General features: G+C 40.7%; 1 protein-coding gene across 1 annotated transcript; it reads left to right on the top strand.

The window, feature by feature from the left end:
* The first annotated feature begins 29,478 nt into the window (after positions 1 to 29,478).
* Positions 29,479 to 61,342, top strand: SDHAF3 (succinate dehydrogenase complex assembly factor 3). Its single transcript, XM_060782214.2, has 3 exons — positions 29,479 to 29,558; positions 31,968 to 32,221; positions 61,027 to 61,342. The coding sequence occupies exons 2-3, from the start codon at positions 32,039 to 32,041 to the stop codon at positions 61,228 to 61,230; spliced, it is 387 nt and encodes a 128-aa protein (XP_060638197.2). The 5' UTR covers positions 29,479 to 29,558; positions 31,968 to 32,038; the 3' UTR covers positions 61,231 to 61,342.
* The last annotated feature ends 10,747 nt before the right edge of the window (positions 61,343 to 72,089 follow it).

Raw genomic sequence — 72,089 nt, 5'->3', positions numbered from 1 at the left:
AATTATAGATATACGAGAGATAGAAATATGAGAGATAGATATATGATAGATAGATAGATAGATAGATAGATAGATAGATAGATATCCCACTCCTGTATAGTACTGTTAAAGCAGTGGTTCCCAACCTTTTTTTGACCAGGGACCACTCTTGAACATTAGTACCAAAAGGGATACAAATCAGTGTTTGATCAACTTTAGATCCAGTTTGGTTATTTTGGGTGCCAATTCAGAAAATTGCATTGGATAGACCATATCAGTTCTAGTTTCTGATACAGAACATATGCCACCCAGGAGTTTCCACCTGCTCACCCACAGAAAACCATATTTAATAATCTAGAGCTGATGTGGTAGTAATAATACTTCATGAGTAGTCAGCTGTGGACCATATGTTCTTATGGACCACTGGTTGGGAACCACTGCATTAGAGAGTCCCTTAATAGTTTTAGCAAAGTAGGCAAATTAACTCTTGTTAGCAAGAAAGGCTGTGTGATTCTTCTCCGTGGCTGGAACTTCTTTCCAAATGTTGAAGATGCTGGAAATGTGACATGCCTTCCTTGCTGTAGGAAGATGTCATGTAAGTCTCTTTGTGAAAAGAAACAATAAGCTGCCATTCTTGAGCAATGTAGCAGAAGATGAAACAAGTAGTGCATATGTACTGTGGAATTAATACTGTTTGACACCACTTGAACTGCCATGACTCAATGCTATGGGATCCTGGGATTTGTAGTTTGGTGAGGCACTCTATGACTGAGAAGACTAAAGACCTTGTAAAACTAGTTCTCATGATTCTGTGGTATTGCGCCATGGCAGTTCACTCCAAGTGATGTTAAACTGCATCAATTCTACAGTATAGATACACCCAAGAAGACATTTGTTTTAGGAGTAACAAGTCTGTAAACTAACTACATTTTGCTTCTTTCTGATGTGGGACAATAGATGTGGTGGTCTGAGTCTCATTAGTTGTCCCAGCTAGAGGAGATCCATGAAATCAGTCACTAAATGGCCAATAAACATTTTTTGTAAATTCATTGATTTTAGTTGGAACTGCTGCCAATTGAATGGAGCCCAGAAAGTTTAAGCAATGCCTCCATCTTTGCTCAATCTTTATATTTTTCTCAAAATATTACAAATGCCATAAATCACTCAATAAGGAAATCCAAGCCAAATTCAGGTAAATGCAACATCTATGCAATTTCCTATCCCTTGGGGAAGGAGACATTCACATATGTGGTGGTGTGTATAAAATAAATACATTCTAAATTTACATTTCCAGAACTGTTTTCAGGCCTTCAGAGGGAAAGATGATATGGTTGATTTATGAACAGGAAAAGACACCCCTGAGACAGATTTCTTAAACTTAAGGCAAACAAGGATTTTGTATGAACAGAAATATCCCCTGTTTCTGGGATAAGGCAGGCAGGACCTCCTGCAAACAATCCGGATGGGCATTACAATCAGGACTGGGTCAAAATGGTTTGCTATCAGAGCCAAAGGATAACATGGCTTTTTCTGAGCTCCGCTGCACCACATGTATACAGTTAACTGGACTGGCAAATAAATCCTACTTCAATACTGACAAGAGTATCTTCCACAGTCTTACATTTTTATCTATGAATTTTAACTGTGTTGTACCATTCCTTGACCCTTGAAGAGAGACAGGAAATCATCATCATCTTCCTCTTCCTCTTCCTCTTCTTCTTCTTCTTCTTCTTCTTCTTCTTCTTCTTCTTCTTCTTCTTCTTCTTCTCCCCTTTCCCCTTTCTCTTCCTCTTCCCTCTCCCCTCCCCCTCCTTCTTTTTCCTCCTCCTCCACCATTTCTTCTCCTTCTATCCTTCCTCTTCCTCTTCATTCAAAGGAAGACGATGTGGCCCTAGTATGTGGTTTTCTTGGTAGGATTTGTCCTGAGGAGGTTTATATATACCTTCCTCTGAGGCTGAGGGAGTCTTAGGCCCCTTCCACATGGTTGCATAAAATCCACATTGAATTGGATTATATGGCAGTGTGGACTAAGATAATCAGTTCAAAGCAGATATTGTGGATTATCTGCCTTGATATTCTGGGTTATATGGCTGTGTGGAGGGACCCTGACTTGCAGAAGGTCACCCTGTGGGTTTCCAGGGGAATTACAATCCTAGTTTAATGTTGACCAAAAACCTTGTAACCTTTTTTGTACTAATGTTGGAAAGTGGTCCCTGGTCAAAAAAAGGTTGGTAACCACTGTTCTAGGTTATATGGCTGTGTGGAAGGGCCCTGACTTGCAGAAGGTCATCTAGTGGGTTTCCATGATTGAATGGGAAGTTCAGTCCTAGTTTTCCTGTGTTCAAGTCCAATACTCAAAATACATCCTATATCACAGGAGTGGGCAACTATCTAGTGTCAGAGGGCCACATTAGCCCTCTGGAGCCTTTTGGTGGCTCACTTCCTTCCACTACTCCTACCTCCCTGATTTTTTTCTAACTATCCAACAGTTGGTGGGCTAAAAGGTATCAGCTAACTGCCTAAGGGTCCTTTCACACAGCCATATAACCCAGAATATCAAGACAGAAAAGCCCACAATATCTGATTTGAACTGGGATGTCTGTGTTCACACTGCCATATATTCCAGTTTAAAGCAGATAGTGTGGGATTTTATTCAGTTGTGTGGAAGGGGCTTTAAGGAAAACTCGGTAATAAGCCTGTGTAGAGAATCCTGGTGATATTGATATAAACCACTTAGGTATCCTAATATTGTTTATATCTGGGAATTTTCAGTTCAAGTTACATTTTTTTTGACGTATAGGTCCCAGAATCCCTTAACCAGCAGGGACAATGGTCATGCTGACTGGGGGATTCTGAGACCTGTAGTCCAACAACATCTGGAAACACAAACATCACACACCACTACTTTAAAAGAATGTATTTTGGTTCTATTTTTCAGTATCCCCTCCCTTAGTTGTACAATTTTGGTATATTAATACAGAACCAAAATATGGGGGTGGGGGACCCTTATTTTACAGCTGTGCTTAAATTGTGCCCCCCTTCCCATCAGGATAATCATCCTGAGATATGAGTTTCCCCTAAGACAGACTCACTTGCACATGAAGAACATCACACCTTGTAGTCTAAGAACACCAAACTGTAGAAGCAGTTAAAAATGTCATTCTTTTCTTCAACAAGGGACAATTGATAGGCCAACAGATCCACTTGTTATTTTAATAATACAACTGCGGGGTAGACCTTGAAGTGACAGTTTTCACTGGATGCTGTGACTGTGCAGGAAAAATAAAGAAGTGGGTGATCAGTCTTTTCAAAGGAATCACATCTGCTTCTTACTACGTCTCTGACCTGAATAACAATCTAAGCCTTTGTTGTGAACTTTGTAGTTTGAATTTGGCATTTCCAACATTGATGATTAAAGGCATCATACAATTCAGCTAGGAAAATACTTTGTTATAACACTGACATTTTGAATATCTTGTGTGTTGGGTACCATTTTTTGAGCCTAGGCTATTTTTTGATGGAGAAAGAGCAGTTGTATTTTAAAATGAGTTTCCGTAACAGGAACCAGATTTGAAAGATTTTACCAGTTTGGATCTTTCTGATGTTTAGATCTTGAGATGGATACATGTATGCTTAATAATCTCCTCTCTGAAAATAGAAATTTATTTCACATCTCCTTCTAACTATATAAGGAACTATATATCAGCTCTTAGAGCTGGGGGATAGTAGACTTGGGATAGATAAAAAGGGGTACTTCTACTCAAAAAGCATAGCTAAACTGTGGAGTTTGCTACCTAAAATGTAGTGGTGGCTGCTCACTTGGATGCCTTTCAATGGGGAGGAAAACCCACAGAGAATAGGACTTTCAATGGTTATTGGCCCCAATGGCCATACTGCATCAAACTAGAGTTAAATGTCCAAGATTGTACAAATGTACCTGATTTAATGTCTTGTGTGGAACAAAATTCAATAGCATAGCATGTGGTGTAATGTAAAATAAACCACATGTAGTTCACATTTGATCAGCCCACACACTGCTTTGCCAGAGAAATAAAATATGCCACACAGATTAATAATACTCTTCGTAGTTCAGAACAACATATGTACTATCATGTGATCAATCGCATCAACTCATATAAGGTACTTTTAATGAGAGATTTAAAATGGTCATTCTTTGTCCGTGTGGATAAACTCTTTCAGGAGCTCATGAAGCAAGAGCACATTGCAAACTCTGTTTCTCTCTGCTTTTCTCCAAGTATCTGCATAGCTCAAGCTTGAAAAATGTAACAGTATCCAAAAGGTTCAGCTTCCCAGGCATAGCCTAACCAATCAGCTTCATGCATCTTATTTTACAGTTGACACACACACGCTAACTGATTTCTCACAACTCCAACATAGAGCAGATTTATTTATTTATTTATTTATTTGCTTACAGTACTTATATTCCACATTTTTTACCCCGAAGGGGACTCAGGGCGGATCACAGAACACATATACAGCAAACATTCAATGCTGAGTATACAATGACAAAACAGACAGCAGATAGAGGTATATATAGACTTTTTCTCATCATTCGGCATCTTTGGAGGCTGTGCTCGGTTCTGGGCACAGGGGGGTGCTGTTGCTCCATCTTCTTGCTGAAGAGCTTTCTTTGTTTGTAATCTTTCCTATGAAATGCTGTGCCTAAAATACCTTCCCACTTAATGCAGTTCCTATTCATCTACTCACATGGCTGTTTTCGATCTGCTAGGTGGGCGGGGAGCTGGGCTGACGGTCAGGAGCTTACCCTGGCCTGGCTTTGAACTGTCAAGCATTTGGTTGGCAAGATTTACTTCAGCTGCAGCTGATGATTAACCTGCTGTGCTAAAGCAGAGAAGGCTCTCTCATATATTTTCACCAAATGGGTCTTTGTCAATGGTAGGGTCGTAACAAAACTTGCATCCAAGGATCTTGATACTCATATAGCAAGCTCATATAGGGAGTTGATTAGTAGGTGAATAGTAACTAGCACTGAGGGGTTTGGGGACTAACAATAGTATTTAGGCCTAGATGAAATGGTGACACTTATGGAACTCTGCTTAAGCAGCCATGGACTGAATATATCCACCGCACAATATCCTAAAAAGTAAAACCAATAAGATTCTAGCCTCTGATCATAAATATTACACATTTGAACATTGACTCTTAAATGCAATTGTTTCCCCACCAATTTCTTAAAGAATAACTAAAATGATAATGACTAGACAACCTTATGTTTTTGCTGGCCCAATGGTCAAAATAATAAAAATAATCTTCCTTATCTGTGCTCGATTATAATAAAACATGACTTATCCCAGAGGGAAAAATCAACGATGGAATTGAACCAAACTTGGAACACACCTACACCCAGAGAGCACTGTGGACTCAAACAATGATGGATCTGAACCAAACTTGGCATGCATACTCCATATGTCAAAATGTGAACACTGGTGGAGTTTGGGGAAAACAGACCTTGACATTTGAGAGTTGTAGTTGCTGGGATTTATGGTTCACCTACAATGAAAGAGCATTCTGAACCTCACCAGTGATAGAATTGGGCCAAACTTCCCACACAAAACCCCAGTGACCAACAGAAAATACTGTTAATTTTTATGGTCTTTGGTGACCCCTCTGACACCCCCTCATGATCCCCAGGGGTCCCAATCCCCAGGTTGAGAAACACTGTCCTAGAACAAGAAATATACACAACACGAGAGAGGCTTAAACAACAGCTTGTGAGTGTTAAACAGTACATGATAAGGAGAGTTGGAAAAATTGCTTAAGTGGAGAAAATGAAGTTGAACAATCCGATTGAATCCAATCTATTCCAGAAGTTTGCGGTAACTTCACGAAAGCAAATTGTTCTTAAAGACTGAAAGCTACATCCCTCCTCCTCCCCAAGCCCTTGTAAAGATTTTGCCAGAGACAAATAATTTTATTCATTTTTTAAAAGCATGTTTCCAAGGAGTTGGGCCATTTAAATATGCTTGGAAGGGTGCGGGCCTCTGTATTTATACATCATCCTGTCAGAATCCTTTTCTGTTGCCGAACAATACTGATCATCTATGATGCACAGTATTGTGCTGAAATCTATAATTGGGTGATTGAAACACTAAGGCTCCCCCCCAACCCCACAAAGAGTGTCAGCTTTTCTAAGTATCTGTGAACATTAGTAAGAAGAATACTAGACGGATGACAGGCAGAGATTGATCATACCAACAATGCCAATATAGTCTTTCGCACGGGATACAGTGTCATTTTATCTCTCTGAAAAGGAACTTCTATGCCTTTCATACAGAAACTGAATGTGGCAAGCTTTGCTTTATACACAGCTTTTCGTATCTCTAAAGGAGAGGTGACCATTATTAGTATTTTTTTAAAAAAGGGAATTGCGGGCCTTAAAAGGGCATCTTGAGGAAGAAACAAAAAGACACTAGGTTGAAAATAGAAGAGACCTTTCTTTTAGAAAAAAACAAACCCACACATTACTGTCCTGTGCAAAACGATACCCATTTCCCCGTGTAGGATATGAACAAATATCTTAATAGATCTATTGGATAAAGAGAGCTATTTGGTTGCTGAAAAATGCCAGCCTCTCTCTCTCTCTCTGTCTCTTTAAAAGGAGCATTTCTGTCACAACACAACAGGGTCCTAAATTGTGAAGCCTTTTCTATTTTTACAATTTGTTGAGTGGCTGCAGAAACACACACTGATATAATTTCCTTTCATTTCTGTCACCCTGATGTCATCTTTATAGCCTCGCACTGACAGGATTTCATCTTGACATCATTATATTACCTCCAAATTGTTTTGCATCGAGAATCCTGGGAGTGTGTTGTGATGATAATACAGAAAACACCAGTTGATCAAGTAGGTGATTGTGATTGCAGAAGAAAATTTCCTGGAAATTAATGGTTACCATACGCTCAGTTTTCTTGGGCCTACCAGGCATTTTGAATTTTCTCCCCTCTCATCTTGTTAGAAATGTTGAAACAATATTATTGACCACTGGCACCTAATACAGTATATGTGGCACTAAAGGTCTTGCTAGAAATATACAGTGGAGCATGAAATGGACTGATAACCTACATATTGGGCTGGCCCATATTTATGTTGTTATTTACACCAGTTTACAATAACAGAGGATTTAAACATGCTCCCCGCAGCAGTCTTCCAGGCTACTTTGCACATCCCCAGTCCTCCCAAATTTTGAATCCCCCAAATGGTTGGTTGCTTTCATTGCCTTAAAAAATGGACCCCCAGATGAGAAAATGTATCTGAAAGTCCCGGGATTTCATGCACAAACTGATTTTTAAAGATCCACAAGATATTTTCCTCATCCTAAAGTATTTCCTGAAAATTCCTGATACTTCTTTTGCCCTAAAATAAGTCATAGCCATAAAATAAGCCATAGCAGGATTTTTAAGCATTGGCGCAATATAAGCCATACCCCGATAATAAGACATAGTGATAGGCGAGGCTATGCAGCGTACAAGGTTGGCTCCCCCGTCAGGTCTGGATTGCTCTGTTTGTGCTGCAAGCTGAGGCATAGAGGGGGACATAGTAAGTGAAAGTAAAAGTCTCCTCAGTGAAGTGCGGAGCAGGACACTCTGCTTTAGGTATTGTGTGTCCTCAGGGGGAAGAAGTAAAGCGGTGGCTTCCATTTTATTCAGCACTGTGGGTCTCCCTCCCTCAGCACCAACCAGCAACAGTCTACAGGTCTCTCTCACCCTCCCCGCCCCCAAACACCAGTAAAGTTGCTGCTCCACAGCACTGACCACCAACTCTCTGTGGGTCTCTCTCATCCCATACAAACACCAGTAAAGCTGCTGCTCCCCAGCACTGACCAGCAGCTCTCTGTGAGTCTCACCCACCCTCCACAAACACCAGTATACTTAGTAAAACTTGAGCAGGAACCCCAAAAACAGAGACATAGAAACTTCCAGAATGCTTGAATCCAAAAACAAGGCTTGACTTGCAACAAGAATCAGAGAACTCAGGCCTAGCTTCTCACTTACCTGAACTAACCCTTAAGTAAACAACTTGCTCTTCAATAGATACCATAAAAGCATTCCGTTTCCCATGATTTTTTCCACAACTTTCCTATGTAATCGCTCTGACCTATGATGCCTATTTTCTGCTCTGCTCTGTAAATGAAGACCTTTGTTGACCTCTGTAGGTCCAGATGTTTCTTCTTGGGAACCTTCCGTATCATTTAGCTCTTAACTCAAGTCCTTATCTAATGTTGCAGTTTCTGGCTCCTCTCACTGTACTTTCAGAGTCAGATTTCTCACAGAGAGAAGCATCATTCCCCTGACTTGAGCCCCAGGAAATTCCACAGGCAATTCTACAATCCTCCCTAAATCATCAGTGAACTCAGAAACTGAATTCAACAGAGTGATTCGACATTGTATTATCCTGGAATTAGCAATGGCAGCTACTGCCAGTAAACACCTATTGTTTCAAAGGCACATATTCAGCATAGCTCAATGGAGGAAAAGAAAACTGTTAGTTCAGTGGGCCCTTGAGAATCCAAAAATCCCATGACATACAATGATGTAATAAACTGGCATCCGTTGTAATATAAAATGGTAAAATCAAGGTTTGCTCTTGGGAATTTGTTCAAGCCATAGATGGTTGAATCTGTGTACATGGAGGCTGAATGTTCTAAAACAAAAATAATCTTAACATTTATTAATATAATATCATTAAAGCACTTTGAGCACTTTGACTATAACTACTGAATAATAGTAAAGATGGTTCAATGGAAATTGGTGCAACCCAGTCTCTGAAAAGAGGTAAAATGTGATCAGTAGGAGATGGAGAAGAAAGAAGGGGAGGAGGGAGGGAAACCTAGATATTCCAAGAAAGAGTTTGCATGGAGATCTGGGAATATGCAGGCGAGATCAAAACAAAGGTAGCATACCTCTGAGGATGCTTGCCATAGATGCAGGTGGAACGTCAGGAGAGAATGCTTCTAGACCATGGCCATATAGTCCGAAAAAACCTACAACAACCCAGTGATTCCGGCCATGAAAGCCTTCGACAAAACAACGATAACTGGAAACCCTCAACATTTCCAGAGACATTTCTCTTTTTTGGTGGGCAGAAAAAACGTCTCTGGGGGATATATTTGGACAGCAAATTGTGTCTGGCAGAGGCTTCTAGATGTGTGGTTTGCCTTTTCAAGGTGTTATTTTATTTTCTGGGGAAAGGGGTTTATAGATGCCTTATGTAGCTGTTCTCAAGATATAAAGCTAATTGACCTAGGAATAATAAAACAGTAATCCGCAATCACAATGTTGAAAATGCTGCAAGGGAATTCTTGGCACCCTGGCACAAGATGTGAGGCTCTGTTCTCGTGGCACATGCCTCAGGCTTGGAATATGACTTGAGATCGTGTTTGTAGCTGTACCAGCGCATGCATTTGGGAAAATGTGAACCAAAGAGTTTCTTCAAAGCTGGTCACCCTTCTCTGATTCTTTTCCTAGCAGCATTCCAAAAGTTGAAGGACAAAGCGGGAATGTGTGTGCATGTATGCATTGAGCCGGTCAACATGCCCCCTTGATATTTTAGTGTTGAATGGCTGTATTGTATCTTGCAGGAATGAAGAGAAAAAATGCCTCTATGGCCTGGGAAATGGTTGTCATATTTAAGGATCTGTGCAAATTGTATTCAAAATGAAAATGTTAGTTGGTATGAATGTTAATGCGAAAATCAGGGGCATGTTAGACTTGAAAAGGTACTGAAAAATATGAGTACAGAAAAATAATTTCTGATACTTAATTAGTTGGGCTATAATTTCTAGAGTCACTCCTCTAGTATGTTTTTTGAGTAGGATGGATGGGGGATTCTGGAAAATGAAATCCAAAAAATTAACATTTTCAAGTGTAGAAAGATACATAGGGCACTCTTTGTGGTGTGTTGCAGTAGAGCAGTGTTGTATGGCCTGTGGTTGTGTCTGATGTTCCTGTTGATATTCATGATGGAAATGATGTTTATGTTGATGTGCATAATGGGAATGGTGTTCCCGATGATGGGCTTGGGGTTGAGTTAAGTTCAGAAGAGACGCCTGAGCTGTTTCAGGAAGATTCCCAAGGCTTCAGTCCTGGGAGTGACCTTTCATTGCTTTTCTCAGAGCAACTGTCTGAAAATGATGCTGAGATTGTTTTGCCAGGTGTAGAGGCTAATGAGGGTGAAGACAGTAAAACCTTGGTCAGAAAGCGTTTTTTAAATAAACAGAGACAGAACTTTCAGAAACTGAGGCAATCCCTTCATCCACAGCAGAAAAAAGATAACAAACTGTTATCTAGTGGGAAGTCAAGAAGAATGTATTGTCGAAGGCTTTCATGGCTGGAATTACTGAGTTGTTGTAGGTTTTTCGGGCTGCATGGCCATGTTCTAGAAGCATTCTCTCCTGACGTTTCGCCTGCATATGTGGCAGGCATCCTCAGAGGTTGTGACCTCACAACCTCTGAGGATGCCTGCCACAGATGCAGGTGAAACGTCAGGGGAGAATGCTTCTAGAACATGGCCATACAGCCTGAAAAACCTACAACAACTCAAGAAGAATGCTTTCTTGTCAGTTCTGGGTTCTGAAAAAGGCATCTAATGATTCATGAGAGTGAATTACCTCAGTTGAGGCAACGTCGCTATTTATCACGGTCTTGGTTTCAAGTCCTCTAAGTTTCATACACCAGGTTTTTTGCCAAGTGTAAGTTTTGCCTATGGGATTTTCCTGCTGCTTTGTTTCATGGTTTCATGTGCCCTGATCATGGATTTCTATAGACTCCTTTGAAGCTCATGAACTATTTTGTATTTTGATTGTTTTGCTACTTGTATTGCTTTGCTTACATATATTCTGCAATAAATTGCTAGCTGATTTTTGCCAAGTTGCTGTAGTGTTTAAGGTCAGAAGTGTTCCTGCTCTGGTGAACGACAAGCACTACTATAATACTTCTTAACTTATCTTGAAATATCTCAGTAGCATTCTTTATTCCTCTGCATTCAGAAGACATGTGAAAACCACATTTAAATGTGCTTTTGGCTTGGTTAAGTATGGTATTGACATTTGGAGTTTCATTGTTTGGTATTTGGGGGATGTATTGGACCCTCTTACACTTTCAATGATGATGTGGTATATGATCTTTACTGATTTTAACACAGAATAAATTTAAGGTTTTTTTTTTTTAGTTTGGGGAGAATAGTTTGATTTTTCAAATCCAGTTCAAAATCTAAATTAGGAGAGTTTTTCTCATTGTTAATCACTTTACACTCATTTAGTGTGGTCTCATGCTATGCAGGAATAAACAAGAAAAGCATTCCCAGTGATGACAATCAAATTTCTATTTAGAGACCTCCAAAGAAGAAGAGTTAATCACCTTCCAAGACAGTCTATTCCACTGTCAGCAGTTTTTTTTACTCAAGAATTCATTCCTGAAGTTAAGGTAGAATCTCCTTTTTTTGTAATTGGAATCCATTGGATTTGTGTTCTTGTCTGCAGAGTAGCTGGAGACAAGTGCACTCCCTCTGCTACAAGAGATTCCTTCTTATATATATCAGATAGCTGTCACTCTTCAGGTGAGTTTACACTGGATGCTGAATCCAGAGCATAAATGTTTGGTACTGGTCTGGAGGCAGGCAGATGCACCTGGCTGAATTCACTGTGGTGATTTATATGTGTCCACACATTAGACCATATTGTCTTTGTTGAATTATCACTTCACCCTCCATGTTACTGCCACTCCTAGCTGCCATCTGTTGTATGTCAGCCTGTTCAGCTGATTGTATCTAATGCTCATGATGATGTTCATATTGGGAATTATGTTCATATTGATGTGCATATTGGCAATGGGAATGATGTTCCTGATGCTGGGCTTGAGGATGTGGGTTTGCCCAGGCCAGAATTAAGTTCAGAATAGAGGACTGAGCAAGGTCACATTTCTGGGAAAGACCTTTCACTGCTTTTCTCAGAGCAGCAGCCTGAAAATAATGATGAGATTGCTTTGCTAGGTGCAAAAGGAGATGATAGTGAAACATTGGGCAGCAAACAAAGTTTTAGTAAACAAAGGCAGAACTTTCAGAATCTCAGGAATTCTGCTCGCTCACAACAAAAGAAAGATAACACAATATCTAGTGGGAAAGTGTTGCACTCCAGGCCAGGAATCCCTATGACTTCAAACACCATACAGTTGAATAAAATAGAAAACAGTTTATTGAAGATAATTAAAAGCAGTAGCAGTAAAAAAAATAATCCACAGTAAAAGGTAAATCCAAATAGGCAGAAAAGATAGATAGGAACAGAAAATCCAGTAAACTAGTCCAAAAGAGTTAAATGAAAACAAATACTGGAACTTCCAAGGCAAAAATCCCAAAGTACTTAAACACGAATCAAAGCACTTCAACATGAATAACAAGGCATTTAATACAGGAATCAATGCAAAGCAAGGCATCCAGGAACCTGAGACGAGATCTTGACCTAATTCCAACATTGCTTCTTCTGGCTACAGATTCTGTACTTGAGAGTTTTATCCCTGCTATCTCTACAACTGAGTTTCCCAAGTGACCAAGAAGGGATTCTTTCTCAGCCTTGGGTTGCCTACCAGCCTCTGTTGTAATCTGGCTGAGTGCCTAAGAGCCTGGTTTGTTTGTCTTTGCTGACTGGAAGTATTTCTTCTGTTCAGGGGCTCATCAACTTCTGCACCTGGACCAGGCTCAAGGTCTTGAGAATCCTCTTGTAATAATTCAGTCCCAGGAAAACAGACCATCATCCCCAATCCCTTCAGGAACATTACTATCAGAAGAGTCATTTTGAACATGAACCACATTGCCATTCCCTGCATTCACAGCAGCCTGTTAATCAGACATATGAACCACATTGTCACTCCCATGATCCAAAGTACCCTGATAATTAGACACAATCACAGGCTGAACTCCAACAGAAAGTGAGAAAGAATGCTTTCCTGTCTTTGGAATGGGTTTATAATGATTCATGGGAGACCAATGTCTCAGACGAGGCATCATCTTTAATTCATGCCTGTTTCATTTTCCATTGTGCTATGTTTCATGTATGTAGTTGTTTCCAAGCCTAAGTTTTTGCCTAAGAGTTCCTGCTGTTTTGTTCTGTTTTCAAGTGCCTTGCTTCATGGATTCCTATGTACTAATGGACCTGGTTTCCTGTTAAAGTTTATGGAATATCTTGGATTTTGGATTTTTACTGTTTTAGTATTTTTTTACTGCTTTGGCTACATATAAACTGATACAAATAAGTTGTGATGATACAAACAAATTGTGATGATCTGTTTTGAACTGGATTATCTGAGTCCACACTGCCATATATTCCAGTTCAAAGCAAATAATGTGGGGTTTTCTGTCTTGATATTCTGGGATATAGGGCTGTATGGAAGGGCCCTCAGTGACCTTCTGCAAGTCAGGGCCCTTCCACACAGCCATATAACCCAGAATATCAAGGCAGATAAGCCACAATATCTGCTTTGAACTGGATTATTTGAGTCCACATTGACACATAATCCAGTTCAATGTGGATTTTATACAGCTGTGTGGAAGGGGCCCAGGACAGCAATTTGGAAGTTTTGGGTTCAAAATGGCATAAAAGTGTGAGGATAAATGAGAAGTGGGGTGAGAGGAGTACATATGCAGCCTTGAATTCAGTGGGGAATGCACATTTATTGGATGAGAAATGTGACTGGTACAGCTCTCCCTCATTATAGATGGATTTAACTATCCATGGCTTGAAAATATAAAAAAATTACAAAAGGACATGATTTTACTACCCCATTTTATATTATGAGACTTGAGCATCAATGGAGGTTAATATCCAGAGGCCTGGAACCACACTCCAGCAAACAGCAAGGGCCCACTGTAGTGCTAAACAAATATACAAATATGAAATATCTCAACTTCGTATATATATATTCTCTGTCTGAATAGATCACCTTTTTTTTGTTCATCGCGATCCCTTCCGATACTTTGATTTATTGACAGATGGGTTAGCCAGAACTTGATTTTCTGAGATAAACTTCATAAACATTACTCTCTTGTTCCCAAGGACCTTCCATTGAGAGCTACAGAAAGAAAGAGAAACTTTGGCTTCTAGGCAGTTACGTTTCCAACAGTCTGCAGTCAGAAAGCTGGTGAACATCCTCTTATTCAATGGTGGTGTTTAAGCTATTTTTGAACGTTTCAACATGGGTTTGCTTTGATTCTCCTGAGGTTATATGCGCGGTTACAATGCTGGCAGCGTTACACAAATACCGTGTTCACAGCTCAGCAATCTTTGGATCCACATTTGGAGTTCAAGGTGGGTGGCATGTCAGTAAATGCCAATAAAGTGGCTACAGCAAGGTTGTTGCAGAGACTTGGTGACTCAGTACAGACCTTGTGCAAACTTTGAATTAAAGGGCCAGAAAGCTTTTTTCCTTTGATTACAAAAAAGTGAGGAGCAAAACTCAAGTCAAAAGTGGATTCCTTTTAATGGGTTTCTTCCCCTTGTCTTTATCAAAAACAAAATACAGTTGACCCCCCACCTTTATGGGTTCAACTTTGCAGATCTGATTAAAATATTCTCTGTGGGAATACCTAGGTCTTCTAGTGAGATTCTATTATTTCAACTGAAAGTTGGCCTAGAGATTCTTGGGCCCTTTCTACACTGCCATATAATCCAGGTTATCAAGGCAGATAGTACACATTATGCTTTGAAATGGATTATATGAGTCTACATTGCCATATAATCCGGTTCAGAGCAGATAATCTAGATTTTATATGGCAGTGTAGAAGGAGCCTTAACTAGCTTTTGTTTGGAGCTGTGGTGCTTGCTCAGAATGTGGAAACACCTTTCTTTCTTGTTTCTATCTACATATCTTATGTTCAACACGTTTTGTTTTGTAGTTGACTGGTAGAAGGAACACATCGGCTTAATTTGCAAATCTGATTACCTAGGTATGTATTGTGGCGGAATGAAAATCATGCGTAGTTCACGTCTTTACCAATCCACACACTGTCTTGCTAGGGAAAAGATATGCCACACAGGTAATCAGTAAAGAATAAAGTGTTTGCTCTTTATTATGCAGAGCAACATACAGTCATGTGAACAGTTGTGAACAGTTGTATTGATTCATACAATGTCCTTTGAGAGAGATTCAAATGGTCCTTGGGTGTCCATGTGAGAGATCTTCTTCCAGCAACCAAGAAGAAAAAATACTAATAGTCTTAGGCAAGCTCCTGCACAGAAAACTAAAACATGTAACTGTTGCCAAAACTCCCAGGCTCAACTAGCTTCTGGGTGTGGCCCAATCAAGTTACTCATAAAATACTATAAGCTACAAAGTGATGGGAGGTGACATGTACCCTTTTCAAATAAGCAAAAAGGCTGGTGATGTTGGATCATGTGGACAGATTCATAGAACCATAGAGTTGGAAGAGATCACAAGGGCAATCCAGTCCAATCTCCTGCCATAAGGAAAACACAATCAAGGCACCCCCTAATACATGGCCAACCAGCCTCTGCTTAAAAACCTCCACAAAAAGAGACTCTTCCATACTCTATTAACATATTCCACTATTAAGCAACTCTTACAATCAGGAAGAGCTGCTTCCTAATGTTTAGGTGAAATCTCTTTCCTGCAATTTGAATCTATTGCTCCATATCATAGTCTCCAGAGCAACAGAAAACAGGCTTGCCCCTTCCGCAATGCGACATCCGTTCAAATATTTAAACATGGCTGTCATGTCCCCTCTCAATCTTATTTTCTCCAAACTAAGCATATCCAGCTCCCTCAGCCAAATAATTATCCGCTGGACCTGGTCTGCATGGGACCTAGACGACTTAAATGGTCAGGGCCCATGAGCGATAAGTTGACAGACCTTCTTAATGGACCGACTCTCGAAACTTGCAGAGACAAGATACTCAAAAGCACTATCGACCCAATAGAAGGTTATCAGCAAATTATTACCTCCCTCAAACCTCATCTGATTCACTCAGAGCCAGCTAAAGGCATCAAGCATGGTAAAGGAAGTTGGTTTGATGCAGAATGCAGGAGCCAAAAAAAGACCCTTGCCCTGGCCATCAGAGTAGCCAACAAAACTGGGACCGAACAATCCTATAAAAGTCTGAGTGAAATCCGTTCACAGTATAAATCCCTACTAAAAAGGAAGAAAATTGAATTCAACAGGCAAAACTGGATGAAACTGGATCTGGCAGTTAGACAAAAGGATGAGGGCAAATTCTGGAACATGGTGCATTCCGGGCTAAGGTCCATGCAACCTCATTTAGATCCCCAAATTTCAGCTCCTACTTGGGAAGCCTATTTTGGAGAGGTTTTTGGCGACCCGGAGGCTGTGGGGGAGGTGTTCGAACATGTTGATGCTCCTGTTTGGCCTCCAGTTTCATTAGAGGAAATGGAAGGCCTACTTCAAAAATTAAAAACTGGAAAAGCCCCAGGAGAGGATATGCTTCCCCCAGAATTGTTCAAATGCAACATCACCTGGTGGGCCCCCATCCTGGCCAAACTGTTTACATATATCAACCAGACAGGAATCATTCCAAATGGGTGGAAAACTAGTATAATTGTTCCCCTATATAAAAAAGGCAATAGGACGGATCCACACAATTATAGACCAATTAGCCTGATGGATGTAGTATCAAAAATCTATGGTAGGTTTCTGTTAAACAAATTACATAGTTGGGCGGAGGAAAATAATATTATTGCGGAAGAACAGGCGGGATTTCGACATGGCAGAAGCACAATAGATCAATGCTTTGTACTGTCACACTTAATCCAAAATAGTCTGAGGAAACCAAAGGGTTGCCTATACGCAGCATTTGTAGATTTTACCTCAGCTTTTGATTTAATCGACAGACAGCGTTTGTGGGCAAAGTTGGCAAAGTCGAATGTGGACAGACGACTGCTGTTATTACTGCACCAGCTATACTCGGGAACGGATCTAAGAGTGAGGTTAGGGCTATCAGGCAAGCTATCGAACAATATTGAAACTAAAAGAGGAGTTAGGCAAGGTTGCTTACTAGCTCCTTTTTTGTTCAACTTCTACGTGAACAACCTAGTGGCCGAGTTGAGTTCCCCTGATCACTTTCCGCCATTAGTAGGTAATAGGAGAATCCAGATCCTATTATATGCGGATGACATGGTGCTCCTGTCATCTACGCAAATAGGTCTCAGGAGACTTTTGAGGTCATTAAGTAGAATTTGTAGACAAGAGAAGCTGTCGATCAATCACTCAAAAACCAAGGTGATGGTATTTTCCAAAAGGAAGCAAAGACACACTTGGAAATTGGATGGTCACTCAATAGAGCAGTGTGATAGCTTTAAATACTTGGGCTTACACTTCTCACATAATGGAAACTGGAAGAACCACATAGAGGCAGCCAAATTATCTGCCTGGAGGGCAGCGAAGTCAATCTTAGCCTTTGGAAAAACAAAGGGAGGTTCCCTGGTATGTCCCACAGTAAAGATTTTTGCCGCTAAAATTTTACCCCAAATCTTATACGGAGCGGAAATTTGGGGGCAAGGTAATACAGAACAGGTTGAACGTATTCAGAACAAGTTCGCAAGAGCTCTTCTAGCCCTTCCCCCTGGGACCCCAGCTGCCCTGTTAAGATTGGAATTAGATCTTCCCTCACTTAAGGCCAGAATGCATAAACTCATCATCTCGTATGGGAAGAGATTGCTAGGAATGGAGGAGGTGAGCATAGCAAAGCAATGCTTGAGGGAGCAGTATAAACGGGGAGGATGGGTGCAATCCTGGCTAGCCTTGCTTCATCAGTATTTTGACGGGACAATAACAACTCTAATGCAGCTGGACAAGAAGGAGATTAGTGATAAAATCTTTGAGATGGATGCAGCTGGCAATTTGGAGATTAGTAAAAAGCAAGGTTTTTCTACATGGTATCCCAGACTAAAGAGTGACCAATACTGCCAACAATATCTTCAAGATCTAACGTCACCAGTGTTGAGGAAAGCCTTTACAGCTCTGCGCTTCCAAACAATGCCCTCAAACTGGCTAGAAGGGAGATACAAAGGGATCCCCCATGCCCAAAGGCTTTGCATTTGTGGCTCTGGGGATAAAGAAGATCTAACACACTATCTATTACACTGCCCTCTATATAATGATCCCAGAAAGAATCTCCTGGGAACACTCCTTGAAGAAAGGGCAGCATGGCAAGAATCGGCCGTGATCGGTGACTTGTTAGCAGATTATGACAAAAATATAACACTAAAAGTAGCCACATTTGCAAGTGCAGCCCAAAAGATCAGAGACAGAGTAGCAAAATCCTCGTTGGAGTCCAGATAGGGAAAGGGAGAAGGTTAAGGATGACACATACTACTGTTAGGTTTCTGCCAGTAAAATTTTAAAGATCTAGTTTTTAAATTTTGAAGGGTTTTGATTTGTATTGGAATGTGTTTATAAAGGTTGTATGTTGTTGATGTCATGGCCTATGGCTAGTGCAATAAAAAAAAAAAAAAAAGCTCCCTCAGCCGCTCCTCATAGGGCTTGGCGTTCACACCTTTGACCATTTGGGTTGCCCTTCTCTGGATGTATTCCAGCTTTGCAATATCCCTCTTGAATTGTGGGGCCCAAAACTGGACACAAGCTTATTCCAGAGAAGGTCTGACCAAAGCAGAATGGAGTGGGACTATGACTTCTCTTGATCCAGGCACATTGCTCCTATTGATGCAGCATAGAATTGCATTGGCCTTTTTTGCTGCCTTATCACATTCATATTCAACATGTGGTCTAAGACTTTTGGAAAAAAATGCATTCATGACTTTTTTGAAAAGGAAAAATAATGTCATATCTTTTTGACAAATGCGAATCTCCATGAACATCTGGAGACCATCTTTTGAAAACCACTAGTCGAGGAAAGGCATGAGCTTGTTAGAAGTCAACCCTTTGAAAAAGTGATATTCACAAGCATTCATGTAATAGCACACAGGTAATTCAGCTGTTAACTTGATAAACCATGTCTTTGAACTGCCAGGGACAAAGACACGCCACTGTACGAAAAACATATTATTGGATAGAAGAGTTTTTATAATGCTTCTTTGAAGCTGAAGTTGAAATTGGAATTTCAAAATATATACTCTCCCTTGAAATTTCTTAGTTTAAAATATGCACTCAAAGACAAAAAAACAAAACAAGTAACATATCTTGTTTACTCACAACATCTTGCATTAATTCAGCATACAGGTACATGATTTATTAAAGTTCAGTTATAGACAGGATGTAGTTTCTCTGTGTTGAGAACACAGGACAACATTCTTAATAGTCCATTGTCCAAAGTCTTTAAGGATGCATCTTATGAAAGTCCAAACTTTATAATTGTACTCACTGCTTCTTAAAGCAAACATATAGTAAACTGTTCTTGCATAAGTCCAAAATGCAAACCGTTTCCATTGAAGTCCAAAATCAAACTGCATACACCGCCATTGAGGTCTACAGCAAACTGCTAACATTGAAGTCTAAAAGCATAGGTAAAGGTAGTCCCCTGACATTAAGTCCAGTCATGTCTGACTCTGGGGTGTGGTGCTCATCTCCATTTCTAAGCCGAAGAGCCAGCGTTGTCCATAGACACCTCCAAGGTCATGTGGCCAGCATGACTGCATGGAGCGCCGTTACCTTCCCGCCGGAGCGGTACCTATTGATCTACTCACATTTGCATGTTTTCGAACTGCTAGGTTGGCAGAAGCTAGGGCTGACAGCGGAAGCTCACGCCGCTCCCCGGAATCGAACCTACGACCTTTTGATCAACAAGCTCAGCAGCTCAGTGCTTTAACCCACTGCGCCACCGGGGGCTCCTTCTAAAAGCATACAGATAACAAAATGGAGTCTTGAGTCTGAACATTCTCAGTACAATTACATTTCCGTAGTCCCTTCCACACCAAAGAGGTTGATCAAACTGGCAAATCAATATATACATGCAATAAAGTTAGCAAATATATTTTATTTTATTTATTTATTTCCTATATTTATATCCCGCCCTTCTCTCCCCCCCCCCCCGAAGGGGGACTCAGGGCGGCCATAAATATATATTAACAAACAAATAGTGAAGGATTGGAAGGTTGCTATTTCCAATTCCAACAAAGACGCTTCAATTCCTTTTGTACTATTTTCAAGCCAGGTGTACCCATCATATATATGTGCATTTCATTTTAATTGTCTGAGTGTAACTGGTATGGATTAGAGACCATTGAGCTGCCCATACTCATCCCGAAATGCAGGCTGCTCCAGGGTTTCAGCAAAACTCTGGGGCACCCCCAACTTTGTGTAATCCAGGGTACATTTGGGGTAATTCCCCCTTGGTACACTTGAGCCCTGCGTACGGGCAGGGGCGGCTCAACCCATTACGCAAAGTAAGCATTTGTTTGCCCAGGAGCGCTCTTGAGGCGCTCTTGTGGGAAAATAGACCTTGACATATGCGAGTTGTAGTTACTGGGATGTATAGTTTACCTACAATCAAAGAGCATTCCGAACTCCACCAATGATGGAACTGAACCAAATATGGCACACAGAACTCCCACGACAAACAGAAAATATATATCAGTGATTGGTTGGGGAAGGGGGGGGGGCAAAATACTGTTTGCTTACCGTTGAAAATTACCTAGGGCCGCCTCTGCGTACAGGCCTCCTTGCCATGTGGATACCGGGCCTCCGCACAAGGTCGGGTCCTCCCAGTATCCGCATATTAAGCATTGGAAGTCCGTGAATTCTAGTCCCATGAAGGGTATACGGTAGACAAGTGTAGACAAGTCCCAAGTTCTCTTGGTTGTTCTGTTGCAAACTCAATAGCCCTAAGAAGGAGCAAGGGACTACCTATTGCTGGCACATGTCAGAAATAGTGACAATAAGGCTCCTTGTAGCATCTGTGCTGGCATGAGGGTGTACCAGAGGTGTGAGGCATCTTTTCTTTCTTGTTATTTTTCTTTTTATTGTCCAGACACATGCCAATGCTCTTTTTATTATTATTGTTATTACTTTGTTATATCCCTTTTATTTTTTTTAAACTTTTTCTGCAAGAAGACAGTGCTGCTTTTAAGTAAATACGTTTTCTATCAGGGCAGCAGGTGCAGGGGCTTTCGGGTGAGGCTTTTATCATGCTAGCAGTTAGAAGGCACTTTGCAGCCGTTTTCTCTTTTTGCCTTAATGGATTTTCTGAGGTAAGAGGTGGAGGAAAGGGTTGAAAGACAAGGGAAGGTTAGAAGTAGAGAATGACAGAAAGTACCCATAAAAGTTCGACAGTGAAACAGGATAATATCCTGATTCTGCCCATAGAGTCAGTTTTATATCTGTATACATTATACCGTTAGATTTGAAACAATGAACAAGAGTGGTAACTACAGTTTCGCTTGGATGGCCTCTTTGATGACAATCCTTATATTATCCTAAAGGCTCCAGATCATGTCTCATCTTGAAATTTAAGCAGGCTCAACACTGGTTAATATTTGGATGGGATACCACAGCTGTTTTGGACCTCCTCTAGATTATCAAAGCAGATAATACACATTATCTACTTTGAACTGGATTATGAGCCTACACTGCCATATAAGCTTACCTGTCTGAACATATCTCCCTTTGTGATCTGGTGTGACTGTTAAGATCTTCTGGGGAGACCCTGCTCTCGGTCCCGCCCTCATTGCAGGTATGGTTAGCGGGGATAAAAGACAGGGCCTTCTTGGTGGTGGCCCCGCAGCTGTGGAACTCCCTGCCCAGCGACATCATAACAGCCTTCTAGCTCTTAAGATTCAGGAAGAATCTTAAGACCTGGTTATTTTAGCAAACCTTTGGGGATTAATATGACCCATAAGTATGATGGAAGAACGGCAAAGCAATTGGTTCAATGTTTACAATGCTCAGTTTGTGCTAGACTTTTGATATGTTTTGTTTGAAAGGCTATGTTAATTGTGATATATATATATATATATATATATATATGGTTTTTACATTTTTATAATATTGTGTTTTACTGATATTGTTACTGCCATAGTTTGTAAACCGCCCTGAGTCCCCCTTTTGGGGTGAGAAGGGCAGGGTATAAGTACAGTAAACAAATAATATAACATAATATAATCCAGTTCAAGACAGATAATCTGTATTTTATATGGCAATATAGAAGGAGCTTCAGAGGGTCTGGACCTCAGTCAGTTTGGAAGCTGCCTCGTTTGCGAATCTTTCCTGGTCGTTGAAGTTAAAAAGCCTTAAAACCTATCTCTTATTGACTTTTTTTCCCAAATAAAAGGGCTTGAACTTTTTCAACCCCCTTTTGCATAAGTCTCGTTGCCAAAACTGAAGCAGCCACACAGAGTGGTAAGGAAAATATAAAAATCTAGAAAGGGGATAAAAGTAAACAAAATAATATTATGGTGTATTTACTCAGAGCAGCAACCCTGCCAAGGAAACCACATAGCTTGCAGTAATACGTCTCACAAAACACACGTTTAATTAAAACAAGAGACCAGGCAGTGGGCTCTCTTTTAATTTTGCTTAAATGCATGTTACTGTTTTTGTTTAATATCCTTTTGGGTTAATATGAAGTCGATCTTAAAGCTTGCAAACAATAAATACACAAGACTGCGAGCATAATAGCTCATAGCTGCAATACAATAAATCCTTACCTGGTAGTAAGTCTTATAAGAGAAAGTGAGCTTTACTTTTCTGATGATGATGATGATGATGATGATGATGATGATGATGATGATGATGATAGCAGCAGCATGGGTAAGCCTGTTCCCAATCTGATTCTTTCCAGAGGTAATGTATTACAACTCCCATCAATAGACATGTAGAAATTTTTTTAGCCAATGAAAAACTTTAGTTAGAACTAGCTAAAGGAAGACACAATCAAAGCCTTCCCAACAGATGTCCTCCTCTGCAGTCTTTTCTCATAAGAGGTGGAGAGGCTGTTTGATTTATTATTATTATTATTATTATTATTATTATTATTATTATTATTAAGCAGAGGCACCTACTATAACATCCTCTGCCTGAAGGAAGGTGGCCTCCTCAGTGCTCTTTGCCTCCTTCATCTCCTCTCTGGATCCTGTGTTGCTCACTGTGTCACTTATGTGTGTGTGTGTGTGTGTGTGGCCATGCACACGTGCTTGGCTCCTGAAACAGGTACGGCCAGCACCTCCACTATGGATGCTTGGATTTTTCCCTCGTGCAGGAGGGGGCGGGGCTAGGTGAGTCATTTTCACGCATGCATTGTATCATCTTATAGATTTGGGGTTTTTCATAGAATCATAGAATCATAGAATCAAAGAGTTGGAAGAGACCTCATGGGCCATCCAGTCCAACCCCCTGCCAAGAAGCAGGAATATTGCATTCAAATCACCCCTGACAAATGGCCATCCAGCCTCTGTTTAAAAGCTTCCAAAGAAGGAGCCTCCACCACACTCCGGGGCAGAGAGTTCCACTGCTGAACGGCTCTCACAGTCAGGAAGTTCTTCCTAATGTTCAGATGGAATCTCCTCTCTTGTAGTTTGAAGCCATTGTTCCGCGTCCTAGTCTCCAAGGAAGCAGAAAACAAGCTTGCTCCCTCCTCCCTGTGGCTTCCTCTCACATATTTATACATGGCTATCATATCTCCTCTCAGCCTTCTCTTCTTCAGGCTAAACATGCCCAGTTCCCTAAGCCGCTCCTCATAGGGCTTGTTCTCCAGACCCTTGATCATTTTAGTCGCCCTTCTCTGGACACATTCCAGCTTGTCAATATCTCTCTTGAATTGTGGCGCCCAGAATTGGACACAATATTCCAGGTGTGGTCTAACCAAAGCAGAATAGAGGGGTAGCATTACTTCCTTAGATCTAGACACTATGCTCCTATTGATGCAGGCCAAAATCCCATTGGCTTTTTTTGCCGCCACGTCACATTGTTGGCTCATGTTTAACTTGTTGTCCACGAGGACTCCAAGATCTTTTTCACACGTACTGCTCTCGAGCCAGGCGTCACCCATTCTGTATCTTTGCATTTCGTTTTTTCTGCCAAAGTGGAGTATCTTGCATTTGTCGCTGTTGAACTTCATTTTGTTAGTTTTGGCCCATCTCTCTAATCTGTCAAGATCGTTTTGAATTCTGCTCCTGTCCTCTGGACTATTGGCTATCCCTCCCAATTTGGTGTCGTCTGCAAACTTGATGATCATGCCTTCTAGCCCTTCATCTATCATTTTAAAGTTCTTGTCGCTGTGTTTTTTTTGTGGTGTTTTTGTGAGTGATTGTCACTTGTTGGCTTGGTAGTTGTATTGTGCCCACATTTCGTGTCAATTTGTACAGTGGTTTTGGAGTTATGAGATCACCACAAACAAACATTACATCAATATATTCTGTTTTTAAGTTCTGAGCAAGGTCTTTAGGCAGTAGTGTCAAGCACTACTGGGACCACTTTTACTGGCTTGTGCCAGAGTCTTTGCAGTTCAATCTTTAAATCCTCATATCTTGTAAGCTTTTCCAGTTGCTTCTCATCAATTCTGCTGTCACCTGGGATTGCAACATCAACTATCCATTTTTTTTTGTTTCTATAATTGTGATGATGATGATTAACTTGAGGACTGCCTATATGAGAGAGAATGCCCAGCCATGAAACCCATTGGGGAAGTCACATACTCTCAGCTACAGAGAATCCTGTGATAGTGTCACTCTAGCAGTGGTTCTCAACCTGGTGTTTTGGCCTACAACTCCCAGAAATCCCAGCCAGATTATCAGATGTTAGGATTTCTGGGAATTGAAGGCCAAACAGCTGGGGACCCACAGGTTGAGAACCACTGCTCTAGGGTTACCATAAGTCAGAAATGACTTAAAGGCACATAACCACCAGCAGCAGCATAAATTCTCTGAAATGTTTCCTCTTGGCATGTTTTTGGCCACAAAGAGGAGCCTACAAATCTCAATCAAATTTACATTTTTAAAAGGCCTTAACCCCCCCCCCCCAACCAATCTCCCAGCAAACATGGCTAGACTTGTAGTTACAAAACTTTTCAAGCTTTTGGTCTCAGGTTGGTATCCTATTGTGTCTCTACACTAGTCATTGCACAAGTGTTTACACATTCCAAAAGGTTGTGTAAATGCAGCCTGTTACTTACAAGCAAATATCCAGCTCCCTCACTAATTTTTGATGTGACAAATTGTTTTTGATTCAACAGCATTATACGTCTACTCTGAAAGTCCAGCATTATTTATTACTCTCATCACAAATGGTACAATATGAATTTCAGTTCCATATCTTCGGCTGTTGACTTTTGAAACACTGCCACATGCCATAACTGACATAATATATTTAGAGCAACAGGGTTCATATCAGGGATATACATATGGGAGGTCAGCTATGTGCCAGAATACTGATGGTTGCATCAATAAGGCACTCAAAAATAGCTCAGATATAGTTTTCCGCCCACCCTTAAAGTCAATAAATCTAAAAGATAAACATAGAAGTGTCAGCCACTTGGAGAAGGATTTCCATATTCTTTCCTTGTCTCACAGTACAAACAGTGTTTTTAAAATATTAAAATGCCGGTACTAAAATAGTTATAATCCAGTCCTGGTATTTGCAATATAGCAGTTTTTCCCATCAAATGTGAAGGCTATAACTTTATTGCCTATGGCTGATGGAAGGATGTAAACATGAGAGTGGCTCCTGCATGTTGTAAACTCCGGCCTCATTTGCACTGCCTTGAAATGCAGTTTGAAACTGCAAGTCAGTATAGACTCATAGAAGGCAGCAGATTACAGAAGCTGTCTTCATAGACGTGTCATCAGCTTAAGACACTGTAAACCATCACCTTCTCCTGAGAAAAACTTATAATATCACAAAGGACTACCATCTCACCTGCTTCATAGGAAATCTGCTACATAACAGGAGCTTTTTTGTTGAATTCCAGGGCCAGAGAAGCAGATGGCGAAAACAGAAGAACGGCCTGCCTCAAGAGTGTGTGTTTGCTCCATCAAATGTTTCACAATAAAATTAGGAAAACCAGCAGATTCCTAATTCATCTAAAACACAAACATGTGTTTTTCATCTTAAGAACAGAAAAGCATCTTGAGCTCTGAAGATTACCTGGGAAGGAATCCCACCTGAGCATTGCAGCACACCCAAATACCTGGCAGTTACCCTGAACCGTTCTCTGACCTACAAGAAGCACTGCCTGAATATCAAGCAAAAAGTGGGCGCTAGAAACAATATCATAGGCAGTGGCATCTCCGGCCCATCCCCTATTCAGATATCAGCCAGCACGTCAATGACTTAAATCAAGAAATAGTTTGCTAAGATCTACAGAGACACTCGCTGGAACACCTCAGCAAGCGAGAGTCCAAAAATAGCAGGGTAAAACCCGGAACCTCAATCTATGGCTGATACCAAATGAGAGACACCCCACAGGGCACAAGGAAGGCACTGAACAGACTGCACTCTGGCACCACGAGATGCAGAGCCAACCTTAAGAACTGAGGCCACAAAGTGGAGTCATTACATGCGAGTGTAGAGAAGAGCAAGCCACAGGCCACCTATTACAATGCAGTCTGAGCCCTGCCACATGCACAATGGAGGACCTTCTTATAGCAACATCAGAGGCACTCCAAGTGGCCAACTGCTGGTCAAAGGATATTTAATATAATGCCAAGTTTGTAAACTTTGTGTTCTTTTAAATACATTACAAATGCATCCTTGGTTCACTCTTGATACGATAAATAAAGAAATAGACTCATATAATGCAGTTAAACTAAATTATATGAAACTGCATTATACGGCAGTGTAAATGAGGTCTCTGTATTGTAGTTGGTCATATAAATCTTAGAAGGATCGTTGTATAGTATCAACAGATCTATAGTATCAACAAGTCTGTTTTGAAAAGATATGTTCTCTATTAAGGTTAAAAGAGGCTAGGTCAAAGCTCTCTGCTGCCCCCAACAGGCTATATGGGATATTGCAGGTTACCAAAAGGAATGGGCTAGTTTGGGACCACTACATTTAGCAGAGGCATCTAGTCCCATTGAAATTGCACATTCCAATGTTTGACCCATTGCATGTCATATAAAACACTGCAATTGCACTAAACACACAATGCCTGCATGTTTGTGACAAGTATAACTTCAATAGCTAATCTGTAATTAGAGTTTTGACAGAAAAGAAAGAAAACACAAAATGGATGGTGCAGCAAAAATATGTTTCCATAGCAGTTAAGACTGGAATCATTGTGCTATAGTTATGTAGTGAGGAAGAGCCCTGAGGATGGATCCACACTGCCACATGAAATCCAGATTATCTGCTTTGAACTGGATTATATAGCAGCGTGAACTAATATAATCCAGTTCAGAGCAGGAAATCTGGATTACCTGTTTTGATAATCTGGATTATATGGCAGTGCAAACCCAGCCTGCATCTACACTGTAGAATTAAGGGCCAGGTTAGTAGCCAGAAGCATTAAATCACTACTGATCGAGAGGTCATGAGTTTGAAGCCAGCCCAGTTGGAGTGAGCTCCCGACCATTCATAGTCTAGCTTGCTGTTGACCTATATAGCCCGAAAGACGGTTGCATCTGTCAAGTAGAAAATTTAGATACTTCTTTATAACTCGGCAGCTCCCCCTGTGGCCGGAATCAAGCATACTCTCATGAAGCCGGAAAGTTAAATTGCCTCTGTGTCTGTCTATATATGTTGTATGTCCAAATGGCATTGAATGTTTGCCATGTTTATGTGCATTGTAATCTGCCCTGTGTCCCCTACGGGGTGAGAAGGGCAGAATAGAAATAAATACTGAAAATAAATCTTCTATACACATAATAAAAGTGAAAAATGTGTATGTGGCAGAAGTGTCCATTTACACAGTCAGCCTCTGCCCCACACAAACAGGCTATAGTTCCAAGTACTGAGAAACCTTCAAAGGCACTTCCTCAACTGACATTGCAGTTTATAGCGTGTGCCATGAACATGTAGCCCAAACCCTGGCAATGTCCTCCCCAAACACTACAGCCCATCACCCAAGGAATGCTTTCATTCGAGGAGAATTTCATCCTAGATTTGACGTGTTTCCTCCACCACAGGCAGTCATCCCAGGGTTCCTTGTGTGGAATTTGCATGACCCCGCCCAATGCCTCTCCCTTAACTCTTTCCTACCCCTTCCTAAACACAGAGGAATTGATCAGCAACTGAACAGACTGGAGGAGTTTTTGGGGACTGAGGCCAACTGTAAATACTGTCAGGATTTGGGTGGTGACTGCCCCTTGGCATATGAGAGTTGTAGTTCACCCTTATCCAGAGAGCACTGGACTTAACCAATGATAGCTCTGCACCAAACTTGGCACACACACCCAACATGGCCAACTGTGCGTGCAGGCCTGGTTTGGGAAGGACTGACCCATGATTCTGGGAATTATAGTTCACCCACATCATTATGTATTTACTAATGGGAGCATTCATTAAAAACGGAATCAATGACTGGCTTTTTCCTAATAAACAGAGTTACTAATTAATTAATTGATATTACCTAACACCTCAAAAGAAACAATGCCTTTCTCAAATAACCCAGGCACCGCCAGGTACAGCTAGTCTATATAAATAAAAATGTAATGTTAGTTTGTGGGATTAACATAACTCAAAAACCACTGGACGAATTGACACCAAATATGGACACAAGACACCTATCAGGCCAACGAGTGACCATCACTCATAAAAACACTGAAAAACACAGCAGAAGAGACGTAAAAAGACAAAAAACAAAAATTACATTACAACGCATGCGCAAAAACAACCCCCCCCTGGCAAACAAAACATACAATAGCATAGCCACACTCTCTTTCGGACGACAGCTCCCAGCATCCCCTAGACCAGGCCTTTTAGGAGAGGCAGATGATCCAAATGCACTGCTTCGAAGCTGCAATCTTTCTTCTCCTTGGATTTCTTTGAGAGCAGCATCCCAATCCCTGCATACTTCCAATTTCCTATTCCTAGACTCCACCTCCCAGCAATCCTCCAAATGGAGATAGATAGGTAGGTAGGTAGACATATCAGGAGGACTGCTGGGAGCTGCAGTCCAAGAATAGGTAGAGGTGGAAGAAAGGGGAGAAAGGGGAAGGGAAAGAAAAGGGGGGAAGGAAGGGAAAAGGAAGAGAGGGAAGGAGAGAAGGAAATTTAAAAAGGAAAGGAAGGAAGGAAAGAGGGAGAGAAGGAAAGAAGGAGAGAAAGAAGAAGGTTGGCTACAGCAGCTAGTAAATAAATAAAATGCAGTTTGGCACAAGTTGAACCGCCATAGCTCAAGGCCATGGAATCCAGGGAGTTGTAGTTTTGCAAGGTCTTGATTCGCTCTCTCTACAGAAGAGAGCTTGTGTCCTACCAAACTGCAACTTTCAGAGTGCTATAGCAGCTCAAAGTGGTGCCAAACTGCACTAATCCCACAGTGTGGGTGCACCCTAACTCTGTAATGCCCACAGAAGAGGTGCTGCTCTTTCTCAGTCCCTCCCAGGGAGGAGCCAGGCGCAAGACCGCCTTCTGGTGCCTTGGCTTCAATGCTCCGGGTCTCCTTTCCTGCTGCTTCTATCCAGCAGGTAAAAGAGCTCATTCCTCCCCGGGACCCTTTGCTTTTCTCCCCGGACTTCTTTCTTCCCAGCTCCAAACAGATCTCTCTGCAAGCGCCTCCTTTACCAGCGGCCCTGACGCAAAGGCTCCCCCCAGAATGGTTGCTGATTGCTCTAGCCTTGCAGGGGTTGATCCCAAAGAAGGGCCTTGAACCCTTGGGTCGTTGCTCAAGCTTTCCCTCCAATATGCTTCCGGTTTATTTGGGAGGAGGCTGATTAACGTGCTGGGGAGGGGGAGATCTACACTGGAGCTTTACTGCAGTTTAACACCACTTGAACTAGTGCTATGGCTCAGTGCTATGGAATTATAGGATTTGTAGTTTGGTGAGGCACCAGAACACTCTGGCAGAAGTGTTTTGCCCAGTAACTCCCAAAAATCTCAACCAGTTTATCAGCTGTTTCTGAAGATCAAAACATCTGGGGACCCACAGGTTGAGAACCACTGGTCTAAGACCTTGCAAAACTACAAGTTTCATGATTCCATAGCATTGAGCCATGGCAGTTCATGGGGTGTCAAGCTGCATGAATTTGCCAATGTTAAGACGGAGCTTTCCAAATGTTTCATGTCGGTCGACATACTTTTGAGATGTGCATCACTTTGCGACACAGTAATTCAGGTTTACTAGCAAACGGGATTAAACCAACCCCTTTAAAAGAAATATCAATTGTGATAATGAAATGTATGGAGACACAACCTAGTACGTGAATGTAATGATAATAACATACGTTTCCAATATGTTTGTCATTTCTCGTTATATTTACGCAACACACTTACTTACTTAGGCGATCCCTCGTTGCCCGAGGATGATGGCCCTCCAAGTGTAGTCCTCCGTTCCAAGTCGCATGTGGGCTGAGAGGAGAGGTATATAAATGTAGTAAATAAATAAATAGTGTCTTGGCGGTGGGTCTGTAGGTGGCTGTGGAGCCCTATTCTTGATCCAGATGTTCTCCTACAGTGAGAACATCGGTTTCCAGATGGAAGATGGTTCTGGTCAGGGTTGACTTGAAACACCTTCCTCTTGACACATTTCTCCCTTTTGTCCTCCATTCGTGCCTCTTTGAATTCTGCAGCACTGCTAGTTACAGCTGACCTCCAGTTAGAGCGTTCAAGGGCCAGGGCTTCCCAGTTCTCAGTGTCTATGCCACAGTTCTTAAGGTTGGCTTTAAGCCCATCTTTAAATCTCTTTTCCTGACCACCAATATTACATTTCCTGTTCTTGAGTTGGGAGATGGTGATCCGACGTTTGGACAACATGACCAGTCCAGCGGAGTTGATGGCGTAGGAGTATCACTTCAATGCTGGTGGTCTTTGAGCGCTCATGGCTAGTGTTACATCTTATACACAGTTTTAAAATTGCTTTGTTCTCTGTGTCCTGTACTGAGATTGTTTGATGAAGGATGAGAGGTGGATGTTATAACAACTAGAACTTAATAAATATATGCTCAAAGTGGCATTCAACAAATCAAGGAATTGTTTCACAGACAGGATTACTATCTCCTATTTAAAAAATGCGCAGTTTATACAAAAACTTCAAAAGGCAATGGAGGAAATAAAGGTTTACATGGGTTGTAACCTTTTATACTGCAGGTATTCCACACAACAACAACAACAACAACAAAACTTTATTCATATACCGCTCTATCTCCCCAGGGGGACTCAGGGCGGTTTCCAAGCAACAACATCAAAACATACAGTCACAAATTGAACAAAAAAATAACAGTAACAGCAACATAAGCATGGAATTGGTAATAAGCAATATGGTGGGATTTGACATAGTTACTCCCAGCTGTGCTGGATGGGATTATATTATCTCTGAAATCTCTTTTGTTTTAAACTTGGATGCTTAGATTTTCATTTGTAATCAGGAAAACATATTATTGGAATCTGTGGTTGTATTTTTTTTAACTTTTGTATATATTTTAAATGATTTTATACTGTTTAATATGGGAATTTTAAGATATATAAACCCATTTTCCTAGTTCCAACAGACCTCACTACCTCTGAGGATGCTTGCCATAGATGCAGGCGAAACGTCAGGAGAGAATGCCTCTAGAACATAGCCATCTAGCCCGAAAAAACCTACAACAACCCAGTGATTCCAGCAATGAAAGCCTTCGACAATACATGGAATTTTAATTGTTTTTTTTTTAATTTTCCTTATGTTCAGTTGACTTTCTTTGGGAGGCGTGTTTAGTTCAACTCTGGGGAAGAGGTGGCATACAAAGGAAATAAATAAGTAAATATAGTCACCCCTTCATGTCCATGGTTCTACATCCAAAGAGATTCAAACACACATGGCTTGAACACACACACACACACACATCTCCCTTATTACTGTTATCATCCAACTAATTATGCTTTTCAAATTATTTTCGCAGAGCCAACTTGGTCTGAAACACCTCTTACAATTCTCAACATCAGATGAGCCCAGTGCCATTTGTTGTGGGTTATGCCAGGAAGTGTCAGCCATCATGTCTCCCGGGTAAGGACTCTGTACAAGAAGATCCTGCAGCTGCACAGGGCTTTGCCACTGGAGCTGAAGGCTCTGGGAGATCAGTATGTGAAAGACGAATTCCGGAGACACAAATCAGTCAGACCCGAAGAGGCCCAGAAGTTTCTGCAGGAGTGGGAGGCAAGTGTCTTCTAGCATCACTTTACTTTTTGTTTCTTTTACAATTATGCTTTGATGTTAGGTCATTTGAGGCCATTGTGGCTCATTATCTATATTCTGTTGTCTGCTGTTCTTTTGAGAGTTCCAGTTTTAAAAATGTGTTATGGGTGTGTTGACATTATTCGTTATATGGAAAACACAAGAATGGCCATCAGACTGGAAAAAATCAATTTATATCTCCATACCAAAAAAGGGAAATGCGAAAGACTGCTCCAACTTCCGTACAGTGACCCTTATTTCTCATGCCAGTAAGGTAATGCTCAAGATCCTGCAAGGAAGACTCCAGCAATACATGGAGCGAGAGTTGCCAGATGTTCAAGCTGGGTTTAGAAAAGGCAGAGGGACGAGAGACCAATATCCGCTGGATAATGGAGAAAGGCAGGGAGTTTCAGAAAAACATCTATTTTTGCTTCATTGATTATTCTAAAGCCTTTGACTGTGTGGATCATAATAAACTGTGGCAAGTTCTTGGTGGGATGGGCATACCAAACCACCTTGTCTCTCTCCTGAGGAATCTGTACAAGGACCAAGTAGCAACAGTAAGAACTGACCACAGAACAACAGACTGGTTCAAGATTGGGAAAGGCGTACGGCAAGGCTGCATCCTCTCACCCAACCTTTTTAACTTGTATGCAGAACACATCATGCAATGTGCGGGGCTGGATGAATGCAAAGCTGGGGTGAAAATTGCTGGAAGAAACATTAACAACCTCAGATATGCAGATGACACCACTCTGATGGCCGAAAGCGAGGAGGAGCTGAGGAGCCTTCTAATCAAGGCGAAAGAAGAAAGCGCAAAAGCTGGGTTGCAGCTAAACATCAAAAAAACCAATATTATGGCAACAAGAATGATTGACAACTGGGAAATAGAGGGAGAAAATGTGGAGGCCGTGACAGACTTTGTATTTCTAGGTGCAAAGATTACTGCAGATGCAGACTGTGGCCAGGAAATCAGAAGACGCTTACTTCTTGGGAGGAGAGCTATGTCCAGTCTCGATAAAATAATAAAGAGTAGAGACATCACACTGGCAACAAAGATCCGCCTAGTCAAAGCCATGGTATTCCCTGTAGTAACCTACGGATGTGAGAGCTGGACCTTAGGGAAGGCTGAGCGAAGGAAGATCGATGCTTTTGAGCTGTGGTGTTGGAGGAAAGTGCTGAGAGTGCCTTGGACTGCGAGAAGATCCAACCAGTCCATCCTCCAGGAAATAAAGCCCGACTGCTCACTGCAGGGAAGGGTACTAGAGACAAAGTTGAAGTACTTTGGCCACATCATGAGAAGACAGCAAAGCCTAGAGAAGACAATTATGCTGGGGAAAGTGGAAGGCAAAAGGAAGAGGGGCCGACCAAGGACAAGATGGATGGATGGCATCCTTGAAGTGACTGGACTGACCTTGAAGGAGCTGGGGGTGGTGACGGCCGACAGGGAGCTCTGGCGTGGGCTGGTCCATGAGGTCACGAAGAGTCGGAGACGACTGAACGAATGAACAAAACAAATGGCTGGACCATGATTATTTGAAGGTCTGTAGGCACTGCACCCAGTGCCTAAAGACCTTCACCTTGACTGGCTTGTGCCAGAGTCTTTGCAGTTCTATCTTTAAATCCTCACATCGTGGAAGCTTTCTAGTTGCTTCTCATCAATTCTGCTGTCACCTGGGATTGCAACATCGATGACCCATATTTCGTTTTTATATATACGTATGCACCAGGCAAAAGGGGAGAGAGAAGAATAAACTCTGCAGAAACTCAACAACTTGTGGTTCACGCCATGAAATACTCTATCTCTGTCTCTGTGTCGCCTTTCTTATATTTGTTTGTTATAGGATTCAATTTTAAATGTCTGTATATGTCTCTTTGATGTGTAACCCCGTACTGTAGGCAGTATGTAGCTTCCAACTTCTCTTCACAGGTTACATCAGTATAATCTCCAGCCGACTTTCAAAAATGTAACTTCAGTCCTGTAACTGGACACGAGACTCTAATACAGTGGTTCTCAACCTTCCTAATGCTGTGACCCCTTAATGCAATTCCTCATGGTGTGGTGACCCCCAACCACAACATTATTTTTGTTGCAACTTCATAACTGTAATTTTGCTAATGTTATGAATCATAATGTAAATATCTGATATGTAGGATGCATTTTCATTCCCTGGACCAAATTTGGCACAAATACCCCATACGCCCAAATCTGAATACTGGTGGTGGGGGGGTGTGTGTGTGTGATTTTGTCATTTGGGAGTTGTAGTTGCTGGGATTTATGGTTCATTCAAATTAAAAGAGCATTCTGGAGTCCACCAACGATGGAATTGAACCAGATTTGGTACACATAACTCTCATGACCAACAAAAAATACTGGAAGGGTTTGGTGGACCTTGAGTTTGGGAGCTGTAGTTCACCTACATCCAGAGAGCACTGTGAATTCAAACAGTGATGTATCTGGACCAAACTTGGCACGAATTCTCAATATGCCCAAATGTGAACACTGGTGGAGTTTAGGGAAAATAGACCTTGACATTTGGGAGTTGTAGTTGCTGGGATGTATAGTTCACCTACAATTAAAATGCCTTCTGAACCCCACCAATGATAGAATTGGGCCAAACTTCCCACAAAGAACCCCCATAACCAACAGAAAATGCTGGGTTTTCTGATGGTCTTTTGCGACCCCTCTGACACCCCTTTGCGACCCCTCCAGGGGTCCCAACCCCCAGGTTGAGAAACACTGCTCTAATATATTAGTTGAAACAAAGAAATGTGTATTTATAAATTCTTGTGTAAATAAAGCGTATTTGTTACACAGTACTTTACTTCAGTTCCACCTAGATATTGTTACATCTGTCTTTTACTCTTGAGAATACATAAAACTGATATTATATAATTTTCAGAACAGTTTCACTTATGTCAACTTGGTTAGGTAACTTCCTTCTCTTTCAAATGTAATACTTGCTCAGCCCTCCGTCTGGATAACTTATATCTTATAGTCACTTTCTTCCATCAACAGTCTGACTGTAAACATAGTCTCAAAGGACTCTCTGTCTCTCAGTTACACCTGTCTGAGGACTTAGACTCAATTTAGTCTCTTACTACTTCAGTACCACAACTGGAGGCACAATCTTATACAAGGGTCTTCTTCCCTCTAGCTCCCAGACTAGAGACTGACTCTATTACTTCAGCATCACATCTGAAGACTCAAACTTAAACTAGGAATCTCTTCACTTTAGCTCTCCTAGCTAGAAATTGACTCATTTTTAGAATGTTCCCTCATGGAAGCTTTTCCAGTTGCTTCTCGTCAATTCTGCTGTCACCTGGGATTGCAACTCAGCAAGCTCTGCCTCTTTTTCTCGCTAGCCACTCTAAAATGGATACATTTCTACTGCAGAAGCTACTCAATCATGATGACACATCAACTAATCATATGTAGCCAATGCCTGCCCTTGCCATAATATCAACATAAACATAGACAAAACCTCCATTATAATTAGTTTTTCTGTTACATGTGGCTTCTCACCCTTCCACAGTTGCTGACTCCTAGTTTAGAACATTTTTCCCAATCTGTTCCATTTCTAGATCACCCAGACTATGGCTTCATCACATCAAAGTGGTCATTTTGGCTGTGATTGATGGGAGTTGCAGTCTGGCACAACTGGAAGTTCTCCTCTGGGTCCATGTGGCCTATATATGTGTGCAGATACTGGATATTTCAGTAGAGAACTTTAATTTTGACTTCATTCCTTTTTCCCCCCTCTTCCTTCTTTTGCTTTGAAATACGCATTCATGAATAAGATGAATAGAAGCACTTTTTGCATGAATGCCAGATCCTAGAAGTAATAAATAGCTGAGTGTCTTGCTTTGCATGCTTGCTTATTTTTATATATTGCTCTCAGATTAATGGTTCTTATCTTGAAAACCACAGGGAAGTATTCATGCCGAAGGAAGGTGTATAAACAAAGCGTGCTTTGTTTACGAGGAAGTACTTGCTCTTCAGGTAGATTCAATCAGCTATATCAATTATTAACACATGCTTCTTTCCAATATAATAAATGTTTACTTTTTTAATTAAAATAATTGCTACTCCACGAAGAGGCAGTTGGTATGAATGGCTTGATCACAGTTATTAGCGCAGAGCATTACTAAATTAATGTAGCTGAGTAATTTAATCCAACCTGTAAAAAAACATTGCTTAGTAATAACTTTGCATTGTTTAGAAGCAAATAATAATGTTTGAACATATTACTTGATTCTCTTGCATTTGTTGAATGATTCGCACACTCTTCTAGTAAGAGCACAAAAGAAATTAGAGTTTTACATCCATCGAAATATTTATGTTTACTTTGAAGTAAATCCAGTTATATTCAATGGGACTTAATCTTAGGTAAGTAGGCATGGATTATAGTATTAGCAACTGATCTGTTTAGCAACCCTTTTATCTTTTTTGATTCTTCATGCTGTAACATTTCTCTGGATAGGTATTCTTGTGCTCTTCTGACGACATTTTCATATTTCATAATTATGATAGTTTAATGTTAAACCGCTGAGCTGCTGAATTTGCTGGCTGAAAGGTCGGCGGTTTGAATCCGGGGAGTGGGGTGAGCTTGCGCTGTTAGCCCCAGCTTCTGCCAACCTAGCAGTTCGAAAACATGCAAAAGTGAGTAGATCAATAGGTACCACTCTGGCGGGCAGGTAACGGTGCACCATGTAGTCATACAGCCACATGACCTTAGAGGTGTCTATGGACAATGCTGGCTCTTCATCTTATAAATGGAGATGAGCACCACCATCCAGACTTAATGTCAATGGTAAACCCATACCTTTACCTTTTAATGCCATTTTGACTGCCATTGCTATATTTTGTGGAATCCCTTGATTTGTCACAGAAAATTCTAATATACATGTGCTAAGATTATATGATGTGAAGGGCATTTTTCAAATGGCTTTCAAGATTAGTCAGTAAGCCTGACCTGGAAGCGTTTGCAGGCTCGGGGAGCGCTACCACGTTCATACATAATACACTGAGGTGTGGTCATCTTGATTGTGATTTATTAAACACTCATTCAGACCATATCTCAATTTAATGTGCTATGTATGGTATAATGGTTTGAGCATTGAGCTCTGACTCTGTGTTGATTCTTGTGTTGATTCTTGCGTAGTTTCCTCAGTAGCTGCTCTGTGTCATTCATCACAAACATAATTGTCAGTAGATTTTATTTTCATTGGTTCCCAGGTTCAAGATTTTTTTGCAGGTGCTTTATATAGCACCAAATTAAAATCTATTTTATGTGGTCTACCAGATACTGGACTGCAATTCCGGTATTCTTGATCATTAGATATCATGGCTAAAGCTGATGGGAGTTCTGATACTGTAACACCTGGAAGACTGTGGTTTGTTCTGCTTAGTCAGCATAGTGTGAATTTAGATACAAGGCTTGTGGATATGTTCAAGGTAAAGATTTTCCCTTGACATTAAGTCTAGTAGAGTCCAACTCTGGGGGTTGGTGCTCATCTCCATTTCTAAGCCAAAGAGCTCCTTATGTCTGTAGATACCTCCAAGGTCATGTGGCCGGCATGACTGTATGGAGCGCCGTTACCTTCCCACTGAAGCAGTACCTATTGATCTACTCACATTTGCATGTTTTTGAACTGCTAGGTTGGCAGAAGCTGGGGCTAACAATTGGAACTCACCCCATCCATGGTTTCGAACCACCAACCTTTCAATTAGCTAGTTCTGCTGCTTAGCGGTTTAAACCTGCTGTACCACCACAGCCTTTGTGGATATGATATCTGACTTTAAATTGTCCTTTAACTTTTCCCCAACCTCAGAGGCACAAATGCTGTTGTCTTGCAGTTCCCATGATCCCCAGTCCTCATGACAGATAATCAAAAAGGATGAGAGTCTTGCAGTTCCCATGATCCCCAGTCCTCATGACAGATAATCAAAAAGGATGAGAGTTGCCATTTAATAATATCTGGGGAACCAAACTGGATAAAAACTAAAGGGCACCAACCACTATGTAAAATATATATATAGTTAGTCCTTTGTATCCACAGATTCTTTGTCTGTGCTCTTTGAAAACAACCATAAGACTGGTGTGGCCTTCAATGAAAATGTGTTTAACACCCTTTCTCTATACCATTCTGTTTAACTCAGTTCTCAAATGAGATATTTGGACAAATATTTACATTGGGATTCTAATTTGGAAATCATTTGTAGGTTGCTTGGAAGAGTTGAAAACCAATCATTGTAGGGAAGAATTACCCCTCTTTTCTGAACTTGGAAGTAGTTGGGTGCTAATGAAAATGACTGTAGAGTGTGGTGTCTGTCTATGGGCCCTTCCACATAGTCATATAACCCAGAGTATCAATGCAGAAAATACCACAATATCTGCTTTGAGCTGGGTTATCTGAGTCCATGCTGCCATATATTTCAGCTCAAAGCAGAAAATGTGGGATTTTATTCAGCTGTGTGGAAGAGGCCCAATATTTCAAATTATTTATTCATTTATTGTGGTGGCTTTTGCTTTCATTTTTTGACCCATCCTCTACAGAAGCTATTGCACAAATCCCTGAATAAATTGTACCTTAATTGACTGTGGGTGGAATCATAAAATCATGGAAAGGTCCACTGGGGGGGCAATGTAATCCAACTTTCTGCCATGTAGGAATGTACAACCTGAAGCACTTCAGAGGATGACCATTCAGAGTCCACCACCCAGGGAGGCAGTCCATTTCACTGACAAATGGCTCCCACCTTCAAGAAGTTCTTCCTGCTATTTAAGTAGAATCTCATTTTCTGTAATTTGAATTGCTTGGTTCATGTCCTTCTTTTTGAAGCAGCACAAAATCAGCCTTCACCATCTTCCACATGACATCCCTTCAACTGTTTAAATTAGCTGTTGTTATCACTTCTCCATCTTCTCTTTTTCAAGCTAAACATATTTATATTCTAGAATATAGTTCTTCAGTGTCTTGGGAAGAGGTCATCTTTCCTGGGACTTTCTGCTGAGGGGTTGCAAAGTGTGGTCTTCCAGATATTATTGTCCACCCACAACTTCATCGGTCCTTGATAGCATATGCAATAATGAGGGAATGAGAGATCTGGAATTATGCTTCAATTAATTGGGTCAATATTACCGCTCTTAATGAGATGTCTGCAAATTTGATGGCATGCCCTCTAGTCCATCATTCAAGTCATGGACAGCCCTATCCTTAGTCAAGGTTTCTTAAACTTTTTCCACCCATGACCCCCTTCCACCTGAGAAATTTTTACATAACTCGGGTTATATAAAATATGTATAAAAATCAAGCATTTATTGATATTAAACCAGCCTTTTCAAGGCTTGCTTAACAGGCTGATTTTCCTTTTTATAGAGGACAGGGTTCCGTCCTGGGCCCGGTCCTGCTCAACATCTCTATTAATGACTTAGATGAAGGGTTAGAAGGCATGATCATCAAGTTTGCAGACTACACCAACTTGGGAGGGATAGCCAATACTCCAGAGGACAGGAGCAGAATTCAAAATGATCTTAACAGATTAGAGAGATGGGCCAAAACTAACAAAATGAAGTTCAACAGGGACAAATATAAGATTTTGGAGTCCTTGTGGACAACAAGTTAAACATGAGCCAACAATGTAATGTGGTGGCTTAAAAAGCCAATGGGGTTTTGGCCTGTATAAATAGAAATGTAGTATCTAGATCCAGGGAAGTCATGCTACCCCTCTATTCTGCCTTGGTCAGACCACATCTGGAATACTGTGTCCAGTTCTGGGCACTGCAATTGAAGGGAGATGTTGACAAGCTGAAATCTGTCCAGAGAAGGGTGACTAAAATGATCAAGGATCTGGAGAACAAGCCCTATGAGGAGTGGCTTAAAGAGCTGGACATGTTTAGCCTGAAAAAGAGAAGGCTGAGAGGAGACATGATAGCCATGTTTAAATATGTAAGGGGAAGTCATAGGGAGGAAGGAGCAAGCTTGTTTTCTGCTGCCCTGGAAACTAGGACGCAGAACAATGGCTTCAAACTACAGGAAAGGAGATTCCACCTGAATATTAGGAAGAACTTCCTAACTGTAAGAGATGTTCAGCAGTGGAACTCTCTGTCCCGGAGTGTGGTGGATGCTCCTTCTTTGGAGGCTTTTAAACAGAGGCTGGATGGCCATTTGCTGGGGGTGCTTTGAATGTGATTTTCTTGCTTCTTGGCTGGGGATTAGACTGGATGGCCCACAAGGTCTCTTCCAACTCTATGATTCTATGGTTCTTTGATTCTATGACATTTTCTGCAGAGTGCACTGTAAACACTGCAGGGAGTTGCTTATAGATTTGTGTAAATGGGTGGCATTGAGAAACCTTTTACTATTGCTATTTTTGTGACCCCAACATTGAGCTAAAGGGATCCCAATTGGGGTTGGGACCCATAGTTTAAGAAGCAGTGGAAAGTAATCTATAAAAGCATCCTCAGCCCTGTTGCTCTGTGTCTTTGTTCCCAGAACTTGGAATAGACCCTGGCAACAGGTAAGTAAGCTCACTATAACATTGTAGACAAACTACTAGCTGATTTAGCTGTTTGGATAACCACACGTTGACTGAGTTCATTGGAGAAATGAAACAATGGGGATTTTATGGACATATTACAGTTCTGTAGCTTTGTTTAGATTGAGTTGTAGTTTCTGAGGCTTCCCACGTGGTGGCACCAAATATCCACACCAGATTTTGTAACACGTGAATGGGTTTTTGTACACAAATGGTCAAAAGAGGTCATAGCAAGCAATGCTGGCTTATCAGGACTCTGTGCCACAGTGGACTTCATTAGTGATGCCCAGAAAGGAAAGCCAAGTGCTTTATGGTGCCATTTTGATCAGGCTTTCAGAGATGCATGGATGAAGGAAGCGCAGGGAGGATTCACCTAGGCAGGTGCTTTTCAGGCTATTTGATATGGTGACTAGCAATTATACATTTCACAGTGCACCAAGGATTCAGCAAAGATTATTCTTGAGATTTACGGCAGAGAACAGTGTATTTAACAGAAGAGTAAACACTATATGAAAACATCAATGACAGCATGCATTAAAAAGTTATTTTTTGTTTTATTTTCAAAATTATTGTGAATTGTGCTACACAAAATTATACAAACATTCATTCATTCAAAACATTTTCCATTGGTAACATATGTTTGCATGATTTCCCCTCTTTTAACAAGTTATTTGAAAGTTATTTGAAAGCAATTAAAGGGTTCATAAAATTAAAAACATTATATACACACACACACCATACAAATTGGACCATAGAGCATTAAAAGCCTATCCTAATATCCCAATCATTTTCTAAAAGCCTGATGGAATAAAATAATTTAACTTGATGGCAGAAGGAGGAGAGCAAAGATGGAGCCATGCTGGCCTCTCTAGAGAAGGACATCCAAAGTCTGGAAGCAATCACTCAGAAAATCTCCTCCCTTATTCCCACCAAACCAGAGATGATAGTAGAATGTGTCTCTAGGCAATCTTAAAGCTCTAATGAGTTCATATATGGCCCTTCAAATAATCTGGACCCAACGTAGCAATTAATAGGCTTTTTTGTTTACAGCAGCCAAATTTATACTAGTTGCACATTGGAGGTGCTACTTATTAAGGGATGTTTGAGGGGGGGGGGGAGGTGGAGAATTGCTTATCTATACAAATCAGAGGCACTTTGCACCTCATTCCAAGATTAATTCCTTGGGGAAAATAACTAGAAAGGGACACTAAAAAGAAAATGTGTAAAAAGGTTTGCTAAACTCTAGCTATTTATGGGTTTATGGTTTGTAATATATTATGTGTTGTCATTTTAATAAATGCGACTCGGAAAATATGAAATACCGTACAACCTCTGTATCCACAGTGAATACCTTTCCAGATTTTGCATAGATACACGAAACATACTAGTAGACATACAGATATAACAAATGCTATTTGATATAAAGGCTTTGTGACCCCAAAATACCATATAGACCAAGATCTATTGGAAATTCCCAGTGTCAAGACCTTGTGTCTAACAGCAACCAGACACAGAGCCTTCACAGCAGTGGCACCATCACTCTGGAATACTCTGCTACCTGAAGTCCGTGCCTTGCGGGATTTATCAGCTTTCCGCAGGGCATGTAAGACATATCTATTTCAACGGGCCTTTGATCTCTGATTGTTTTTAAATTGTTTACATTGTTTTTAAATTGTGTTCGATTTTAGCCTATTCTTGTAAGCCGCTCCGAGCCCCAGGGGAGTGGCGGCATATAAGTTAAAATAATAAATAAATAAATAAATAAATAAATAAATATTGTCAAGCTGGAGGACCTAGAAAATGCCTAGAGATGAGATACTTTGTTGGAGGTGGGTCTTCAAAAAAGTAATAATTTAAACAAAACTGCAATGAAGTTATTTTCAAATAATGATGGAAAAGATCTGTATAAATGAATATGTATTTAATCAGATGCCTAATATGAAAAATTATAACTATAGCTATGTTGGGTCCAGATTATTTGAAGGGCCATATATGAAAAATTATAACTAATGGAGTATGTGCAGTTTTTGAATCCCTGTTTTTTTCTTTGTTTTTCATGAAAGAAAAATCCTGTCCATTTGACTAAGGGGACTTCCAAGAAGTGGGCTTTCCCAGGGGTTGTCCACATGCCAGTGAGGTGGAGTTTTTCTTCATTTTTAAGGCTTTTAGGGGGAGGGTTGGGGAGGGCATGAGTGACCTCCTCAATTCTCCGGGTTTTTGGAAGTTCAAAGAACGGAGATGGGCTGTGCGGACTGACCCCAGGACTACGGAACCAGCCCCATGGGTCAGTCCCCACTAGCTCTATACTCCATTAGACCCAGGCCTTTCAGGAAGACCCAGGTCTAATGGAGTATCAAAATAATTTGGAACAAAGCAGGGTTTACCTGCTTTGTTTCGAATTACTTTGTTTTTACCTGAAGCAGTGTTTGGGCACCTGAGGTAAAAATCGACAGGGCTCGCATTTTGGGCTCTGTCTGGAAGGGCCCTAAGAAGACAGGACACTTTATTTTAGACTAGGCATCATGCAGCATTACAGATAGCCTTTGTACAGATGTTTTTTGTATAATGTCAAAAATGAAAAATTAAATAAAAGAATAAAACCTTCTCTTGCTTGAATGAAAGGAATAAGATGAAACAAATGCAAAAACTATACAGACTCTAACCTCAAAACAACACCCCTGACTCTCTGTGAATGATGGGATTTGTAATCCAATACATCTGGAGGTTGTCAGGTTGATAAGAGCTGCTTTAGAAGAGAAGACATTGCCTAGCCAATATATGTTATTTCACAATATTGAAAGTTTAGAACTAGAGATGGGGATAATATTAAAATACTGGTGAAGTCTGCTAACATCTACAAACTTATTTGTTTGAGCATTAAAATAAGAATATTTTTGAAATATTTCACTTCTGACATGTTTATGAGAACATTTTTGCTGGCAGACTTGCTGATTTAGTATGCCATTTAGCCACATGCTCCCATCTATTCTCTATCTGCTCCATGCTATCAAGTTCTCAAGAGCTGTCACTTTTATGTAGCCATTTTCGGATCAGGAAGTGTTCTCTGTGGAATCTGAGCACAGGTCTAAAAGCTTTAAAAAGTGCCTTCTGTAAACTGACTTCTCTGGTGTCAGGCAGTTTCCTGCCTATTACAATAATAGAGCTAAGAGCCATTACCTTGGCAAAAGGAGATCTTTGAATTAGGCAGACTAGCTATTAATGGAGATAAATAATTTTTGGCTATTGCTTGGAGTCAAAATTGGAGTGGGGGGAATTGGGAACAGTGAATTAGTTTCAGTTTTCAACAAAATCCAGATAGTCTGCAGATTTTTTTCTCAGTCTTTATCAATGGCAACTACACACAATAGCAGTGTAGCCTGTGTCTGAACTATAGAAAGTTACATATATTCCAGTCCACCATCACTCAGATCCACAGTATGATACTCCAAATGGTAGCTAGCTCTATGGAAGGAAAGCTAATATAGAATAGAATAACTTTATTGTCATTGTGCATTTTACAACAAAATTAAATGCTTTCCCCAGGACACACCACAAAAACAACACACCCATCACTCCTTGCTCCAACTACCACCACAAAGCCCTAATGCCACATCAGTGCAAAACTATGGATTTTAGTATAGTTACATCTCTAAGATAAAAGCTATCTCTCAGTCTGCTTGCCCTCGTCAAGTGACAAAATAGGTTGTTGTGACAAGATGTTATGAAAGGAAGATGCACAAATGTGGAATCCATCTAAAAGACCAGTTAAAATGCATGTCTCGTATAAAAATAAGATCTCATTGAGAGTAGAATTTGTACCTAGGTAAATAGGGAACATTTTGAGACTTATTCAGATTATGACTCCATTTAGCCCAATGTTTTGTACCACAATTGGGGAACAACATGTGGTCCTCCAGATAGAGTTAAACTGCAGGTCCTCCCAGGTGGACATTAGTGAGAAATGATGGATGCGAAAGGATTGTGCCCAATCTTGAAGTGTGAGAAAAAACAAGTATTAAATACTTATTATTATTATTATTATTATTATTATTATTATTATTATGCTCCCGTGAATTCCCAACTGTATTGTGTGTCACGTTGACAGGGCTCTGCCTTATTTAGGTAGAGATGAAGCAAACTCCCAGTTTTATCAAACTGTTTAATTAAAACAGCACTTACTTGCTGGCTGTTTTAATAGACCAAAATATAAAACATAAAGATAGCACTCAGCCACAGAATAAACAAAAACCGATAGCAAAAGCTACACTGTAGTCAAAGGGTCCAGTCCAGTGGTCAAATGCAGAGAGTTCAATAAACAAAGTCCAGGGATCAAGAGTTTATACCGTAGTCAAAATCCAGTCCAAAGGTTCAAGATTCCAGGGTTTCAAGATTACAGGAGACAGGTCAGGATACCGAAAATCCATGAGACCTGGGAAAAAAACGGCAGCATCCACTACCAAAATATGACAATACTTTTCTCTCAAAGATCACTGCCAAGGCTCACTCCTTATATCCACAAATAGCCAGCTGCAACCTATCTCTTGCATACCTCCACCCTTAATTGCTTTCACCCATGAACTCTTACTTACAGATTACTAAACCCTTTAGAACTAATACTTACATTAACCCTTCCATCACCAAGCACCATCAACTGCAGAACATATGACATTGTGATTTCTGACTCGTAGTTGTTCTCCATGATCTCAGCCAACAAGGTCTTTCCATCATCTGCTCCTTGAGATCATTTTAACAGGATACATTGAATGGGGGAAATTTTTGAGACTATAGTTCACCTATCCTGACAGCTGTCTCAGTGGTGACCAGCCTAAAACACAACCGAAATGGCTCACAACAGAAATCAGGATGTGATTTTACATTGTTTTCTCCTGGCATCTAATAATGCTGCCCCTACATATGTGTGGAGTGCATTCTGTACTCTTTACTTTTGCGTGAAGGGCTTCTGAACAGATCAGCTGTGTGCACTCATTCTTTTTTAGGATTAGTCATAGGGTTAGATTATGATTAGAATTAGGATCAGGCTCCATTATCGGGATCTAAACCATTCCTTGTTGCTTTCCCCTGGTACCTTGTATGTTGCTTCCACATACGTGTAGAGTGCATTATATACTCTCTTTATTGTTGCATGAATGGTTTGCCAATGGATCATTTAGATCTGTGGTTGTCAATCTGTGGGTCTCCAGATGTTTTGGCTTTCAACTTCCAGAAATCCTAACAGCTGGTAAACTGGCTGGGATTTCTGAGAGTTGTAGGCCAAAACACCTGGGGACCCACAGGTTGAGAACCACTGCTCTAGAGCCACTCATGCTCTTCTAACCAACTTGTGGTGCGCTTGAAGTTATTGAACCTAGAATATAAGAATGACTACAAATGGTTTACATTTCCAAAAAAGGAGTGTGGAATGTATTCTTAATTCTGCACTGAAGAAAATTTAAAAAACTGCAATCTTGAACTTATGTAAGAGTAGGTTTCTCTGATTGTCTATTACTTCTCCTCATCTCAACCATTCACTTAGTCAACTGAGCCAATCCTGTGTCTGTACACCTTTTAAAACCCCATGTGATTTGTATTTACATATATAATGCTTCAGATTGGATACACCATTGTCAAAGGAAGATTGTAGATATTAATTGCATGAATATATTACCTCAATTAAGAACGAAACAGAACCAAAAATGAGCTCAATCAGGAGGTCAGAGGAAGGCGTATCATGGTATTTAATAGGGTTAATTACAGTGTGAATAGGCACTCAGAATTTGATTTAGTTTTCCCTTCCTTGATTCTGTTATGATATCAGATAAGTTCAGTGTCTGCTATATTGCTGTAGTGCTCATGGCCTTGCCCAAATTAGTGTACAGTGGGTTCTCACTATCAGCTAGGGTATAATTCCAAAATTCTCACCATAGATACCACAAACAACAACCAATAACAAATTCAGTTTATCATCATCATTGGACGGACCGGTGCAATAATAATTTAAGGGATTGGCTAGTAACTAAAGCACATATGTCCTATGGCAGCAATAAGGATATGAACAATGGTAAGGTGCAAGGTCATGCTTTTGGGTCTTAGCTGGGGCCAGCTATCTATGGAATTGTCTACTCAAAAGCACAGAGGAACATCCACATCTTTAATGCTTGTGGAAAGTGGGTAGGGAGGGTGCTAGCCTGATCTCCCTGGGGAGAGAATTCCAAGAAGACCCTCTCCCTTCTCCTCACCAATCATGCATGAGACGGGCGTAGAATCGAGAGAAGAGCCTCCCCAGAGGATCTTAGAAATTGCACAGATTCGTAGAGGAAGATGCGGTCACAAAGATAAGCAGGTCTTGAACTGTTTAGAGCTTTATAGGTAATGACCTGCACCTTGAATTGGGACCGGAAACTTATTGGCAGCCAGTGGAGCTGTTTAAACGGGGGGTGGGGGGTGGGGTGTGTTTTACCGCTCCCTGTAGTTTGCTCCAGTTATTAACCTGGCCGCCAACCTTTGCACCAGCTGCAGTTTTTGGGCCGTCTTCAAGGGCAGTCATAGCTTTGGTTCAAAAATTAATGGGATTTGAATTCGACTATAAAAAATTTCAGGCAGGAGGAAGAAGAAGACAGCTGAAAAGTAAAATACAACTAACTGTCGATTTAACAACTAGCAGGAGACGCTAGCTATAGGTGATGAGCAAAATGTTCACAATTTTGTGTTAATCAAAATGCATTAGCACTTCTTGCCATATTTAACATTCTTTAATTCAAGGCCACAAAGGGTAAAGAACACATAATTTTATGAAGCAAAAATGTTGCTATGGCAGCAGAAACAGGAAAGAAAGAAGTTGAGATTTCGGCTTTATTTCTAAGAAGTTGTATTCATTTTTAAAAATCTGCTTTATTCGAGGCTACGTGTATTTTAGGGAAGCAGGGATAGTTCATTGTTTGATTTCTATGAAGAGTTTAAAGAAGATTTCAAAAGCTTTTCTTCCCATGCATGTGAGCTGGGATGCAGTCGCCTTTGGAATGCAAAGATGACAAATGGCATCCTGTATATACACAAACTCATAGTTGAATGATGTTTTATTTCAACATTTATCCGTTTCTTGAAAGTTAACTTTATTTACATGTAGTTTAAAAAAAGGTGTGGGCAAAGGGGGTGTTGAATGGGGAGAGGGGAGAGGAAGTCTGAAAAGTATATCTCTGTGGATCTACATTTCATGTAGGCGGAGCTTCGGGGAGTGTAAAAAAAGAAGGGTAAAAGAGTAGTAATAGAAAGGGGAAGGGGGGGGGGGTTGGACATCTTCCAATCTTCTTCTTCATGGTTAATTTATAGTCATAAAACCTTTTTCTTTAAGTAAAATGTTTCTCCTTTTCCTTTCTCCCATTTTATTGGGACAGTTTTCTTCTATATGGATGGAATTATAATATCACAATCCTTTTCTCTGAATTCATATATTCTTTGACTGGTTGCCAATCCATTATTTTCGTAGGTTTTCCTAAGTTCTTTGTCAAAAGAGTTAATTTATCCATGTCCATGATTTCCATAATTTTGATTAGCCAGTGTTCTTTTGTAGGTATTTCTTTAACTTCCAGCTTCTTGCATATACAATTCTTGCCTCTGTTGTTATATAGTTGAAAAGAATGTCCATTATTCCTAATAAAAATATTCTGGTTTCATTTGTATTTTAATCTTAAGTATCTTCTGCGTTGTTTCCTGAATCTCTTTCCAATATATCTTTGCTTTTTCACATGTCCACCACATGTGATAGAATGTACCTTTTTGAATTCCACATTTCCAACATTTGTTCTGCATAATTTTGTAAATTTATTTCCTAATTCCTCCATCTCTTGATTGGAACCATTATATGGGGGCTAATTCCCCCCATGTCTGAAATTTAGAAATACTCAGAATTCAAAAGACAAAGTGCAATGCCTTTGGAGTTACACCTTAACTGTGTGCGGGGGGACATTTTGGTAGATCAATACATATAGGGTTATAGTATTTATCGAAGGGAAGCAGATGATTGGCATTCTATTTACTGATGCTAATTTCTAAATTTCAAACACACAGGAGAAACATGTGACTTGCATGACATTTTTGTACAGCAACACCTATAACCCATTATTATTACCTATGCTGGCTAAAACAAATAGGGTATGTAGTCCCAAAATTATAATTGGGAGGCCTGCAGTTGTCCACTGATGGCATAGAGAGATAGTGCTTAGAGTCATTACTTAGTAGTTTATAGATTAGTAAATACTGTACAGGTGAGCATGTTACTTTTTCAGATCACTAGGTATCATTTAGATAAGCCCAGAAGCGGAAGAAAATATTTCAGGTCGATTTTCTGGTTGTACCTGTTGTGTCAGGATACATTGTCTTTCTTTATTTTTTTTTCCCATGAAAAATAAGATGTCAGTGTTTACAATTTGATTAGATACCCTATGCTGTGATTGTGTCTCATCTATTTGGTCTCTCACTGCAATGAATCTTTATGACAATAAATGTGCATCCGAACGGAATCCTTGTGGAAATAATAGTTTGTTTCCTGAAGAAAACACACTGTATATAACATCAAATAAATGTAAGGAATATATGTCTCGAAAGGGTTGTCAGGGATGTAGATCTCACAGGTGGGAAGCCAGCAATGTTGACTTGGAAACAGTATTTTCTTTATACATTTGAAACATTTTGGAGTTGATATAGTTTTGATTCCTGTGGTAGGTTGTTTTCCTCCTAGGTTCATTCTCCTGATACCTCCTTTTCTTGAGAGTGAGTGGCCATGGTGACTGGTGAATTCTGGAAGTTGTCATTCAAAAAAGTAACCTTTCCAAGTTCTGTGTTCTCTGCATCCATCTCACAAGCAATGCTGTGGAGCAGTGGCATCAATAGAGGGGTGGAATACTCAATTTCCATAGACTAGTGACTGGACCTTTCTTTGACAGCATCTGTATTGGCTCCTTAAACTGAGAAGTGCATTGTGTTCCAGACTGCCCCTAGATCTGTACTCACATAAACCAGGTCATAACTTCTGTGATGGGCCGTTGCTATCAAAATGGTCCAGTTGGATTGAGACTACATTGCTAGGCCATCGTCTTGTCCACATCACCACCTATTTTCCTCACTGGTCATGGAACTACCTGTAATTACCTGGCCATCGCCTATTGTGTCTCATAAGGTCATAATGGGGCACCCATGAAATCAACAAGATGGAGACAAAGTGCCTCTTCTTTCTTGATGATTGTGTCCTACCCCTTTCTGACCTCAGCAGATGTGACCACAATAAACAGATGCTCACTTGGAGCTCCATGGCCACTGAGGGGAGGCTCGTGACATGCAGACAAAGAGAGCACCCAGTAAGGTTGATATGATCTTAGCCTAACTGGACTATTTGGATAGCAACATCCCACCCAGAGGGTTCAGTCCAGTTCATATGACCACCATCATGGTCAACAAAGAGATTACCCATCCCCTTCTGTGTGTTGATCATTGGTTATTGCAGAGCAAAAATGGGTTAAGGGCTCATAACTCCAAGAACTTACTGGAAATCCCTGTGCATTGTGTTAACACCAGATATCATAGTGATTATGGTTTTCCTCCTTATAGATGGACCCTGCGTTGTCGTTGCTTGTATATGTTTCTCAGAAACAACCATATAAGGCCAACTTTATTGCATTTTAAAGCACTGTTATGACATTTGTATAGAAACTTAAGATTCAGTTGTTCAATATTGATATAAAATAGCATTAATTCAACAGTCCAACTCTAGTTTGGGCTACCAGTAGAATGTACGTCTTAGATCAATATTTGTCCTATATTTAGAACAAACGTCTAAATGGGACAAACTAATTTCATGTCAGTTGGTCAAGGATTTCCCAGGAATATTTCCTTTCTTTATTTTAATTCCTATTATAATTTATACATTTTCTTATTGAGTTAAGAAACCACTGAAATATGGGCCAGTTTCTCTGGTTTTTCTACCCAATCTGTTTAGGACCTTAAAAAATAAACTCTGGTACAGTGGGCTGTCTTGTCTACCATGCAGAAATAACTAGAGTGCAGAAGGGAACACTTTGAAATAACTAGAATGCAGAAGGTACAGTTTTCAAAGGCCCAAATGTCTTTGAACTGCACAGGTCTTTTTTTCAGTGGAATCTTTAAAAAGTCCCCAAATTAGGTACTAGATCCAAATGACTGGTTTCCTTGTGACTCTTGTTTGGTTTCTTTGAAAATCCTTCCTTTTATGCATGCTGTTCTGGCTTTCTGTTGTCATGGGAGTACAGTAGGCAAATATGAAAGTCCTAGCATAGAGAAGACAAAAAATGGAGACAAATTTTGTCATAGACTCTGATGTCCTCATGCTTCAAAGCAAGAAGCCTGATCCCTAGCCCTTTTGAGTATAGTCATTGGGAGTTGTGGAAGAAGCCACGTTGGGGAAAGCTGTAGCTGAGTAGCAGAGTGTATGTTTTGGGTGTAAAAAGTTTCACATTTGGACCCTGGCATCTCCAGATAGGACCAACCACTGGTTGAACCTGTGCCAGTAAGCTTAGATCAAAAGAGGGAATCCCGGGCCCTACAAGCAAATATTGCCCTCTTTTGGTTACTGTTCACCCACCTTCCACAGAAGTTCATGCCCCTTCCCCATGATGCCATAATTCATGTGTTTTTCAAATTCTAAAATATTCAATTACTTGTTAAGCTAAAATAGTCTGGATCCTTTTGGCCTTTGTCTGTGCCCATGACTAGGATGTAGTCCCCTAAGAAGCTCTCTGAATTGAACCCAACCCTCCAGGTGAAAAGCAAAATCCACCCATTCTATTGAATTAGATAGCTCACTGAGAGCCAGTTTCCTAGCTTCATGAACATGTCAAGTTGATTGACACCTGAATCTTTTATTGACTTCAATCAATTTCTCCAACTTTACTCTATATTGAGGTTTTTCTTAATTCAGGCCATCATGGTTCTCTGTCCAGGAGATAGAAAGTTTTGCAGATTCCTGAGTGGGATGATGGAGATGGATGGGGTATATAATGCAGGATAGTTTCTCTGAAAGAGCCCAATAAGGAATAAGTGCATTCATTTCTGTCCTTGCATGGCTTAGTTTGAAGTCTGCTGATAAGAATGATTAGAGGAATTTTGCATATGTTTGAGAACAGAAAAGAAAAAAGAGTAGTCCAGATCCGTGAATGGTAAGACCGCAGCCATCCAGGACTTGATCCTGGATGAGAGGGCGGATCTGGCATGCATTACCGAGACCTGGTTGGACGAGGTGGGAGGTGTAAACCTTTCCCAGCTGTGTCCTCCAGGTTTCGGAGTGCATCAACAGGCCAGACAAGGGGGGCGGGGAGGAGGGGTCGCAGTGGTCTTCCGGCAAACCATCGCCGTGACCAGATGCGTTGTCCCGCAAGCGTCTGGGTTTGAATGTGTCCACCTGAAGGTGGGGAGCCGTGACAGTGTGGGGTTCCTGCTGGTATATCGCCCACCCCGAGATCCAGCAGCTTCCCTGGCTGAGTTAGCGGAGGTGGTCTCTAATTCGGCATTGGTCTCCCAGCGCCTTGTGGTGCTGGGAGACTTTAACATCCACGCCGAGACCACTTTATCTGGCGCAGCTCAGGATTTTATGGCCACCATGACGGCCATAGGACTGTCACAGATAATATCTGGCCCCACGCATCATGCTGGGCACACTCTTGACCTCGTCTTTGTGGCGGACGACGAATTGATCAGAGTGGAAGATCAAAACATCCTTCCAGTGTCATGGTCTGACCATCATCTGATCACATTTAGACTTACTGCGACCCTAAACCCTCCCAGGGGTGGAGGACAAATTAAGATGGTCCGCCCTAGGAGACTGATGGATCCGGACGGATTCCTGAGGAATCTTAGGGTTCTTCCTGCCTTGGAGCCTGGCGATTCTATCGACGCCTTAGTAACTCTCTACAACGGGGAGATGGCCAGGGCGTTAGATATGATCGCACCCGAACGCCCCATCTCGTTGCGTCGTGACAGGCCATCCCCTTGGTTCACCGAGGAGTTGGCCGTGATGAAGCATACGAGAAGGGGGCTAGAGCGCAAATGGAGGAAATCTCGAGACGTGTCTGACCGAACACGGGCTAGAGCCTCCCTTAAGGCATACTCCGCGGCTATACGGGCGGCCAGGAAGTCATTCACGACCACCCGTATAGCATCTGCAGCAAATAGATCATCGGAGCTGTTTCGGGTCGTGGGTGAGCTCCTCCACCCTCCAGTGGTGGAGGGGCTCCCCGACGACCCCGCAGCTCGGTGTCGCGATTTCGCACACCATTTTGCAGATAAAGTCGCCCAGATACGCCTCGAGCTCGACTCCAATTCCATCGCAGTGCCAGAAGAGGTGACGGAGGCACCTGCTTGTCCGGTTTTATGGGATTCTTTTAGGCTTGTTCTTCCTGAAACCGTTGAGGAGACCCTTGGGGCTGTGAGAGCGACCACCTCATCCTTGGACCCATGCCCATCCTGGCTCATTAAATCAGCCAGAGGGGGGTTGCTTGACTGGTTTGTACCAATTATCAATACATCGTTGGAGCAAGGAATTTTTCCATCTAACCTGAAGCAGGCCGTGGTTCGCCCACTCATCAAAAAAGCTTCCCTTGACTCCTCGGTGTTGAATAATTACAGGCCGATCTCCAACCTCCCCTTTCTGGGAAAGGTGCTGGAGAGGGTGGTCGCCTCTCAGCTTCAGGGTTTCCTAGACGATACCAACTACCTAGATCAGTCACAGTCTGGTTTCAGGCCTGGCCATGGCACCGAGACAGCCTTGGTCGCCTTGGTGGATGACCTCCGCAGAGAGCTAGACAGGGGGAGTGTGACTCTGCTGGTTCTCCTGGACATCTCAGCGGCTTTCGATACCATCGATCATGGTATCCTTCTGGGTCGTCTCTCCGGGATGGGCCTTGGGGGCACGGTTCTGTCGTGGCTCCAGTCCTTCCTGGAGGGACGAACTCAGATGGTGAAGCTGGGAGAGGCCTGCTCTGACCCCTGGCCTTTGACCTGTGGGGTCCCGCAAGGCTCTATTTTGTCTCCCATGCTTTTCAACATCTACATGAAACCGCTGGGAGAGGTCATCCGGGGTTTTGGAGTTGGGTGCCATCTCTACGCAGATGACACACAACTCTACTACTCCTTTCCACCTAATTCCAAGGAGGCTTCTCAGGTGCTAGGTGAGTGCCTGGCCGCTGTGTCGATCTGGATGAGGAAGAACAAGCTGAAGATCAATCCCGACAATACAGAGGTCCTCCTGGTCGATCGTAAACCGAATCGGGGTATAGGGTGGTTACCTGTGTTGGACGGGGTTACACTCCCCCTGAAGCCACAGGTCCGCAGTTTGGGCGTCCTCTTGGATTCCTCGCTTACACTTGAAGCTCAGGTGTCGGCGGTATCCGGGAGGGCCTTTGCGCAACTGAGACTTGTGCGCCAACTGCGACCATACCTCGTGAAGGCTGATCTGGCCGGGGTGGTCCACGCCTTGGTCACCTCTAGAATGGATTACTGCAATGCGCTCTACGTGGGGCTACCCTTGAAGACGGCCCGGAAACTGCAACTGGTCCAACGTGCAGCAGCCAGGATGCTAACCGGAGCCCATTATCAAGAGAGGTCTACCCCTCTGTTTAAGGAGCTCCACTGGCTGCCATTCATCTTCCGGGCCCAATTCAAGGTGCAGGTGCTCACCTATAAAGCCCTGAACGGTTTGGGACCACCCTACCTGCGTGACCGCATCTCCATCTACGAACCCACACGCTCGTTACGGTCATCCGGAGAGGCCCTGCTCGTGATCCCACCCACGTCGCAAGCGCGCTTGGTGGGGACGCGTGACAGGGCCTTTTCCGTGGCGGCCCCCAGACTTTGGAACGCCCTCCCAAAAGATCTCAGACAGGCCCCCACTCTAGCCGTTTTCAAAAGGAATTTAAAAACTTGGCTGTTCCGTTGTGCCTTCCCAAACTAGGAATCCCCATCCCAAGTCCTGGAAGCACTTTAGTACAACAAATGTTGCTGCACATCACACTTTAATCCTACGTTCCTCCTGCCATATCAGCACTTTTAACCCTGTACCCCTTTGCGCCGGCCGAACCAGTTTTAATAGTGTCTTGATGTATGTCATTTGCTGTTTATTTTGCTTAATTGTTTTGATTTGCTTTGTTTACTGTTGTGATATGTTCTCTTTGTATTGTGTTTGTGGCTTCGGCCTGTGTAAGCCGCATCGAGTCCTTCGGGAGATGCTAGCGGGGTACAAATAAAGTTAATAATAATAATAATAATAATAATAATAGTCTGATTTGTATCTTTCAATAATTTTTTGTAATCTACTTTTTGATTTAGTGGCCAGTTAATTAGTAGATCTTGCTGTTTAAATAATTTATGAATTTTGCACAGTCTATTTCTGCCTCAGCCCTCCTGGCTTTTTAGCCCCCTTGTGCTGTGTTTGCACATTTATCCATGTCAGGGTAGAGCAACATGAAACGCCAATCTGCACTAATTACAACAATTGCAGCAAGATGGACAACCTTGTTTTGTTTGGTAGTCCTTCTTGTCTTCCTGCCATTGTACAGTAGAGACCGCACTATGAATCATACTGGATGACAACTCCTGACTGTGGCAGTGAAGATTTGGTCTTTGGTTGAGAAGTGTAAAATGTTGTGGTTGGTATGTGCCCTCCATTGTGACCATCTCTTAGAGTATTCTTTGCAAGATATTTTCAGGAGGTCTGCTGTTTCTGTCCTTTTGGACTCAGAGGCCACGGTGCTCCCAAAGTCATCCAGTGGGTTTCCATGACCGAGCAAAGGTCTTTTCCTGGGCCCCTTAGTCCAACACACAAATCAGTACGTCACACTACACTAAGTACCCTTTCCTAAACTTTCAACCATGGTTGTTAATAAGGAATCATAGCACCATATTTGTGTGGTGTGAAAGGGCCTCAAGACAAGCATCTGTTTCTGGCTGCCAAGACCTCAGTAGACCCCATCAATTTTGACTCCTGTTTAGGATATTTTTCATAGAGGTGGTGGAGCTGGGAAATGACACTAGACATGACAGTGGAGAGATATATGTGTGTAGTAATTCTAGAATCAAAACACCAGTGGCCGATATCCACCTTTGCTTTTGGGGAAGTGGCTTTGGTAGCCACCAACCTTGTATCCTGAAGGCTCCCAATAGTGAAAAAACAAATTTTAGGCCAAATGCTATTTCCATAGCTAGAATGGTAAGAGGAACAGGGGTTGTAAGGCTATAAAAGTATATTTGGGCTTCAAATAACAAGTTGCCCATCTCTGGCTGTAGAATTGCAATAATTAAATAGACTGATTGATTACAAGTTGCCCTCCACACTTGGAGGGACACCAAACCCCTGCAAAAGTGAAAAACCATGAATTAAAAATATTTTTTTAACCTGATAGAACACCTCTCTAGAAATTTCTAACTCTTCCAGGGCAGTTCTATGTCCAGCTTCTACCAGAAGTTAACCACAGAATCATACTGGAAGATGTTCTCTCTAGGAATCTCTAGGCCCTCCAGCATGATTCAGTTATCAATATCTAGTTCAGTGGTTCTCAACCTGTGGGTCCCCTGGTGCTTTGGCCTACAACTCCCAGAAATCCCAGTCTGTTTACCAGCTGCTAGGATTTCTGGGAGTTGAAGGCCAAAACATCTGGGGACCCACAGGTTGAGAACCACAGATCTAGTGGAAGTTGATCATAGAATTGGATTAGAACACTGCTTCTTAAACTGTAAGTCCCAACCGCTTAGCTCAGTGTTGGAGTCCCCAAAAATTTGAATGCCACCCATTACCCAAATCTGAAATGTTTCCAGTAGACTCTGCAGAAAATGCTTCAGCTATACTCCTCAAAAAGGGAAATTGGCCTGTTTAGCAAGCCTTGCAAATGCTAATTTATTATCAGTCAATGTTTGATTTTTTAAATATACCTACATACCCAGGTTGCATAAAGCTTTCTTGGACAGAAAAGGGAACCAAGTAGAAAAACTTTTAAGGAGCCTTGAATTAGAGGACCTGGAGATTCCTAGGGAGAATTGTTTAATCAAATTTGAAAATGATCAAGTCAAAAGTCAAAACAGCAAATGTGAAGGGCTGACAGTATAATAAATCAAGGGATATAAATTCAGTGAAAGTGAAGGAAAATAAAATTACTGACACCAAAGGAAAGATGTATTGTCGAAGACTTTCATGGCCGGAATCACTGGGTTGTTGTAGTTTTTTCAGGCTATATGACCATGTTCTAGAAGCATTCTCTCCTGACATGTCACCTGCATCTATGGCAGGCATCCTCAGAGGTTGTGAGGTCTCTGAGGATGCCTGTCAGAGATGCAGGCAAAACGTCAGGAGAGAATGCTTCTAGAACATGGCCATATAGCCCGAAAAACCTACAACAACCCAAAGGAAAGATGTTCCCTGAAAAGCTTTTTTAAATGAGAGAAAATACATTCAGTGATCATTCACAGAAATTCACCTACGAGATCAGTTAAATTCACTGATTAGCTTATTTTAAACCATGCAAAACACATTTAGTGAAAATCAAGGAAATAAATTCACTAAAAACTACAAGAAATAATGATCACAACCTGTGCAAATAGGGGGAAGAAGGCAATCTGTAATGGTTATTAGCAGAAGTATTTTGAAATAACCTGTTGATAAATTAATGCTGGTGAATTGGTACATTCGTTCAAATTTAAATGCAAAAGAACTGCCACTTCAAATTAGTTTTCTTAATTGATACTAGTTGGATGTTGTGTTTAATCTTCTAAAACATTCTTTTAAATTAGCTGTGGTATATAAGTTGCTCTTGTTGGAGCATTCAAGGAATTAATGTATATGTGTCAACTGTAAAATAAGATGCTTGAAGCTGATTGGTTGGGCTATGCCTGGATAGATGGCTAGTCCTGGAACTTTTGGTTACTGTTACATTTTTGTTCAGGCTTGAGCTATGCATGTGTTCAGAGAGAGACCGTTTGAAGAGAGAAGCAGAGAGAGGTAGAGTTTGAAGTGTGCTCTTCCTCCATGGAGCTGCTGAAGGAATTTATCCACATGGACAGAAAAAGAGAATTTTAAATCTCTCACAAAAGGACATTATTTGAGTTGATGCAACTGATCACATTGTGCATATGTTGTTACTTGTTGAAATCATATTATGTAAAACTCTGACACCACTTTCCTTTCTTAACTGACAATCTCCAACCATCAATTATATACAACCACTGACTAATAAAACTTACTTTTGTGTGTGTGTCAGAAGCGACTTGAGAAATTGCAAGTCGCTTCTGGTGTCAGAGAATTGGCAGGCTGCAAAGACGTTGCCCGGGGATGCCTGGATGTTTTACCATCCTTGTGCGAGGCTTCTCTCATGTTCCCGCATGGGGAGCTGGAGCTGACAGAGGGAGCTCAACCCACTCTCCCTGTCAGTCTTCAGTCCTACCGGCACAAGTGTTTAATCCATTGCACCACCGAGGACTCCATTAAATTTACTTATATGCAAGCATATTGTACAGAAAAGAAGAGGTTCCTTATACTGTAGATAATAATAAGTAGTTAAGTGTAGCTAAATCTCAAAGACAGACTGTTTCTGTCAAAAGAGCCAGCAATTTCAAGACATTCCTTAAGAATGTACCTTACACAACTGTGCCTTGCTTGAAAAACATACATATGTTTAAGAAAGTAATGTCTGATAATTTTACTATCTTTCTCCTTGATTTGCTTATAAGTTGCAACAGTGAGATCTGAAGTAGATAATTCAAGCAAAATTATGACTCAGTAATCTTGAAATGCATCAGTGCCCTTCATCTACCACTCTGTGTTTTGAAACAACTCAGATGTACCAGAAATTATTTATTTATTTATTTATTTATTTCCTGCTTTTCTCCAATGGGTAGGATTCAAAATGGTGAATAATGGTTAAAACAGCAGGAATTACATGACACAAAAAGCACAACAACGTAACAGAAATGATAGCAACCTTGATTCTACCGGCTATCTTAAAGTTTGTTTGGGCGGTAACTTCAGAGCTGTGGTGTAATGTAAAATAAACCACGTGTAGTTCATGTTTGATCAGCCTACACACTCTCTTGCCAGAGAAAGAAAATAGGCCAAACAATAAAGAACAAGTAGTTTACTCTTCATAGTTCAGAAGTGTAAGCATCAGGGCCAACAAACACTAATAGTCAAATCACCTGGCTAACATTGAGTAATCTACAGCCAGGGGGAGTAGCTGTAAATGTATTATTTATTTATTTATTTCACAGTTTTCTATACCGAGCTCCTCAACCTCATTGAGGGACTCAGCCCGGTTTCCAGCCATAAAAAACATATACACTCATTAAAATATCATATATCACAATTACAAAAACAACTTTAAAAACACTATATATAAAACTACAGTGGTCAGTCGTCCTATTAAGATGGATCTAAAGAAGCACAAGCTCTCATGATGATGAGAGAATAGAGTTGTTGTGTCTGTTGGAGATGAAGCTACAAAGAGATGGAAGGATTGGTGAAGAAAACCAGAGGGAGTCTTTTGCCATCTACACACACTCTAGAAAACACACACTTTCTGGGGTGGGTGTCCAGGTGTTCTTCCAGGACTTTCTGGGAGAACACCAGGACACCATAACCCCCTCCCTAAAAGACTCCCAAAACAGAGTAAAAAAACAGAGGAACTCACCCGGCCTCCAAGAGATGGCTGCTGGAGCTCTCCTAACGCTTACAAATGATGTGTCAGGAGATAGAGGGGGCAGGAGCGAATTTCCTTCCTCTCCCGCCCCCTTTCTCCTGGCGTGTCATTTGTATGTGTTTTTTTAAACTCTGTTTTGGGAGGCTTTAGGAGAGGGGGTTGATATTCCCATAGTTTTCCAGGCTAATTTTCCAGGCTAAGTATTCTGCAGTCAAGAAAGACACTGGAAATAGTGGATGTATCCTGCGCCTTCCAAGAAGGCGCAAAATAAACTCAGTATCAAATGAATTCACCGCAAACCAGGACTTTCCTGGTTTGTGTCAAATTAATTTGGGTTTGTCCAGGATGTTGTCTGGACAGCCCCTTTTTTATTGTGGAAGTTTATTGTGGCGATCTGATTACTGGCTATATTGGCCGTAACATTCTGAGACTTGTAGTCTAGGACTGGACACTATGCTAGTGGGGGGGGGGGCACACCCAAAATGTTGAATATATAATACAACTGCCATACTTGCAAGACCAGTACACAGAATTTTCTCTGCCCTCCAGTGAATTTTATGGTATGCCTCACCTTGAAGGTACCATAGAGTCAATGTGGCAAACTTCTAGACGTTATGGTCCCAAATTGTTTGGGCTGTAACTTTTAGGAATTTTCTAGGTCCTCCAAGGCAACTATATGATAAGTTCTGGCAATTTCAATAATATTCACTATTATTCACAATTTCCTGTTTTCATAGTAGTTTAAGGCACATATCCACCATCGATATGGGTGGTTGTCCTATTCTTTCTGAGAGGTTGTTATTGTTCAGTTACACACAGAGTCCTCTCTCTGACCTTTGACAATTATGCAAAGATGGTACAAGTTTCACAGTAGGTTGAATTAACTGTGAGATCCATTGTAATTGCAATATGTTAAAAGTATGTAAATGTGTTCCCCCCCCCCCCTCGCCGAGTAATAATTCGGAAATCTGACCCAGTATGCTGAATGCATTGAATTATTTTCTTAGTGGGCTGTAAGCACTGCATAGACATTCAATGTCTGGATTCAGTAATACGTTACTGTCTTCAAATTTGCAAAGTACAGTTGGAAAGCTGTAACTAAATTGCATACTAATTCTGCATGTAAAGGAATTGTCTCAGCTTTGTTGCTCTATAGTTCAAACTATGTTCTTTGCATTAGATGCCAGCTGAATGATGATGTTCTGGTTTAGATGAGTGGCCTTTCACATTACGTCATTATAGTACCGTCATGCCACTTGAGTTGCCATGGCTTCATCCTGCAGAGAGCCTTAATGTTCTTAGTTTGATGACACACTAGATCTTGAAATATTCCTCCTTAAACTGCACATTCCAGAGTTCTTTAGGATGAGACCATAAGACAGAACCATGATAGTTCAAAAGGACTTATCACACTAATTGTTGGCATTGTGGTTAAAAAGATGGTGTGGAAAGATGTCCTGGCATTTCACACAAATTAACTTTGCAGACCAGAAGTCAAATCATATGTTATTCAGCCCAGTCTTCCTCTTTCTTCTTCTTTCTAGAACTATGCAGCCATGCTGTGGGAGCAAGCTGGCCAACATGCACAGAACTCATCTGGTCAACCTCGCTTTGGGTTCCACCTTTCAGAGGAGAAACTGCATGCCCTTCGAGACGAACAAGTTGGACAGCTAAAGGAATTAATGGACGAAGCTACCAAACCCAAAAGACAGTTTGATATTTTGGATGATAAAGAAGACAAAACCTAAAATACTCCTCTAAATGCCATTAAAAGTTTTATTTTATGGTGCTTCTTATGGCTTTACTTTGGAAGACAGGCTCACTGTCAGAAGACTGAATAAATGACGCTGATGTACGTTCTTTCTGTTTTGTTTCATCCTCCAGGGATATGCACGATGAATATTTAGAAACAGATATGGTCCCATTTATATTAATTATGGCCTACGCATGTGCTTAGAATAACTGAGTAGATGATATTTCTGAAATTTTTTTACTGTCTTAAATTTGTCACATGCTGGAGGGAAGGGGGCAGGGGGCTTACCATATATTCATGTATGCGCTGACAAGTTGGGGGCAGATTTAGGGGCCAAAATTGTGGGTTTTGATATGGCCTGTGGATAAGTCAAGGTTCAATCTATACTTATATATGAGAATACAAGGTAATGACACATTTTGAGGTAAGATTTGATATTTTTTAAGATAGTCACAATAAGCCAATCTCTGCACAATGCCACCCCCAGCTTCCAGCATCCTATTTTAACACAGCGTGATTAGATGATCACTTCCCTTCTAACTTCTATTCCATTCAGTCCTTACCCACCTGGTGTCACTCAGGTCATGAAGATGGAGGTGACTAACCTTATCTCTGTTGAGAACCTTGGGGATAATTTCCAGGGTTATGCATTTACAATTCCCAAAATTCCCAGCCAGTTCAACCACTGATGATATTGACTAGGAAATTCTGGAACTGGTAATTTGTTGGTAGCTGTAATCAGACTGGATATATATAGTGCAATTAAGAACAAAATAAACAAGCCTTGGTACTCAATAAAATAAGGAGTTAATTCAATCATTTTGTTTTAAGCTAATTCTCCCTGTTTTTGGATAATATTTCATTACACCTCTTGAAATGGCTCCTCAAGGTTGTTTCTTACTATCCACAAGCAAAGGATGTGTATTTATTTATTACTTATTTAAAAGTTTTCTATACCGATCTTCTCACCTACAAGAGGGACTCAGATCCGGTTCACAACATGTGTTCATATACAAAAATATATGTGTGCATTTCATTTGAACAAGAATTTATCACAATTCTCTGTATCGGATGGAAAGAACTTGGAGTTTTAGAAATGGTAAAACTGACATATCTATCCATAGGTCTTTGTATGCTTATTTGAATTTGCATCCTGTATTTTCAAACATGTTGGCATTTAACTTCTATTTTTTTCTTTGAGAAGCTCCTGATTTTTAAACAAAATGTTCAATACCTTGAACAGAAAGGTCTTTAAATATTCTTTTAAAAAAAGAAGCAAAAGCCATTGATTTTCCCAGTCTTTTGCAGGTTTACTTATCAAATGCCAAACTCTATCCCAGTTCTTTGATGTGTGGATCTTTTATGATAATTCAATGATACTGACCAGAATTTGAATTAGGATAAAATGTGTCTTCACACAACACATCATTAACTTCCAGGATTTGCTTCCACTATTTGTGATGAGGATCTATTGTTTCTGATGTCTTTAGAGCCCTGGTTTCCAAGGTGTGGCACATGCCTCATGGGGGGTAACTTGATTTTTTTGGGAGGGAGCGATTCAAGAACAAGTTATTAAATTAGTTTTTGCATTTCCTATTGTTCTAGAGCAGTGGTTCTCAACCTAACTAAAGCCACGACATCTCAGTACAGTTCATGTTGTGGTGACCCCCAACCATAAAATTAATTTTGCTACTGTTATGAATCGAATTGTAAATATCTGATGTGCAGGATGTTTTTTCATTCACTGGACCAAATTTGGCACAAATACCCAATATGCCCAAATTTGAACACAGTTGAGGTTGGAGTGGGGATTGATTTTGTTATTTGGGAGTTGTTTGTTTGCTGGGATTTATAATTCACCTACAATCCAAAAGCATTCTGAACCCCACCAACGATAGAACTGGCCCAAATTTCCCACACAAAACCCCCATGACCAACAGAAAGACTGTATTTTCTGATGGTCTTTGGCAACCCCTCTGACACCCTCTCACACCCCCCCCCCCCCGGGTCCTGACCCCCAGGTTGAGAAACGCTGTTCTAGGGGCTTCATATACAGTATATAAATATATATGGTGGCATACATTTTTTAAAAATTAGAATCCAAATGTACATGGTGGTCAGCTAGTGACAATGGAGAGAGGGAAAGCCCTCTAATAGAGAGAAGTGGGGAAAGCATAGCCCAGAAAAGAAAAACCACTTTCCTTCCAAACACCTTGCTCCTCAGTGTTCTTTTAACATTACAAGCTATACAAAATACATAAAAATCTTTTTTGTTCTGCATGTGAATGTAGCAAGAAATTTGTGAAAAAATCCAAAGCACAATTATTTCCTATATAGGTATGAAAAAAATATTATCAAGGAAGAGGATATTATTCTTGCATATTCTCACCAAATACATGCAATGGAGTTGGACACTTAAGTTACCCTAATTTTTTTTGCAGATTACTCAAATTCATTCTATTTTCTCTTTCATGGATGCCATGTTCTTTGGAAGTGTGTTTAGACCAAGTTAATGGCCTTTTGGGCTTCTTCCATGGGAACCAGTGGCTTTAGAGCATATCAGACAAAGATCTATGATTGCTCATCTCAACTAAATGAAACCTCTAAGTTCAAAGAGAAAGCTAAGAAATAAGAGGTGGTTGTGTCAATAAAGAGGGATTGCCGTTTGTTTCATGCACTTTCCGTTTGCATCTCAGAAACATCTGAATGACAAGCTGTTCAGCTAAGGGACCCATAGTCTGACCTGGTAGATGTCTATTTTTAAACTCCTCTGAAATAATGCCCTATTCTAATATTCTGTTGATGTTGATGTGGAATGCATACTTTTGTGATTCAAGGAGCAGAACCTCAGCCAATTAGCATCAACCTCTATTGAAAACATAACGAAGAATGATAATTGTCTATGTAAGTAAGGGAAAAGACAAAACATTAGTTTGTTTAGCAAGATGACACGAATTAAACATAAGCACCATGAATTGGCTGCAGAGGTACACTGGAATCTATGAAGAAATTGTGGTTCACAGATCACCTACTACAATGCAAAGTGAGCCCTGGCACATGCACAATGGACGACCTTCTCACAGCGACACCAGAGGCACATCAAGTGGCCAGCTTCTGATCTAAGGACATTTAGCATAATGCCATATTTTCAAAAAACTTTGTGTTTTTAAATGCATTTTAACTGTACCAACTTGCTTCTGACACAATAAATAAATACCATCTGCAAAGAATTGCTAGGAACGTAAACTTGTAGAAGTTGTTTCAAATGGTAAAGTTTAAAAAACCACACATGACACTTTAGGACTGACTGATAAATAGTTATAATATGCCAAATGAAAGTGTAGTTGGGAAAAAATTGCTTATAGACAGGCAATCCCAGGGGATGGCAGAACTCAAGACAAAGATGGAAAAGATTATGAAATACTGAGACTTGCAAAATGAAATTCAGGGCTTCTGGGAAAACAAAAGCTGTGGCTGTAGTAATGATAGACAGTCCAAGAGCAATTCCACGCAGACTGACAAAACATTAAAATGATATTTTATACAAGATCACAATGGCACGGTTACATAAAGTACTTAGAACATGTCACATTATTCTACGTATAATACCTCCTTGATTCCTAGCTTATTGAACAGATGCTGACTCACTGATGGACCAAAACGCCAGTCAGGAACATTGGGTAGACTGTGAAAGAAAGAGTAATGTCACAGGGCATTGGCAGGTCAAAAACCAAGGTAATTTGCTGCCTGAAGGAAAAGACAAGATATTGTTTCCTCTTTGCTTGTTTGAGTTTAGGGTTCAATCTAAACTCTGATTGGAAATTAGTATCATGAGTCCTGAAAGGTATACTTTACCTGGGCAACTATGTAATAAATGTATCTTCATGCCCTGGAAGTCATTGAACACACTCACAGAGGCAAATAGATAGCTAGAATCAGATTATAATTTCCAACATTTCCAATGCTACTGAAACATGCCTTGGATCCTAGTAGCAGTCTTTTCATCTCTGCCTTTTCTGCTGAATAAATTTCAATCTGGAAAGGAATGGTGACACAGTAGTGAGAAAAACTAGTTTAGGGATTAGGGCTTATGATGGGCCAATCTTAATTTTTGGAGAGGCTGGTACTCAATTTGTAATTAGCCCAAAGGATTTGAACAGACAAAATTAATAATCTAAACCAGAGTTGGTAAAAGTGCACCCACACTGTCGAATTAATGCAGTTGGACACTACTTTAAGCTATGGAATCTTGGGATTTGTAGTTTGGTGAGGCACCAGCATCCTTTGATCAAAAAAGGTTTAAGTTTTTGTAAAACTAAAAATCCCATGATTTCATAGTATTGAGGCATGGTGGTGTCAAACCTCATGATGTAGATGTACCCTGGAGTTTTTAGCTTTTAAACTTTTAAAGTGTCAGTGATATTTAATCCTGTTTTAATGTTTGTAGATTTGTAGGTTTTAAATTGTATTGAAATTTTTTTAATGTAAGCCATTTTGAGTCCCCTTGTGGAGAGAGAAAGTGGGGTATACATGAACAGAAGAGGAGGAGGAGCCAATGTGAACATTGTTTCCTTCATTAACTCTTGGATTTTTACCCTTCCGTTTGCTATGGTGCCTTTCTCTCTTTTTATATCTGCTTGCTTCTATTAACAAACTGTTTATTACCATGTTTGGTTTCTTGGTGAGTGTTGTGAGCAAGGTGAACTCTTGCAGAGGTGCAGCAGTTTGCTTGATCTCCATTCAAAAATATCCTTGCTCCTCACCAGGCATCATGAATACGGCAGAGGTGCAGCAGATACAGCAGCAGTTACAAACGCTACAGGCGGATTTAGCCACCATGAGACAGGCCTAGAAGACGTCACTTACAATGCCAGACAAAGCAATTGGTAAAACCAGGAAATAAAGATCAAAACATGAATATGGATTCCAAAATAATCCAATAAACAAGGAACAAAACATGAGTATAAATCCAACGGTATATCCAAAGAACAAGGATCAAAACTTGAGCATGAATCTTGGGTCTTGAATGAAGGCCTGAGACAGGAGTTCTTCACTCCAAAAGCGACATTGCGTGATCCAAAATCCCATCAGCTCACAGAATTTAAGGACTGCAAAACATGAACACATTCCTTTGACCTTGAGAGGCCTGCTTCTGCCTCTCCATCTCATGGATTCTTTCTGATTTTCTACACCGAATCTCTGCCCCTCAGAAGCAGCCTGGTATCTCTTTCTAAGCAAGCGGCTCCCTTAGATGAGCTAATGTCACATTCTGTCTCACCAACAGAACTCCTGCTGAGATGCAACAATGCCATTGCTCTAAACTCCCCAATTTGAGTTCTTAGAGTTGATACAACCTGTGACATGACTGAATGAAACTCTGCTTAATCTGTTCAAGGAGCGCTTCTAATGATTTGTATTGTCAAAGGCTTTCATGGCCTGCCATAGATGCAGGTGAAACGTCAGGAGAGAATGCTTCTAGAACATGGCCATACAGCTCAAAAAACCTAAAACAACCCAGTGATTCTGGCCATGAAAGCTTCTAATGATTGATTAGAAGAATGACATTAGCCCACATTTCCCCTTCTCCGCTTCCTCCTCTTTACTTTCTTAAGAGACTCAAAATGGTTCATAAGTTTAAAAACAATAGTTCAGAATCTACAATATAGTAATATTAAAATAAATGGACACCTACAATATGAAAATGCAAAATAACTTCTCAAAATAGAGAAAGATATAGGACAAAGGAAGTGTAGCTGCAAATATGCACACACTTTTAACATTCTTACTTATCTACACATAAAGAAGCTTGCCAGGTATTTTCAGTTGCTCAAGGCAATCTCACCCACACTTCAGGTGAGAGAAAAGGCAAAGCATGTGTAACATAGCCTTTTCAGAAGACTCGTGAGACCTTTGGCTATAGGTCTTTTCCCAATGTTTCTCAGACCTCTTGAGTTTGAACTCTTAGCATTTCTTAGCTGGTTGCTGAGCAACAACAAAGTGTTATCAGGTAGGAGGCTCGTTTCCCCATGAATCTTGTCATACACTTGTCATATACATTTTGATAAACGTAATTGGCATTTCAAATGGAGATGCGAGGAGGATGTAGTTGTTTTCATGTCAAAAATATGAGGAAATATTTCTTAGTTTAGTGCATTCCGATCCATGCAAAAACGGAGGGCCTACTATATTGCAAAGAGCAAAAGTATAGATACATGGCTATGGACAATGTGCTCCCTCCCACGAAAGGATGCCTTGTGCCCAGTACAAGATAGATTGGTTCAAGAAAAATGGGTTTTACGTACAACTTCTAATATATAGGGTATTTATATGTCAAATCTTTCTTTTCCTGTTCTAGCAGCAAGAGAAATTAAGGTGGGAAGAAGGAAGCGTAAGACTTCTATTGTTTTCATTGCACTTAGCGAGAGAGAGCTCTTTAGCATTAAGCGTTAACAGATCAAAGTTTTCACAGAACATTTTCAAGACTGACAGATGAAGCAAAAGGAATTCTCTCCCACTCACTGCGCTGACAAGGAGAAACAGGTGTGGGTTGGTGTGCTTTTGGTCATAATGACTACAAATGCTTCATTTGCACTGCTTTCTTTCCATTTGCTCTTTAGTCCAACCTCTTTGCAAGTCTGTGACTCAGACTCCACCTTACATTTCGTATCTAGAATCCAACTCATACCTTCCAATTTTCCAGAATTGGGAAAGACAGTCTCAATTAAACCTTTATTATCCCATTTTTCCACTTCTTTCAAGATGCCCCAGTTTCTCTTTCCTTCTTTGTCCTCAGTTTTCTTTAAGTGCTACCAAGGTCAAAATGCAAAATGCAGTTCCTTTTCATTCTTTGTTGTATCGCTTTTTCAGCTGCTTTTAAAGGAGTCCCCAGTGGTGCAATGTGTTAAACCCTTGTGCCAGCAGGACTGCTGACCAACCAGTCAGCAGTTCAAATCCAGGGAGAGCAGGTTGAGTTCCCTCTGTCAGCTCCAGCTCCCCATGCAGGGATATGAGAGAAGCCTCCCACAAGGATGATAAAATGTCAACATCCTGGCATCTCCTGGGCAACGTCCTTGCAGACGGCCAATTCTCACACGCCAGAAGCAACTTCCAATTTCTTAAGTTGCTCTTGACATGAAAAAAGCTGCTTTCAAAATGTTCCTTAATGTGGGGGAGGTGGATGACAACTATATCAGTTCTTTTCTTATTTAAGATCAAGTGCAGGGGATTTGATCTATGTTAAGACCTGTAGGATCTTTTGGATAGAGAATTCAGCCATTTGTGTTTCATCCTATTCTAATCCTAATCTCTTCCTTATGCTAATTGGAAGCTAACTTATCTGACTGGGACAATTAGTAATATGAACTAGTACCATGACAGCAGCCAAAGGATAAATGCTCCCCCACTACTCCTACATTTGGTCTGACTTAGCAATGCAGTTAAAATGTTATTGGTGGCTGTACTAAATTTGGATTTACTTCTCTCATCAGGAATTATGTCCAGTCCAAGAACTTTAGGAGGAATGAGGAATCCAATGATTCTGCAAACTTAAATTGGCACTTCTTAATCCAGAATGTATTTGATGTGTTGATCTTAATGCAGCAATGTTGGAGTTGTACACCTTCAAGTCATTTTCAATTTATGGCACCCCTAAGGCAACCTATCATGGAGATTTCTTGGCAAGATTTGTCCAGAGGGTTAGTTCTTGCCTTCTTCTGAGGCTGAGAAAGTGTAACTTGTCCAAGGCAATCCAACAGTCTTCCAGTATCAAGCAGAAACTTGAAACCTGATATGCAGGGGTTTAAAGTTGTATCTTTTTGAAAACTGAATAAAAACATTGAAATCGGCAGGTCTCCAGAGTTGTAGTCCAATGCTCAAATACAGTAGAGTCTTGCTTATCCAACCTTCCCTCTTCCAATGTTCTGTATTATCCAATGCAGTTTGCCTCCTGCCCGGATCCACAGCTGTTTCAATACATTGTGATGTTTTGGTACCAAATTCATAAATACAGTAATTACTACATAACGTTATTGTGTATTGAATGCTTTTTCTGTCGATTTGTCATAAAACATGATATTTTGATGCTTAATTTGTAAAAACATAATGAAATTTTATGTTTAATAGGCTTTTCCTTAATCTCTCCTTATTATCCAACATTTTTGCTTATCCAACGTTCTTCCAGCCCATTTATGTTGGAAAAGTGAAACTCTACTCTAGATACATCATACTGGCTCTCTCAATTGACTGTACAGTGCATGTATTGACTGGAATTCTGTTGGTGTCATACATGCATGAGTGCCCTTACAAATGCAGTGGAACTTTCTAATCAATTGTTTCATAGTTTTCTAAGTATGTTTCTGCAAACGTAACTATTTTCTACCTAGTTGTGAATTCTTAAGATGTTGCATAATTATTTGCAGTGCTTCGATTCATCAGGATAGTGACAATAGCTGTGGCACATTTACCAGACAATAAGGAAGCATATTGGCAAATAAGTAATCAGCTGCACAATGATGTATTCATCAAAAGGGTGCAGCACAACCACTGTATAACTACGTGAGTGTGGATTTATTCTATACAAACACAATGGAGGATCGTCATCATTTTCTTCCCAGGAGCTGAGACAATAGCAAGGAAAAGGAATAAAACCTGCTTGATTAAACCCAACAGAAGGCATGGTATGCTAAAATATAAGCTATTTCCTGTAAACAAAGTCAAATGCAAACAGAAGTATCTTCATATCAAACCATTACGTTATCCATTTTATCACTCCTTTCTCTAAAGTAATAATAATAACAACAACAACAACTTTATCCTTATATCCCACAGCATCTCTCTGAAGGGACTTGGGATAGCTTACAGATGGCACATAATACCTAAAAACAAACATAAAAGTGAACACAATATAAAATACAATAAAACACATGCCCATATAAAAGCATCCTTGTGAAAGAAGTGGAGGGCCAATCTTCCCACTGGCTGCAGCGAGGTGGTTGACTCAGGTGGCAAATGCACTATTCTCCCTCCACAGCTTCTCCAGTCCTGCTTATCTTGAATTGGAGCCCATAATTGTGGAAGTATCCATTTCTGGGTATTTTTTGTAACTGGTGCAGCTTTACACCAAATAGTTGACTTCTATCATTAAGGGAGGGAGCAGTAATAGTGAACTAGATGGATGCCACTGTAATGATGTGCAAGACTGTAAAAGGGTGTTATGTCCCCATTTTCAAGAAGTGGGAGAGTTTGGGTTGCTCCTGACTAAATTGGGTTGTTTATTCTCTCTCTCCCCCTCTCATAAAACCTTCCCCTTTTTCTTTGTGTTTGAGTGTATATACACACACAACTAGATAGCAAGCCCTTGAACAGGGATTATCTTATTTTCAAAAATTTCTTTGCAATATCTAACAAATGATAGATGCTTTATAAATAATGGCTAATAATATTAAGTGCCAGATCCCTAACTTGGTGGCACACTTAAGCAATATCTCCTGGTTTAACTCATCCACTTTTAAAATCACCTTCCAGATTGAATAAAGGAGTCTGTTCAGGTGGTTTGGGGAGCAAGAAGGTTTAAATTTCATCGCAACCCGCAGCAAGTGGGACTGCAATGAGGAATTTCAATGGGGTCCTGATTCTGATTGTTCTAGCTTTGTTTGCTGGCAGGGTATGAATGCAAATGTCTTTCCGATTTACCAGTTGGAATTTGGTATGACATTTTCATAGGCTAACAGTAAGTATTTGTGTCTTTATGGAGTGCAGAAATATTTGTTACCAGTCATAAACAATCATCATAATTTCATGGGGTATATTTGATTTCAGCCTAGGTCAGTTTGCCCTGAATGACCACAATATGTATTACTTATTAGATCAATCCACCTACAGTAAAGTTTAATTGCTGGTCAACTGAGCATTTTATGACTAATTAAGATTCAAAAATATGTAAGCTGCTAGTGCCACTGATAGAGTGTTTCTGTTTCACGTCAGCTACTGTGGTTTGTTTGCTTATTTGCTTATTTCATTTATATACTGTCTCTCAATATGGTTCCAAGGCAGCTTGAGTTAAAACAAATAACAATTAAAAACAACATTTTTAAAGGCAGTTAAAATAAAATAATAGTGATAAACTTATAATACAACATATTGCAATTTTAATAGAAATTTAATAGAAATTTAATACTCAAAGACCTGGGAAAGCAGAGAGGTCTTTACCTGCTAGAGGAAAGAGGGCAGAAAGACGGCCAACTTTGGTCCCTTCTACACATATAATTCAGGGCCCTTCCACACAGCCCTATATCCCAAAATATCAAGGTTCAGATAACCCAATTCTTGGATATAAGGCTGTGTAGAAGGGCCCTCAGATTATCAAATCAGATAATCCACATTATCTGTTTTGAACTGGATTATATTAATATACAGTGCAATATAATCTACATGAAGCCACCGGGAGAAATAATCTGGAGTTTTGAGTTTGATGCCATCTGTATGGAGACGACATCCAACTCTATCACTCCTTCTGGGAAGGCCCTGCTCTCAGTCCCACCTTCTTCACAGGCACGATTGGTGGGAATGAGAGACAGGGCCTTCTCAGTGGTGGCCCCTCAGATGTGGAACTCCCTACCCAGCGAAATTAGATCGGCTCCCTTCCTCCTGACCTTTAGAAAGAAATTAAAAACTTGGCTGTGGGTTCAAGCCATTGGAGAGTAATTCAGTGAAATAAGTGCAACACGATTGGAATGGCTCCTGGACTATGATTTTGGAATAGAGTGGTTTTAATAATTGGTTTTAATGCATTCTGTTTTTAATGTACATGGTTACTATTTTTACATGTTTGTTTGTGGGGCATTGAGTTGTTGCCAA

This window comes from Anolis sagrei, chromosome 6, assembly GCF_037176765.1.
Source record: "Anolis sagrei isolate rAnoSag1 chromosome 6, rAnoSag1.mat, whole genome shotgun sequence".
Lineage (NCBI taxonomy): Eukaryota > Metazoa > Chordata > Lepidosauria > Squamata > Dactyloidae > Anolis > Anolis sagrei.
This window is presented reverse-complemented; position numbering and strand designations above follow the sequence as displayed.

What these genes read in the sequence shown, in the direction of transcription:
- SDHAF3 (XM_060782214.2), top strand. Translation starts at nt 32,039, where the DNA reads ATGCCAGGAAGTGTCAGCCATCATGTCTCCCGGGTAAGGACTCTGTAC. An exon ending in AGTTTCTGCAGGAGTGGGAG is followed by an intron (nt 32,222 to 61,026) that starts GCAAGTGTCTTC and finishes TCTTCTTTCTAG; the next exon opens with AACTATGCAGCCATGCTGTG.